Below are 63,630 nucleotides of genomic sequence, written 5' to 3' on the forward strand. Positions count from 1 at the left end.
AGCTGTGCAAAATTTGGCAAGTATCGATTCCTCTATAAATCAAGATGTGGTGGTAGAGCAGGCAATTTAGCCTTTTTCAATTTGTGACGCTCTGACACCGGTAACACAGACATGCGAAGGCAACAGCGCTCTGGCAGAAATTCGGCACCTGTCTTGTCACAGACTCCCACATAATTACTTGTCTCCATTACAAGCTTGGCACCTGATGCTCACGTGCTCACATGTTCCTTTAGTTAAGCCTCTGTAGCAATGTTAACACCCTTGCACTAGCTTTGGGCGGCATTTTCAGAGAGAGTTAATTAGAAGTCAGTAATAGGCAAGCCAGCGTCCATTATTAAGCCGTGTGTCAGTTATATTCGAAATTCAATAGCTTGATCATATAGGACCTCAAAGCACATTTCTCTTACATATCCAGGTGCTGACGCACGGAAACTTGTTTCCGTCTTTCGCACACCAATGCGGAGTTTCTCGTTCCTAGATGTGGAACCATGTATTCAGTGACGATGCTGGTACATTCTGGTCATCTGCGCTGCCTAGCCGTTTTTAATTTTTACTTTTGTTTGTTGTTTAAAGCGGCAGCTATTAAAGGCTTGTTTCTCGAAATTATGGAGTACTTCTTTAGTTTGTAGAGGGAGAGAGAGAGAGAAAGGCAAGCAAAATGAACAAAGGAAGATTTGAGCGCTACAGCTTCCAGCATGCTGCAAAAGGCACCAGGATTGCAACATTATAGTCTGCATCGAAGTCAAGAGGGTAGTACCTGAAGCACAGTGAAAACAACGAGCTTTGTGCCTAATTTGCCCCCGCTTCATTTATCTTATTAACCGCCTTTTTTTTTTTCATTAATTTACACACGCAACTTTTATATACATACCGGGAACATAAACGCACATCGTTCACAATGTTCACGTGACTACAAACAAAAGTATAAGGCACACATATGTCCATTTGTTTCGCTGGTTTGAGGGGTTTTACGTTCCAAAGTGACTCAGCCTATGAAAGATACCGTAGTGGAAGACTCGGGAAATTTCGACCACCTGGGGTTCTTTTACGGGTACTGACATCGTAAGGCACAGTGCTTTTCGACTCCATCTAAAAGCGGCAGCCACGGCCGGAATTCCATCCCGCATTCTTGAGCACAGCAGTCGAGCACCCCAACCACTCATCACTGCTGCGGTGCCAAAGTGTATTTGTATGTACCGCTAAGAATCGTCGTGAGAAATCAGTAAACTATTTGATGAGAAAGAAACGACATTGCATCCTTCTCTAACTACACCTCATTCGTTGTCTTGTTTTGCACTCTTGGGTGCATACTGTATCCTTACGAGTACTAGCACTACTGTTACTACAAGCAGCCAATGTCTTCAGTTAAGCTAAGTAGTATCACAATTCACTGAACCGTCATTGCCAAGTACTTATAGTTGATGCATAAATAAAGCGTTAATAGATTTATATTCTCGTTTTATATAGCAGTATGACAGCTATTATAGCTATAAAACGGCTTATTTTAGTTTTTTTGTCCAGTTCCGTGTTCACATCTATCTTGTCATTGTCCTGTCGTTCCTGTGAATATGTTCCTTACCACGCTTTGTTAAGTTACGCTTCGTTTTGTGTCCCGATATTGCCCTGAGGTTCCGCTGATATAATAGTTACCTTCGCGGCACTCTTAATCGATAAAGTTTACACCCAGCCTGAAAGAAAGTGAGAATATGAGAGTGCAGTCTGGTGCACAGGACGCTTCGTAAAGTTTGCAACAGCTATGACAAGGGTGAAGCGGAAGAATTAGGGATTGCTCTCTTTCTGCGATTGCGAGGGCATCATTACGGCAGAAAAGTAATTTCAAACCACGCCATACAATTCTCTTCTCCGCGCTGTTGGCCGACATGACAGCCAGCTGTCATGTAATTTCTGTTACCTTTGACAGCTGCCGAGGGAACACGTTTCTCTTAATCGATTGTCCTTTTAAGGCGCAGTACTTTGAAGCAATGTCCTATTGCGGTGAAGCAATTCTATTTTCGCCTAATGAATTGAAAACCACCTTGCTGCTAGTGTTGCTATTATACTATTCTAATTTACTAACAAGCTTGCTCCAGGCCATAGCGAGCACAATAATGTGTGTCAGGCATGTAGAAAGAAGACATGATGAGAGGGCACACCACTGAATGAGGCCTCGGCAACCACATCACGACTAGGTAGCCCTCTGTTATTCCCGTCAAACTTCGCAAGACAGAAGAATAAAACTGTTTTCTTATATGCCACAAACTTCTTCTCCGAGGATAGATACGCTCAACTTAAATGCAGTCTGTTTGTAAAATTAACATGTGGCTGATATTCAATGAAACGCCATCCGCGATTTTGTTATTTCAAGCATCGACGAGCCGTCTGAAGCCATTGCCAAACTGCAATTCTTCTGGAAGGCTTGGTTTGGTTTGGTTTGTTTTGTGGGGTTTAACGTCCCAAAGCGACTCAGGCTATGAGAGACGACGTAGTGGAGGGCTCCGGAGATTTCGACCACCTGGGGTTCTTTAACGTGCACTGACATCGCACAGCACACGGGCGCCTTCCTCTCTCAACTTTTCAAGAAATCTGTGCCCATTCGCACCGTCAGTACCCAGCTCCTCTCAAGGGGCTAGGGAAAGCGGGCGAAAGAATACTGCTTAGACTTTTTACTAGTACTCTACTGTGCCCGGCAGTACTCAAACGTTTAGACTCTTCCTTTCTGGCCTCTGCCCTTTCTGTGGAGAGGTGGCTGACACCTTTCACATGGTCTAGGCATGCCAGCTAAATCCTTCTCTTTTATCCATAACCTCTTCCCCTACCCGAAATAATTGGAAGGCGGCCCTTCTCGGCTTCCTGGATCTAGCGGAACAACAAGCGCTGGTCCAGCGAGCTCGTGTGGCGGCCCAGACCAATGGAGTCCCGGAATAAAGGACTCCACATTAAGGGTAGCGGCCCACTAGGGGCGGCTTCCCAAGCAACCTCTTCTTGTGCAATAAATGCTTTATACCACCACCACCTTGTTTTTCGCCTCGATCGAAAAGCGACCGCAGAGGCCGGGTCTTCTGGAAGGCGTTAATGGCCTTTTTGCAATGGGGCTGGTGCGTCGCATTAGATGCTTTTTATGCAGAGGACAACAATTTAGACATGGTCGTCCGTCCGCACATCCAGCCGTCTCTGCGACCGTGCAAGTGTTTCCATAAGTGTTGATTGTTTACAAAAGTGCGAGAAGACCCAATGCACTCATTTTGTCAGCAGCTGAAGGTTGAAGTCTTGTGCATACATGAGACTTATGCCCAATTTGCTCCACCGAAAAATGCGTTTGCATGCTTTTCTCTACGGGAACGCAATGGGCGCCGCAGTTTGCGCACGCATGGCGTTACATTTATCCATACACTGTAATCATTCTCTGCTTATTTTTTATTGCCCATACTCAACACATTTTCTACCTAGCCTAAATTCTCATATTATAAAATTTGCCCCAAATACAGAATTGCCTCTGTTTTGTTTCAGTAAATTCCAATACATTAATTGCTTCACACAGAGGACAAACACAAGAAATATAAGGGGTCTCATGTGACTTATGATGCGACTTAATACTATATTATAGCCACGTGTGTCGCACCGACGTACATGTAAATAACTTCTGTAGGACGAAATTTGTTCCAGTTAATAAATCACACATCATGTCTACCTCGGTACACAGACAGATGGGGACAGCGAGACGAATCCGATGTTTCCGCCAGTACAGCCTAAAACAGGACACGGGTACCAGACACTCACACTAACTTTAATAGGTGATAGAGTTTTGTGGGCCTCAATGATAAATGGGATTGTCCATTCCTAACATCCTTTATCTCTGGGTAAAACGCAAAACATAAACATTATCAGAAAAAACATAAGTTGGTCCTAGATATGTCGTGAAAGCTTTAACGAATCCAGTCCGCGCATCCAGTTGTATGTGTATGCTATTTGTTACTTTGATAACGGGTGCATTAATGTTTGCCCCATTTATCTCCAGCATACTGATTGGCGTAATGTTTTAAGCTACCAAATATTTGAAATGCTAATCGACATGGGCATAAACCCCAGAATCAACCAAGCTCCACAATTCAATATACGCGACCTGGACTTAGTGTTATTAACATTGAATATAATTACGCCGGTGGTTGTTTCTTCGAACTCACATTTAAACCATCGCACCTCAAGGAAGATACATCAGTTGGCAGCACCTAACAACTCGTTGTCATACGGGCGCATGACTCATGGTGCCTGCTATGATTGCCCATTCGTGTACTTTCCAACTATCACCTGTCCAAATGATTCAGGCACAGTACCAGCCAGCATGAAAAGTAGAGCACGCATTACGTGAAAACAACGGACATCCATTGAGCGGGCAGTTTCATTTCTAGCGCGGGGAGTATAGCTCGAAAATTGAACGCGTCTGAAAATGGCAGAGGCATCCTGAGACATCACACGTCCTATTGAACGTTGTCTCTGGCCTGCGACACACATTTTCTGCTTATTCGAGTCTCATAACTACCATTGGCGAACACGAAAGTGTAGTTGCGGTTTTAAAGATTCCCCTAGACAGGCTTGCTTTGCGAAAGTAGCTGTCAAGCTGATCGAGCCCGACAGCTGGGCTACAAAGCATACAAATTTTGAACAACCGCAGTTTCCGTGTTCGCAATGTTCACGTGCACGCAAGCACTTGACAGTGCGCAGATCAATTCTGTTGTGGACACGCGTCCTCATTTTTATTTGGTCGCAGTGGTCGCGCTCCGTGCGCTCAAAATAATGCCTCACAGTTGGGCTTGAAAGTAGCGTTTTGCACATGAGTTATGAAGAGCGTCCTGTTTCATTAATGTACACTGTGGCCATGTATATATACATTCTTTAGCACAGTAGATAACCACCTGTCGTACCCCACTAACGCACAACTGCTGGAAACTGTCCATGCCTTGTGGAGAAACCCCGTGCACGCGTTCTACTGAGCATTCGGGGTACGTTTAAAAGAAGCCAGAAATACAACCTTGGTGGGCAATGGAAAACATATTCTGGTTTGCTTGGGCGCTAAAGGCGAAATGCAAAGATGCAGAAATAGGATCTAACTGTAATATCCAGATTAAACTGCCAATTCAACTTTAGGAAAAACATGTTTTCAGACTGAGCGACGTGCTGTTGGGAGCAGAGAAGCCAAACGTGCGATTAATTTTGTTTCAGTCATTGAATGAGTGAAAACAAAATTTGAAATTGGAAGTGTCTTTGTGCACACACAAGGTCTGTGTCCTCTGCGAGCTTTCGAATTTTCATTGCTGCCCTTACTTGCAACAGCTATAAAGATGCGTAAGAATACCAATAAAGCCAGCCAAGACGCCCGCAGCAAGAAGACAACAAAGAACTTACCCCACTGGGTAAGAGTAACCAGAAATCGACTTTGAACAAATGTTGAGCCTTCTGAGGCCACTCTCAGAGTTCTTATTGATGAGGCAACAAGCCTGGAAAAATAATGGACTTCCGAGTCGTTGCTACAGCAACTCGGCGTAAGTGCCGGACAACGTCCACCCTTGATCAGCGCTGCCTATGGTCACTTGCCAACCCCTGGACGCAGAACATGGTTACAGAACGGCTTGGGGTCCAGCACCAATGCACGGGCAACCTACTTAAATACAGGTGAGCTGAGGCTATACATGTGCAGAAATATTCTGCAGGTTTATCCCAGCGGATACCAAGGCTCATCAAACTTCCAGGGCCACCAGTCGAAGTCATGCCAGCAAATTAGGTAAGGGCCGCCCCAGAGATATTAGTTACTCCTTATCCAACTCCTTCTCATAAGCAATGAGGCCAACTGTGCGATATGATATAGCCATATTCCATAACAAAACCATACAGAGCTACAGAGAGAGATAACCACGTGGCATAATCTCATGCCACGTGGTTATCTTGTCTATCCTGCCTGCCCTCTTTTTCTTTCCTTCTTTTTTTGCATGAACGAGAGGTATTTAACCGACGAAAGTGCAATAAAACATGGTTGTTAGTCAGCGTCGTGTCCCTCTCTCTGCTTAGTCTCTGTTAGCGCTGTTTTTAGCCTCAGATCATGCAGAGTAATATACGCCATGCTTGGCGCTAAGGGATACCTGGGATTCGCAAGTTACAGGTCATAAAACAGCATCCCAGTACACTTAACCACGGTTCAAACATACTTTCCGTCAGGTCCCAATCACCAATGGTGTGTACTATATGATTCGCACCTAAACGATTCTCTGGAGAAGGTGGAGGAAGAGAACTGCCCCTTGAGGAACGCTTCTGGATTGTGTATATGTACCAGAATGCACACCATTCAATGAACAGTAAAATTGTCTGTTTTGTAGGGGTGCTGATATTCACGCAATTAAATATTCTGGAAACCGCAGCATTTGTAGTCCTTACGATAAAATTCTGGGCTCTACACTATCATGAGCCTTCTCTATATTGAGAGTCGCCAATGCAGCATGCATTATCTGGCACCGCGCAAGGAGAATTCGACTCGCAAAGTCGGTATGCGCATTCCATATTGAGCATTTTGGGCGAAAACTGATTTTACAGGGACTAAGAAAATGTTCTTGTCCTACAAACTCTAAAACCCGTTGGAGTACGACCCTTTCAATTTATTTTACCAATTTTGATGTTGATGTTATTGGCCTGATAATGTCCAAGGTATAGACACCACCATTATGTTTAAGTAAAGGAATCACTTTGGCTTGTGTCAAATCACCAGGTATTCAAGAATGATTAATTGAGTAATTGCCAACTCTAACAAGGAATTTGAGAAACCCCAACGAGGATCTTTAACATTTTGGATATGTTAATCCATCAGGGCTAGGAGCAGCAACTTTCAATGTATTTACAATCAGAGAAAGCTCAAAAAATGTAGTTTTAGGGACATCCTTAACCTTATCTACTGGACCTACAAACATGAGGGGTTTGAGAAGTGTTAAAAAAAACGCTTTTGTAAAACTTTAGCAATTTTTTCTACTGTTTTGAGAGCTTCTTTAGTAGTCAAAACATGTGAGGGTAAATTTTCGGAGTCAGGAATCTTTTTCCGTGATTTTCAAAACTCGAAATGTTAGATTGGTTATTAGATTGTGAAAGGTAATTGAAATGCTTACTATTATAAATATCTTTCGCTTGTGCGGCTGTACGTTTAAATGTAGATGCAAAAAATTTATAATCATGCCACTTTGTGGGGCACCGGTTGTGAAGGAGCCTCTTCAAACAGCATTTCGTGTTCTACAATCACGCGAACAATCTGCATTCCAACATCTTGTAGATGTATTGCCTTTTGATGCACGCGCCAAAAATTCAAACTTTTTACGACAGAACGGAATAGCCTGGCATAATTTCTTTGCTATTTTAGCTCTTCCATTGCATTAACCCCTGACTGGAGAGAAGAAGTCAAATATGACTGAAACTGGTTATAATTAACATATGGCCTGAACAGAGAGGTCAGCGGAGTTAAGCGCCAGTTAACCTCAACAACAGGCATATGGTCGCTAGAGGTGCCACCATCAACTGTAACCAATTGACTATAGAAACACGAGTGCTGGAGAAAGTTAAATCTATCACAGATTGACTGTGACCATTTACGAATGTAGGTACACCAAAATTCATGCAATAAAGTTTATTGTTTGAAAGCCAGTCCCACATGGGCTTGCCGCAGGGATCCGTCTTGTAACTCCACGAAACATGGTGCGAATGGTGGTCTCCAGCCAAAATAACCAAATTAACTACTAAGTTGTCTAGCGATCTGGTGTCCTTAACACTATGCGGGAAACAAACATTCGCTAATGTAAACGGATTGAACCCTGGAATTTCAAAACCTAAAGCCAATATTTCTGAACCTAAAGTAGAATATATTGATAAGACATCTTAGCCCTATAAGAAAATTTTGAAGAAACTAGAATTAGTAACCCACCACCTATTGACTGTTGATCTTGTCAAAATTATCGATAATTTTGTAAATGAAAATGTTTTTCAGATGTGAGCCAAGTTTCTTGCAAAACAGTTATGCGTGGATTCTGTTTTAAGAAGCATAAACTTTATCTGTAGTAGCTGAAAGAAGAGATCTACAGTTCCATTGAAGCTCTTCTAGCGCTCCTATGGTTATGTAATCCGGGAAGCAGCAACAGCCTGCCCCAAAATGGTATCCTTTTGCTTAGAGCTTAACTGTAGCTTTTTTTATTTGGCCTGAGCACGAGGTGATGACGGGTTAAACATCGCGGATCCACTGCGTTTTAGGATTCGCGTATCTGTCCATACCATCTCTGCGTCATGAGCCTCGTCTCACTTGCCGGAATTTTGCATAGGTGGTGCGGAAAGAGATTCATTATGCGAGCAAGACATTGTAGCTAAGGAGTGTTGCACTGATAATGAATGCCCAGGTGTCGAAGGCGAAACTGTAGCAGTTTGCACAGCCTGAGAACTGTGAGCTGTCAAAACGTTGGATATACACTCTGTAACTGTTGTCACAATCCTATAAACCATTTTGGTCATGGTTGCTTCAACAGCAATCACTCTGTCTTTAGACAGCGAGGAATCTAATGATCAGAACGGGCTGACACACCTGTATACGCATGAGCTCTCTCTTTAATTTCTTGAATTCCTTCACGCCTCGAGCAACGTTTTCGGTGAATAATCTCCAGAATGTGCATTTCATGAGCTCTAGAAGGACATTGCAAAGAATGTTCGGAGGGAATTTCACCGCAAAGACAGCATTTGACATTTTGATCTGAGCATAAATGTGATTTATGGGCATCTCTGGATTTGCAACATCGCAAAGAGGACTTGCAACCACCAGAAGTATAGCCATAACGCCAGCAGTTGTTGCACTGCAGAGGCTTTGACGGTAGAAAATCTACACGAAATATCAAAGCCCACGCTTTAATCTCTGATGGACAGACTGTACATGCAAAAGTAGCGATTACCGATTCTGTCGGCACACGAACATTATTGGCCTCCAGGCTACAGCGATAGACGGCAACAGCGCTTGCTGCGGAGAGAAACACGAGGGTTTTCTCGATTTAGAAACGAATTCACACCTCGGACCAAACATTACACATGACAGGTCTGGTGAATGGCACCGAGTCCCGCCGCGACCAAATTGGCGTACCTCAGCAATTCCCTCGTAGAAGGAAGTGGTTTTCTGAAGGGCAGCTCAAACAGCCCCTTGGTTGGTTATTTTAATGGTGCCACCATCCTTAGGAACGAGTGCCACAGGGATGTTGCGAACACCGGAGCTCTGAAACGCTTCCAAAGGCAGATCATTAGGCATAAGGGAAGCAGACCAAGGGGAGCGCCCTTGGCCGGGGGACTGCACCAACATTACCTTAAATTACCAATTTCATCGCGTGCGTTGGTCAACAGAAAACAAAGACGCAAAGGTGCAAAGGGGAAAGACAAACCAGGACTAGCAACCCATTACTTAGCTGATCGGCGTGTGAGCAGGCCGAGCTGCTTCAACCGCCTTTTGTCAAGGGAGCCAGTAGGAACAGTCACTCCCGAACACCGGCCGGCTTCGTGACGTCGTGCTCTCTATTTGCTTTCTCTTCTTTGTTAATCTGTCGCTGTTTGCTTACTTAACGAAGGAGAAGACAAGCATTACTATTTACCAATGATGTAGTCAGTGTTGGCTACGTTCAGAAATGTTTAACGGTGCGGGGACAAGTGAGAGACACGGATCATCAATGGACGTTTTATGGCCAGCAAACATTATTCAATAGTATCTTTAGCAATTATAAAATGGAAAGAATGGAATGCTGCTGGCGCCATTTTAACATTTACTCTTTAGGAGGCTACAATACAACCATCTGAACCATCTGATTAAAAAACTGGGCCAGGTGCTGCCTTTTTATAGCATTCAAATTAGCCGTCGCCGTTGTTGGTAGAAAGGCCACAGAAAAGATCCCTTGATTTTCAGCATCCTTCTTTGGTGACAGACTTGTTGGTGGTGCTCTACTTAGCTCAAGTTTCAGACGGCGCAACTGAACATGCATGTAGCTGCTTACGGAGTCCATCTCAGTGACTGTGGATTCATCCACCGAATCTGGAACCTCCACGTACGCGACATTCAGGTGACGCGTCGAGTACGCCGCAGTCTTCTCGACGGTGGTGGGTGCTATGCGATCGTCGGAGCCGCCTGAAGAGCGCGAAGAAAGCCGCTACCGAACCACAAGAAGAAGAACGTCCAACGGTGCAGGATGAAGAGGCGAAGTTCAGTGAGTGTATGAAGGTTCAGTTCGAATTTAATTTGGCATTAGATCCTCAAGTTCAGGCCACCCAGTGGGGAATCGCCATTGATATCGTACCCCTAAAAGAGACTATCACGTCTAGATACTCTGCATCAAAATCTGAGACGGTGGCGATCCGCTTTACAGGCCACCGATCAATTTTCATGTAGATAAATTATAACATTAAACAAACACGTGCTTTACACAAATCAAGAACAGAGGCTGTGTCTCAGTTGCTTAAACTATGCAACATAACATATCGGAAAACCAAGCTCAACCAAGTCATTGCCCGCCGCGGTGATGCGGTGGTTAGGATGCCCGACTGCTGTGCCGAAGTTGCCAGGTTCGATCCCGACGCCCGGCGACTGCTTTCTGGTGGAGTCAAAATGGAGAGGCGCCCGACTCCTGTGCGATGGCAATTCCCGTTAACAACTCCAAATTGTCATATTACTCTGATAGCACTCCACTACAGCATCTGTTTCTCTTTCCGCCTTCACTACCATCGTCATCCCTTCTGCTATGGTGCAATCAGGTGTCCATAGAAGAATTGTGACAGATAATGCGCATTTCGTTCCCATTGAAATACATATTATATATATATCCTAACGCTCCGCTACGTTTATCCGGACTGAGCTGAGCTAAGCCACTCCCAATCTTTTATGACGGATTGGACGAGTACTGCAGGCGTGGTGCTGTTTTTGCTTTTTGTCAGTAATGAAGTGTCTAGCGTAACGGGCATAATGAAATCTATTTGGAGTCCTAGTGTCTCAACTATGCAATTAGCATGGTAGTCACCTCGATCTGACTCGCCACTTGATTTTTCTCGCCTGCTGACTTTCTTTAATGATCTCACCTATCACCGCTCTGTTTCGTCCCTTTGTGCAAAGTGGGACAAGATATTCAGAATAAACATGCACAAGAGTGCAAGTATAAAAGACGGAAAAATATTAGCTGATGCTGAAGCAGCAATAGATTATAAAGATAGCCCTCGTGAAGCAGTCCTTAGACTGGATCATAAGAAGCTGCCCGGTAGGGACGATATAACCTTGCCGCACCCAGCCTGGCGCCTAGCTCTGCTTCTATCATCGCGTGGCAGAGAAAAGGAGTGCCACTGTTTATATACACCCGGCAGGGTAGACCAGACGCAACGCCATCTGGTTAAGTACAAGTTATGCCACCTGGTGAATAGATTCTGCACTAATCTGACACACAAACATTGTTTATAGGCTTATACTCGGTACATTCCTTCGTTATATCGTAAATGAAGGCTGCGACCCTAATTTAGATAACAATGTGTGCAACACAAAGCACTTCCGAGATACAGTATACCATTACTCCAACAACCAAGGCCTCCCGGTTTCTGCCAAGAACCTAATTAGGGCGAAGTGGCGAACTCTGCGGCGCTTGAAGGCAGCAACTGTTCTCTTTGCTGCCGTACTCAAACAGTTTGGTCACGACATCGATGGGTATTGCCCGCAATGTAGAGAGATCTACGATATATAAGAGATAATGTGGGTGTGTACTCAGAATCTTCTCCCGTCTCCTATCTGAAAGGCATGGGGCACTGCCCTCCTCATCTGCCCCACACTGGACGCCCAATGGGCTCTGCACAAGCAGGTGAGAGACGGGGCCTCGTGATGTGGTGTCCCAGACTAAAGAGGCTAACTATATAACGAGGTCTTCATACTCCAAAACTGTCGTTTTATTCTTAAAAAGCTTTTACCGTTATTGCCATGCATCTACTATGGCTGTCTGAAGACCTTCGCGGGGTATGGTTTGGGAGAACAATGGTCGCCGGTGCCAGTACCCGTGAACGCTACTCAACTACATATATTGTGGTCCGTGAGACGCCGAATCGTTTGCCACCATCTCATCTTTCTGCGCAAAAACGGCTTACCATCAAATATTATAAAATGTTGGTACTCAGGGATCCAACCTTGATGTCTGCCAGACTGAGCGATATATAGCAAAACGAAAGTGCAGGGCTGAATTGCGGCTTTGTAGCACCGGCGTTTAAGTGTCGATAGTTGCTATGCAACTTTCGTGTGCTCACGTGGTATGGTTCTATTCTGATCGCCTGGTATATATATACGTGGTTGCTGTGAGATGGGTACGCTGGGCTTCAATTTCAAAACCGGCTCACATGACTAGATTTTAGAAACATGACCTTGGGAAACGTAATTACTGAATCTCACGCTGCGAAACAAAATGTTGACAGTGTATTGGGAGCTGGATACGCCGAGGTACAATTTTGGGAGTGTTAGGTGGTTTCGGAGCCCACTAAATAATCCACCAGCCACATTATAATGCTACCGAATCTCTCTTAGACAAAACAGGTTGTGTTTCTTATGATCCTCCGGACATACGACCATGAACGTTGCCACTTTACCAATTAACAGCTTGTGTAACCAAATGTGCCACCTCTACTGGTCTGCTGCCGCGGGACATCAATTAAATGGTATCTGCTGGATTTTCCATTTTATTGTAGTAAAGAAGCACTGATTGCTGCTCTAGCTATCTTTTTGCAAAGACCCTCTCCCAGGATATGCTTCCTACGTTGCACCAGCAGCATGCAGAATCCAGCCACTCGAGATAATACTCTCTATGTCATGGCACGGCCTCTGCGTGTGGTCTTTGGTGTTATTCTCATTATTAGTTTTACTAGATTTTACGACAAGAGCTGCTGAAGGCGCAAACAAAGCTCTTGTAAAAGACCCAACAAACGGTTCCGGAAATGTTTTACTTCTGTTAGTCTAGTTCACGGGGACATTGCAGCGTGGCTTCTTTTCTACTAATATTGCCGAAGAAGCAGGCGATTCAACACTTTTATGCGCTAAATATGAAGGTCTGTGCAATATGACCTTTCTTTTACCGAGATGGCCTAGGACAAATATGAGCCATTTTCGCTCATCGTGGCGATGGGCAAATCTGAGAAGAGGTCACGTGCTGCTTGATCTCGTGATTGTCTCATTAGCCGACGAGGTGGCAGCAGTCGGCTACCTGCGTTGTCCACATGCTCCCGACTGTTGTTTTCGTCAGTGGACCGTGAGCTAACGGATACCAAAATAGCCTTGCGTACCCCCTGCCTGGATGCAACCACTTGCGTCTGGCCTCCTGTCTTTTTTCCAGATGGCCCTCAATAATGAAATCGTACCGCATTGTTTGGGAGACAATGGTTCGTGAGCTCCCACTGGCGAAGCACGTTTTCAAAATGTATCGTATCACTTGTTTGGTTTGCTGTTCAGGCTGCGTCAGAAGCCGTAAGTACAAATCTGTCGTATTCGCAGCTGAGCAAAGCAATCGTTCGAAAAACATGAACGGGGTTGAGGTACGGGGCTGGATAAGTAGGTGTGCCGACCGGCAAGATACAAAGCGTATAGTTCCGCGCACGTCCGTGTCATTATTACAAAACTAGCGGTGCTGTTTTCCAGCCGACGCTCGTTGACGCATCGTCTGCTGCTTGTTGTATTCGATCATTTGCTTTAATAACGTAATTTTTGTCTACTAACATTTTTTGCAGGCACGTTCACACGAAATAGAAACTAAAACTCACAGTTTTGTGACCTGACGCTGAAACAACTGGCCGACTACAGAATTACCTTTTTACCGTCTGTTTCGCGTCGGTTAGAGTACGCCTGCAAGCGGCGTAGCGACGCAGACGCTGCGCGCTTTCTATAAGGAGTGATTGGAGTGAAGATATAAAAAGATAACTTGTTTCGCACCAGTCTACAAATCTCGCTAAAAATCAGCGAAAAAGAGGCCGAAAGTTGGACGTTTGGTTGTTTTTCGTGCCGCCAGATCCCGAACTGTTCTAAAAGTGGGAGCTTGCTCTTCAGCATGCCGTCAAGAGGCTGCAGCTACAATGCGTTTTGTGCGAGTGCCATTTTCCCGAACAGTTTATCGGACGAGACTACAAAGAACGGTGTTCAAAAACACTGTAATATAAAACAGCGTTTTCTGCCCCCCATTGTTACACCCACGATTAACGAAGGATGATCTGACTTCTGCCCTGCCCGATGCTCCTGCTTAGCTGTGAAGAAAGATATTCGCTAAACGAAAGACGAAGATTTCGACAAACTGCCGCCATAGCAAGGCTCAAAAGGACAACGGCAACTTCCATGAGGCAATGCCAGACGAGGCAGTGGCTTCAAGTATAAGTGGAAGTTGTACTGAAAAATGACCCATGTCCAGTTGATAGCATTGACTCTCGGTTGCCCTACAGTTACTAGACACATGTCTTAATTTAAGATGCCGCTGCTTGTGTGTTTCTTACTTTCGGAAAGTGTGGACCGAATATCGGCCTGGTAAAATTAATACTCCTCGAGCACCGCGCTTCGAAACTCCGAGGCATCGTCCGTGCAAGAGCTAATGCAAGGTGTGAGGACGGGCGAAAACAAAAATCTTACGTGGAGCGCGCTTTGAACGACGCACAGGCACGTTGTCTTGCACGTGTGTGATGTTTTGAGAAAAACATTATTGTATGCGAGTGGTTTACTGCACATTCTATAGCTCAGCTAGATATCACTTTATAAAACAAGCTCGCCCGTTCAATCATTCTATTTACGATCAAAACTGAGCACTATTTTAATATATTTTGACTTGGACATTTCAAGGAAAAAATATTATGAGGAATACAGCAGCACCATTTGTAGTTACCAAAAATAGGGTACGCAAAAAACGAGCTGAGCGTAACAAACTGCTTTAGACTCAGTTCTTCTGGCGCTGTAACATTTTTATGTCCCTTTCTAATAAAGTTGTAATACAGGAATACAGTTTGTTCGCAATAAACTAATTTGCGCTTGAAAGGGTTCAGCGAGTCGCTATCAGCCATGCCTAGCATACCCTGGTTACGGTGGACGGTAACATTCACGAGCCTGGTTTTCGACAGTGGCGCCACCTCTGCGTGATGAAACAAAAGCGCGAGTGAGCTCTAACGGTCGGCACACTTCATCTTGCCGCCTACATGGGCCATTACGGTAAACCGAGAGCGTAATGAATGATTGCCACCAAGATGTCCACCGTTCGATTTAATTAATGAGAATGGAAGATTGCTGCCAACTGGATGAGCCACACCTTGTGATTCTTGCTCGATAACAATATCAGGCGCAGCTGTTTGACTAATAGATTCCATGTGTGCAATAGCAGCGCGCGGTGGGTTATCTGAGGGTGGTAAAAAGCTGGATCCGGTTGTTCATCATGTCCACCTGGCTGCTGTCAGGAATCGCCAATGGCCACTAGAACAAGATAAGAGTGCAGTAAACTTCCACAATACTGGCGCGCATCTGCACACGGCACACGCTGTCCGAATTTACTACCAATTTCATTCAGCCATTGTCAAGACGGCGTCGGTGAGCGCCGATTTTAAATAAAGAAATATAGACACAAAACTTTCGTGGTACGTTTTCTTGGCAATTTCGGGTAAAAGGTTACTGAACATGGTTGACCCTATCTTAATCGCCTACTACCAATAAATATATACATAGCTGAATTTTGTTTTCCATTTCCCTCCATTTCAACAGCTAACTTAGCAGGGTAGATGTGTAGGCCAGTTGGTGAGACATAAGGAAAATAAAACCGCAGCAGACACAGGACGGAGGCTGGTGACAATATAGGATTGTTGTCTGTGTTGTCGCCGCCCTGTGTTGTCTCCAGCCTCCGTCCTGTGTCTGCTGCGGTTTTATTTTCCTCATGTTTCAACAGCTAAGCGTTGGCTACGGTATTAAAGTGGCATATAAGTGACGTGATGTATGAAAAGGACCCAAAAAAAGTAATAATGCAGTACTTTCTGGTAATCAATGTGAACACTTTGATGTTTTGATGTCATTTCAAACACTCTGCCATTGAAACAGAAACAAAAATAGCTGTGAAAAGAGCTTAGTTTATAAATTAATAAGCGGTCGTAGGCAAATGCCTCGTGATCATCCATGTATAGAAACGTACTACGTAATTACAAACAATAAAACAAGCAAACGAGTGAAACGAGCCTAGTATGCTCCTTTAAAGGCCAATGTGGACACTTTTGACCATTTTGAATACATAACTATGCGATAATATCTTAGAGCGTCCTTCTCCACTTACGAAGCAGTGTTTTAGAATGCCGAATGAAAATACTTTAAAAAAGGAATATAAAACTGGTAACGAAAACGAGTTACAGTCATTCCAAGGCGCCACACAGGCCATCCACTGACGTGATGCGCATACCATTTATTTACTTCACAATGCTTCAGGCATAGCAATGACATAGCAATGTCAGCGCATTCAACAATCGATGATGGCAGACTGTTCCATTACGCGATTGTGCGTGGAAGAAAGGCTTTTTTAGAGTTTACTTCTAGCAAGAAAGGGGCTTTAAAATGGTTGAGGCATGACTATAGTTATGGTGCAGAAACTAATGTATATCTTTTCAATCTTTTATTTACTTGTTTTGTCAAGGCAGAAGTACAAGTCGTTTAGTTTTGCTATAGCTTTTCTTGCTTAGAGCGGTACCAGCTTAAACCGCTACTGCATCTCCGTCACTGATGGCGTATGCCGGTAGTCTGTCAAGTTAATTCTGGCTGAGAGTCGCTGTATCCTCTTCAGCACGGAAATATCTTTCGCATAGCACGGTTCCCCCACGATTGCCGCGCAGTCGTGGACAGGGCGAACCAAAATGCGATAAGCCTCAAGCCTAATGATTGAAGGGGCATATTTTAGTTTTCTGCGCAAAAAGCATAACTTACTTTAAGCATTTATGCTCACGCTGTGAATATGCACTTCCCTGTATATTTTGATGGTAATTGTCAAGCCAAAATATTTACCTGAAATGGTTTCTTGATAACATGACAGTTGATATAAATCAGTAAAGTTAAGGGGAATCTTTTTTTTGTGGTGATGGGCGTGGGAACAATTTTAGCGAAATTAATTGGCATTCCATTACGTTCACACGAATCCCCGAGTTTAGAAAGACTTACATTGAGCAATAATTGAGAAGATACATTGTTTTCAATTGAATAAATAACACAGTCGTCAACAAACAATTTCTCATTTATACTGTCTTCAAAACTTTTGCATTATATTTAACATATATCAGAAACCGTAATGCTCGCTGTACGCAACCTTGCAATACCCTCGACGATGGTGACTTAGTGGGAGCTTCGGTAGTGTTTTGCCCCAAATGGCAAAATGCAAGACCTATGTATTGATTTTCAGCAAAACAGCAGCAAATTACGACGACCGTGTGTCCAATGATGCCAGACGCGGAAAGTTCCAGTCTTTGATTGAATATACCTTACTATGCTATATTCATGCAAGGAACTTTGTGCCTTACTAAATCAGCCGTCGTGGTGCAGTGGTTAAGGCGCTCGACTAATGTGCCCAATTATGCGGGGCCGAATCCCGGCTGCAGCGGCCTCTTTTCGATGAAGGTGAAAACGAAGGTATCCATGTTCTGTGCGATGTCAGTGCTCGTTAAAGAACCCCAGGTGGTCTGAATTACTGCGGAGCCCTCCACTAAGGCATCTTGTATAGCCTTAATCGCTTTGAGACGTTAAAATCCTCAGACCAATACAAATCTTACTATGGCCTGACATTGGCAAATTCAAAATCTTATTTACTCTATAACAGGCCACCTCCTTCCGCACTGAGAGCACGGCGAAAATTCCAAATTTATCTGAGGAATACCTAAAACACCAAAGTTGGCCGCCGGCATCTAACAGGAACGTTGTTAGTGGAGGATACTATTGACCATTTTTTTTCTCTTCAGATCGCTATAGACTAAATGTTTGTAACACCCTTCATTTTCTTGTGACTAAAAAGTATCAATATGACAAGCGGTATAACACTATTAATTTTCTGGCGTCTTTAGAGAATGTTATCAATTGCCTGTGGTCTACGTTCAATAATTTTTCTCATTGCATTTTGTTAGATTCGCTGTACACTACAGTCTACAATGACGCTAATTTCGGTGCATCTATAGACAACGAATAGAGGATCTTTCGACTGAAGTCTATGACTACTGTGACATTCGCTTGTCTGCGGATAATACATCCGTTCTTTACAGACGCTTTTACTGAAAAAATGGTCAAATCAGCGGCCGTAGGTGACCCACTATAAAAGTTTGCACATTTGACGTCTATAGAATGTCCACACCACTGAAGCTGATAATCACGGCTGTATGATAAATGACCTTTTTATCTCTATTTCAGTTATTTCAGGACAGCATGTACTGGCATTGCCTGGAATGTGAGTAGAAATTGTGCCAAGCTAAGCATAAACATTTATAAAAGATTGAGAAGGCAATCATTTAATGCCCTGTAGGTATAAAATAATTGGATCTACATGCCTGATACCCTTGATCCTAATGCTTGACACTGTTCAGCGCAATTACTAAACATTTCCGCTTGCTTGATAAAATTTGCTCGTTAATAATTAGCAGCGTGCCACGATTTGATTGTGCTTTCTCACCATACCACTTGGCTATCATGAGAAGGCAAGACTAATTTCAGGTGGGAATCTCATCATCGACACCGCACGCTGCAACATGCTCAACCCTCTGCTGACATTACAGGTTCTGCTACTCTGGATGCCTGCTGCTGAACGCCCCTTTTCTCAAGCCCCGTCACCCGCTCGCGGCGGGGAGTGCGTGGTCAATGACCGTGTGCTCAGCGCCGTTGTGGATGACACTCCGAACTTAGCCCGGATACTGTTGCTCCCCTGGCAACATAGCCCTTCATCGACGTCATCGGTCACCGGACCCACCCACGCAGCATATATACCGCGATCTGCCGCCGGTCATCTGGGGCTCGACACCGCACGCTGCAACATGCTCAACCCTCTGCTGACATTACAGGTTCTGCTACTCTGGATGCCTGCTGCTGAACGCCCCTTTTCTCAAGCCCCGTCACCCGCTCGCGGCGGGGAGTGCGTGGTCAATGACCGTGTGCTCAGCGCCGTTGTGGATGACACTCCGAACTTAGCCCGGATACTGTTGCTCCCCTGGCAACATAGCCCTTCATCGACGTCATCGGTCACCGGACCCACCCACGCAGCATATATACCGCGATCTGCCGCCGGTCATCTGGGGCTCGACACCGCACGCTGCAACATGCTCAACCCTCTGCTGACATTACAGGTTGGTTATATGAACAATTGCAGTGAATGTAAAACTAGCAACCGTTGTCTTGTAGCGGTGTCTTGCCCCTATGTGATCAAGTGGCGTAGCGCTGTGCGAATGTGCTGCGACTGTATATCCTTCCACCTGTTGTCCCAAATATTGCTGTATCTATCAGGGGACGTTGAGCTCAACCCAGGCCCGCCAACATCACTCGGCGATCCGTCTGTTCTAAACGCACTCAAACGCCTCGAGGACGCGCAATCCGTCATATCTGCTGAACTAAAAGAACTTAAGGCTACGCAAGACAACCACGGAAAGCTAATATCGGAGCTAAACAACCGCATTTCTTTGTTGGAATTCGCTCACAAAAATGACCCAAACGATGTGAAAATAGACGAAACCAACATAATAAAACGCGAGCTTGCAGTTCTTCATGCCGCCAATATCGATGCAAACAATCGCATGCGTAGGAACAACTTACTTTTTTTCGGCCTTAAAGACGTCGAAAAGGAAACTTGGGAAGAGTCGGAAACAAAAGTTCGAGACCTGTGCTCCACTGAGCTCGATGTTCATCTGGACGCAGGATGTATAGAACGCGCACATCGACTAGGATCATTCTGCTCAGACAAACAGCGGCCAATCATCATTAGGCTAGCGCATTTCAAGACCAAGGAAAACATCCTGGCGTGTGGGCCTAAACTGAAAGACACGCCATACGCAATCAGAGAAGATTTTGCCCCTGAAACACGTCTTGCTCGCTCCAAACTTCTGAAGTTTATTCGCCCTCAAAAATGCGCCTTCAAACTGCGACTTGATAAATTGTACGTTGGAAAAAAGTGTTATACTTACAACCATGTTACTGACTCGGTTATCGAATGCACTGTACGTGTTTCCAACGCCGATGTTAGCGAATGACGCGCAACAAATCATGCTCCCAACAGACGTCCTTCATCATACCTCGACATCCAAATCGCATTCACCAACATAAGAAGCCTTATTCCAAAGCGTGACCAGCTCCTTAGCTTTGTTGACGACATTGAAGCTCACATTATCATCCTAACCGAAACGTGGTTAACTGAAGAAGTCCTTGATAACGAATTGCTTCCCACTAATCTGAACTTCAACATTTATCGTCGAGATCGCAGTGGCCGTCGTGGGGGTGGCGTACTCATAGCTGTAAGAAATACACTATCATCATCCTTAGTTTGCCACGACGACGTACTCGAACTATCGTGGATTTGTGTCCATACTTCAACTGCGAAAGCTGTATTTGGCATTTGTTACAGGCCACCCGATCATGGTCCATCTTTTGGCAACTCACTGTACAATAGCCTAACATATATCAGGGACAACTTCCCCAACTCACCTATTTTTCTATTTGGCGACTTTAATTTTCCCCAGATTAACTGGCCTCTACTCAGCGTACCTGGCAATTCACAATCCAGTGAGCCCAAGCAATTTCTCGATCTAACTCTTGATTTCAATCTTCATCAGTCCATATCACTTCCAACGAGAGGGAATAATACTCTTGATCTTTTACTGACGAGCAGTCCTGACGACATTAAAAACGTAACGATTCTCCCTGGAATCAGTGACCACGCTCTCCTACACATTTCCATATCACTGCTACTAAAAGTAAGATCAGCATCTCAAAAGATAATCTTCAACTATAAAAAGGGGAACTTTGAAGCTATGAATAACGAACTTGCACAGTTTCACGCGTACTTTCTCGAGTCCTACTTGTCGAGAACGGTCAATCACAACTGGGAATTATATAAAACAACATTAATAAACCTAAGAAACAAATACATCCCCAAAATAAATATAAAATCCGATCATACCAATGAGTGGTTTACCGTAAGTCTGAAACGTCTCCTAAACAGGAAAAAACGCCTTTATCGATCAGCAAAGTCATCTAACTGCCGTGCTACGTGGGACCGATATCACCAGTCTGCAAAAACATACATTGAAAGCGTAGCTGCCGCAAAGCATAAATTCTTTTCAGTCGATCTACTTGCAATCTTGCAATCGAACCCCAACAAATTCTGGCGTATTCTGTCCCCCAGGTCTCGGCCGAACCAAATAGCCCTCATGGGAACTGATGGTGAACCAGTGGAATCAGAACAGTGTGCCGCCATCTTGAACCATTATTTCGTTTCGGTTTTCACCCCTGCTCAGAACTGTTCGACCCAGCCTCCATCAGAGTCGCCACCAGTCACAATGCCTGAGATACAGATTAATGCAAACGGTATCAGTAACCTCATTGATTCTCTAAAATTGTCTTCATCGGCAGGCTCTGACCATATCAATAGCAAACTACTGAAAAACACATCGGAAACCTCGTCACAGATATTACAATTAATCTTCACCCAGTCTTTCCAATCGGAGGAAATACCGGACGATTGGAAAATCGCTCAAATCATTCCAGTCTTCAAAACAGGTGACCGCAAATCAGCATCCAACTACCGTCCTATCTCTCTAACCAGTGTCCCATCCAAACTTCTCGAACACATTATATCCACGAACCTAATGGCACACCTCGAATCTAACGGCTTCTTTTATCCTCAACAGCATGGTTTTAGAAAACATCTCTCATGTGAAACACAGCTTGCTGAGTTCATACATGACTTACTAGAATCCATGGACAATAACCTTCAAATAGATGCTATATTCCTCGATTACTCCAAAGCATTTGATCGCGTTCCCCACAGTCATTTACTTCAGAAACTCTCATCCCTAGGAATTCCCGCCAACCTAATCCGCTGGATTAAAAATTTTCTTTCAGGACGCAAGCAGTTCACTTCCGCAAATGATAGCCACTCACCTCTCACCAACGTAACATCGGGAGTCCCACAAGGCGCCGGACTGTCACCGCTACTATTCCTAATTTACATTAACGATCTCCCTTGTAATATAAAATCAAAATTACGTCTTTTTGCGGATGACTGCGTCATATACAGAGAGATTAGGACGACCAACGACTCATGTTTGCTTCAATCTGATCTTAATACACTCGCCTCTTGGTCTAATAAATTCCTCCTTCCTTTAAACATTAGCAAGTGTAAATCCATGATTTTCACGAGGAAACACACTGTGAATCAGCATCAATATAGTATTGGCTCGCTTTTAATTACCCCCGCATTATCCTACAGATATCTTGGCCTCCACCTAACACCATCACTATCATGGGTAACCCACATTCAAAACATTTGCGCAGAAGCCTCACGCACACTCGGTTATCTGCGACGTAACTTGAAGGCCGCATCCCCGGAAATAAAGCAACTAGCCTATATAACTTTCATTCGCCCCAAACTAGAATATGCGTCCTCCATTTGGCATTCATCACAAGCGTATCTCGCCACCGACCTTGAAGCCGTACAGAATCGCGCCATCCGATTTATAACATCTTGCTATTCAAAGAAAAGCAGTATCACAGCACTGAAACAATCCATCGCCATTCCATCGCTCATGTCACGCCGTATCATATCTCGCCTATGTCTTCTACATCACTTCTATTATCATCCCCGTACGAGACATGCAAAGCTACAGCCCCCCCACAGGACATCTAGCCGCCTAAACCATAATCATAGCATTGCACGTATCAACTGTCGCACCTTAGCATTAAATTCTTCATTTTTTCCGGACGCAATAGTACTGTGGAACGCCCTGCCAAACAACATCGTATCATGCACTGATCGCAAATCATTCAGGATAAAATTAAACCACCATCTTTCGTAAAGAAATCGCTGATGACGTCGGCTGAACTGTGGGCGCGCGGGGGAGGCAGCGCTTACCTTGTCTTGACTTTTTTTTACGTGTGTGTGTAGTTGTGCTGACGTTGCCATCTATGACGTACCAACCGGCTCAAGTTTCACCAGTTTCGTGAAAGCGTTTTTCTCTTGTATAACATATTCGGCGCCATTTACTTACGGTATTTTGTTCTTTTTGTTTTTTAAAAATTACTTCGTCTAACCCTTGCATTATTTCTCTTGTTTCTGTTTTCTTTTCTTTTCTTGTTATTTTTATGTTTTCCTGTTCTTGTTCGCATTGTATATTGAGTTTGCTCCCCCCTTATGTAATGCCCTCGGGCCTTTAAGGGAAAAATAAATGAAATGAAATGAAATGAAATTGTAAAAAAATCGTACAGTAGATTTGTCAAAGGTAAACGGCAGCACCAAGTTGCACATCAAAATTTGAGAAAAGAAGCTGTGTGTATAAGAAATGAAGCGTTTTCTTGTCTTGCAGTCGATAGACGAGTGCTAAATGGTAAGTGAGTGTGTTAGAACAGTTTGCCAGCGTGGATCAAATGAAGCGAGCAGCGAGATACTGCCGGGACGCGTTCGACCTCCGTATGATGGATGCACTGTTCCCTACAATTATCAGGTTGATCGAACATCAAGTAATTCTCACTTATCTTCGGCCAGTAAAAAATTATCGGCGTGAACATTTTAGATTTCAATTTCGTTCAGTTTTGGTGAAGATGAAACCTTGCGCAAAGGGAACATTTATTGTCCTCACTACCAAACGATAGACGATGCGCATGTCCTTTGCCATTTGCGCATGTCAGATATGAATCGTCGTTGGCAATTGGCGTCTCCGACGAAGGAAAGTGGGTAATCTGATAAAAGAAAACAATTTTTGCATTATATTTTATAGGCCAAGGTATCTCAGTCTAAAAGGAATCTCAAATTCGCAGAGCGTAGAATTTACTATTTTAAAAAAAGAATGATATTGAAGACAAATTTAGGTTACGAACTGAACGAAATCTGGGCAATGCTGAGAAGCGATCAATAATGGAAGCTCTGAAGCTAAACAAGATATTGTCTGAGCAGTGTAAATTTAGTGGTGCGTCGTCACATTTGCTTTCATTCTGGTGGATTGATATTAGCTTGCGCGCACGTACTTTCTCCTTGCTGAAAATTGAATAAAGGCCGTGTGTAAACACCAAGCAAGGGCTGTATTTTGTGGAATGAGTAATTGCTACTACACACTTCCAATTATGAAGATAAAGAACAGAAATACTTCCAGGCTACGAATTAGTTTTCAGTTCCTAAAGTTGATAGTAAAAACGCCAGCGTTCTGATAACTTTTCTTATGATGACGTTTTCTTCCCTGAAAAGGCACTGAGATAAAGACGAGCCATTTTTTTTAGATGAGATAGCGATTAGGTGCCCTGGATTCACAAGATTACAGTTTTCATTTTCAGCCAATATGAGTACGTTTTACCGGACAAAAAAAAAAGACACGCAATTACATCGGTATCAACAAAACAGATAGATTGGCTCTTTGGATGTACGTAACGTTAACAAATAGCCTTGGTTATGTAAGGAACAGGCTAACGGGGGACCAGCCATAATACAGCAGCGCAAAAATTTCAGGAGGAATCGTAGAAAAGACGATACGTTCATTTGTACACCGGAGAACCTTTACAACTGCATTTCGCGCTCTAATATCAGTATCACAGGAGACAGCTATATAGGTAAGATGACTAACACAAACTTTGAAACTAAGAAACAGCTTTAGTGACTACGTGCCTTGAGCGTTTCTCTCCTGGTCTCAAATGCTTGGAGACCGCATTTGGCTGAAGGTGAAATAAAAAAAAATACTAGGGTTCAACGCTGCTGAACCAAATGTTGAGCGAAAGCATTAGTTGCGGGTGACCAAGCGTTCTTCTTCTTCTCTTTTTCTTTTTCCTCTGCCCACATATAAAGCCCCGCTTTAACCAAGCCCTATGAGCGTGCCTTAGTGGCTTATAGGGGTAACGTGGACGCCAGTGTCCTAGCAGGCTGATTCTGACATAACCGTCCGATGTGAAATGAGAGACCCAAATTAGCAGCTTCTGCCAGCCCACACCCTAGTATCACGTAAGGTGTGACGTCACAGTGTCACGTGGATTAGACGTGGCTACCGGCCGCGCTACGCTCGAAACCTAAAGTAGTATTGCTTTCGGAATAAAAGTCAGACAGGGAAATGACCCCACGAGGCCTGTTCATTAAGCCGGCCCCATTCTTCTCCTACCCCCACACAACGTCAATCTATCGCATTGTGATTGCTTCCGACATTGATAGATCAGTGCCACTTCCTTTGTTCTGTAACATGCACGGAGCCGATTCATCCTGCCACGTTGCTTCGGCAAAGTGTAACCCACGATGGCCGAAAATTATTATGCCCTCAAATTGAACTGTCAATAGCATTTTGACACAACCCATGACGCTGAATTGGACTGAAGAAGATCCCTTTGTAGTACGTGCTTCCAAACGCGCCTGACATTTCAATTTACCTGCCGTGGCATCAGGCTCTCAAATTAATTGGCTTCCACATTTGAGCAAAACGTTACGTTCGTAAAAAGACATCTACAATAGAGTTGTTTGTTGTATTCTTGTTATTAATTTGCCCAACACTTCACCACCTGCGGCGCTAAAAATCATTACCTTTCTCTACTGATATCACCCTCGATACACAATAAAAAGGAGCAAACATGGTTGCAAATTAACGGGCTGCACTGCTCGAAAATTTATTTATAAATGTCATATCTGCAATGCTTTAGCGTGCTAGTTGAAAGAAAAGTCAATGCGCAAAGCATTCCTGATACAAGACTTCTGACCACCCATCCAGTTCGTTTAGTCCAACACACAGCGCCACTATTGCGTTGCCAATCTTTTGTGTCTCCATTACTGATCCTCAATATATGCCCACTGCAGCGCCTAAACGGAAAGTCACATTCTGCGATGATATCCGTTATATGAGAGGTATTGAACGCAGTGAACTGAAACATTGTCAGTTCAGTGACCGGCAACGATTGCATTCTTATTGTTTCGATATCTGTAAGATTGGCAAGCTATAACATATATAGTGGTAGGTGTGAGCTCTTTTGAGGCGCACACGACTTCTGCCTTAGCATCATGCGGTCGATTCAGAGCTCGGCGGTGGCCTTTTTGGCTATCTTGTCTCTGGCGGTTCACATCACCAGGTCTGAGAAAACCCACGGCTCAGCAGATGCATTTCACGTACGTAGATTAGATGTGCATTTTTTGATGTGCCTTGGTCGGAAAAAGCCCTGCGCAGCAGCTCTTAGGCCAGCGCATCGAACGAGCGTTGAGGAGACTTTTACCTTGTTGGCACATTACCATGATGGCCTTTTGTCGGTGGAATGCTTGTTTCCCAACGAAACGTGAATTTAATAGGTGAAAAGTTAAAGGACGTCTTTTCTTTCGTGATTAGGGTTCATAAACGAAGTGATGGTGGCAGACTCGAATGCTACCGGTGCGTGCTTTTTGTTGTTAGTGCTGTTTTCTTTTTCTCTTTCCTTTTTGTGCTATAAGAAGTGGAGTAGCAGCGGCCAGACAGACGTCACCAATCTGAGGAAGAGGTTAAAAGCTTCAATCAAGAAATATTGTTACATGACGTCACAGCCCTGAACTTGTACAAGTGACAGTGGAGGTGACATTTCGCGATATATTTTAGCTTATTTGTGAGTAGTCAAATTATAAAATTTGGGTTTAACTATTATTGTAAAACCGCCATATCCGTAGTCTGAAAGCGACACTAATAACAATCTTCGAAAATGGGGCAAAAGAGACACGCACTTATAAAGCTACCTGAAGCTATCTGAGCGACACCTGTTCCACCATGGTTGCATGCCGTTCGTTTGGAACATGTGCATTGCTGTGCGACGGTGTATGATATTCGGCTCAGACAAGACAAATCACCTCCGAAGCCAGAGCTTCACACCGCCATGGGAAGCCAAGGTCACCCTGCCGAGCGCAAGCCACAACAGCGCATGCGCCCCATATTCTTTCCTACTCTCTTTTTCTCGTTCTTGTCTTCCGTATCTTCTTACTTCATTTGTCCGGTTTCTTCTCCTGTGAATAAAATGCTTTACCACGTGTAATGTTACCCATTAGTAAAGAAGCTTTCGCTTACAAGCTAGGTTTGATCAAGCTAAACCGTCAACAATTTTTTCGTATCTTCACAGGCTATTATATTCCTTTGATGCTGTATATCCTTTCTGCATGCTATGTAAGTGCTTTGCATCACTGAGTCTGATCATTTGCCGCCAGGAAGAACAATAAGATTGCAGAGAAGAGCTGCGATTTTACAGAGCGACAAATATGAACCTAAAAAAAAATTTAGATTCATTATAGTAGCATGGAGCAATGCTCACAGCAGGTTGAAAGCATTGAGCATCTCCGCAGAACATGGTTTGCCTAGATATCAGATGCTAGGATCAAAGGTACGTGTCGAACTTTGACTTTGGAGGTTCTACTAGGATTTGCAATACTTCAGATGAGCAGCTTCGTCTGGACCTGACGTTTCAGTTTTGGATGGGGAAACTTGTACCCATTTTTACAGGTGGGTCTCTGGCGGTGGGTTTAGAACTGACCACTTCCCGCAGCCGAGACGGCCGCTCTAACCACTAGGCCACGGCTGCGCTCTCACTAGCAATGTTAATTCATATTGCAGTCCTTGTTCGAGATTTACTGCTCGTAGGATGGCCACAGAGTGAGATATAACGCAGAAAGAGCCGATTTATATTTCGTTATATTTGTCTTGCTAATATGTACAACACAGCTCTGCATCTGCACAGTAAGGTCATGTATACCAAATGGCATGTGTGCGCAAAACAAAAATATCGCCAAAATGGAACAAATTAAAGAAGCATTTTTTTTTTGTCAGTAGCCTAATCGTAGTGGGTTTATGTTGTGTGAACGGAAGTGCTGTGCGAATCATGGCGCTGAACATTCTATTGCGAAGTGGGAGCTATACATATCTATAAACAATCCTTAATAAGCAGCGTTGATTTAGTGTTCTGCGAAGCACTCAAAAGGATCACCCACTCCGAGTACCGGTATTGTCCGGCGCTGTGGCAATGTGGTTAGGGCGCTCCGCTGCGGCACCCGAGGATGTGGGATCGAATCCCGGCCGCGGAGGCCGCTTGTCGATAGAGGCGAAACGTGAAACTCCCGTGTGATGTGCGATGTCAGTGCACGTAAAAGAACCCCAGGTGGTCGAAATTTCTGGAGCCGTCCAATACGGCTTCACTCATGGCCCGAGTTTCTTTGGGTTGTTACACACACACAAAAATTGAACCAAACCGAGCACCAGCATTGTGTGTATCGTCGCTCTGATCGGTCCAAGTATTTTATGATGTCGCAACCGCATGGCCTCTGGCCTGCACTTCAGATTAATGAGAATCACGTCATGTAACCGTACGGTGTCAGACTTAACATACGCGGATTCTTTATTAGCGGTGGCGTTTCACAGTTTAGCCGTTATTGCCGAGGCAATACCCGTATTGCAAACCATCAGGATTAGTGAATGAAGGAGTGTCGTCAAAGTGACGCTATCTGGGGAGATGGAAGTCACTAAACTGCGCTTAGCAACAGGAGTAACAAAACCATTGGCGGCCCAGACGTCAGAGTAATGGTGTGTGAGTCTGGTTGCTGAGTGGGAATGTGACCGGAAAAAAAGAGCTGCCTAAACAGCGGGTTATCTTGAAAATCATTTATCGTAAATTGCTGCTCACCAACAGCAAAACAAATCTACACCGTGAGCAAAGCTGTACTTCTCAGTTCACTGCCAATGGCGCAATTTTTTTCACGTTCACCTGATAACTTGCGCATACTAACCGAGAAAGTGGCCGCACCGGGGTAGAATTGAAGCCCGATATTGCCGGAAGAATTGGGATAAAAGTAAAGAGGAGAAAAAGCAGAAAGCTCTTCTTTCAAAAGCAGAACAGTAAACATAACATGTGTAAAAAATAAAAATATATAACCATGCGGGGCGACTCACATTGGTAACAGGAAATCATTGCAGGGGAAGAAGTGAATTTACAAATGGGAGAATGAACTGTGCAACCTCGGTAGCTGAACAGCTTAAGTGAAAGTAAATCTGCAACTATAAACACTAGCGATAAATTCTGAAACCAAATTTCAAGAAAATGCACTGCGAGGAAGGGGGCCATGGAAGTGAACCGGTGAGGAATAAGGAAATCTTGTTACAGGTTTTCCATGCCCTCATTAGCTTTATTATCTTCATATCAATTTCATGCCATGTTACAACAATATTCTAAGCCGCTACGTCTACCGCCAGCCTAACTGCCTTTGCTGCAAAAGAAATGACCTTCCCATTACGTTACATCATCTGGCCATGAGTGCTTAGTTATTTGAACCCGGATGGTAACTGAAGCGCCCTATTTCTGCAGAAACAAAAAGGCGTACGCAGTCCACGCGGAAAGCTGCGAACATAAGCAAACAATTAAAAACGGTGAAAATTAAATATAAACGATCACTGGAAGCGAATACGCGACAAGTATCAATGCACTTCGACGAATGACTATTTTAGTTGTGCAGATTTATAAAAAAAAAAGGTTGTTTGCCGCAGCGTACATGTTTTCTTCGCTTTTTTTCTGTTTGTTTTCTTTTATGTGTGATATTGACTATCGCTTTAAATCCTTTTCCTATTGCTTTCTTAATTGTTTTATTTAGTTTCTTATTTATTACTGAAAGAAAGCAGAGAGACGCCGGAAGAAAAGTATCTGTGGAGCTTGAGAGAATGACTCTTTATTGAAAAAAAAAAAACAGAGAATTCGCTGCCATGTTACTCTGGGCAGAAAAGGAAATTTGGGAGCAAGAGAAGAAGCTTCAAGGCCTTATGGTTAAGGGCAACATAGCCGTGGAGCAAACAATATACAGACAACCAAAAAAAAAAAACAATCTACACGCGGCAAAGAATGAAAATCGGCGACCCTGGCACCAGTGATTAGACGTAATGACACAACACTGATGCCATCATCGATGAGTCATATGAGACAGGGAGGATTGGCGGACAGAGTGGAAAGTCAGCTTTGGTAACCCTCCTATTTGCTCTTCATTCCTTTATGTATTTGGTACATACAGATTGAGGTATTGTCCCTGTGTATGGTGCCCGCAATAAAAAATGAATACTTGATGCCGACATAGGTTGAATCACGTATAAATTATGTATACCAATATTCGTGAGGAATACTTTGGAAAAATTTTGAACTGCTCGAAAGCAACACCTCATTTTATTTCTTTTCTATTTCCTTTTTCTTGACGTTCTTGTTCATTTGATAATCCCTTAGTTTCCTTTGATTAAACTTCAAGCGTCGTGTCTCGAGTCTCTTCAAAGCCAAGTGCGGCCGATAGTGAATCCGTTTAGGCCCGAGGTTGAATTGCTCGCAGCCTTTCACCAGATGCTGCAGTGTTTCGACCTCTGCACTGAAAAAGGGACCATATGTGGTCGATATAACGCCATGAAGCGCGCTGGCCACGCTCATGTACACGAAGCACCACAACGTGTCTGTGCAATAAGCCCACTTCGGCTTGTATTGGTAAAGCAGTCCATGTTCACATCAGACCGCTTCCATTGAACGTACCACACCGGGGCAGACCGTTTATGCTCAATCCGTTATGCGCAGACCGTTTCCGCTTATGCTCAATCGGCTGTCTCTGCTTACCGTACAGGGTCATGAAGTTTACGGCTTCAGGCTCTTTGGAGTGCAGAAGCTCCGGCCTTGCTACGAGAAAGGTTGAGACGCCGTACCAATCGTGAAGGGCCCTGACAAGCTCATACAGCGTGCACGCTGCTCATGAAGTTGCCATGTATACCTAAGGAGCATATGGCTATCGGCAAGACTGAAGAGTTACCGCTCAAACAAGTGCTTCGCCACAGTTTCCAGAGTCACACCAACCCATGTTGCCTTCTATTGCATCCGTTCTTGGGAACCCCGAATGCTAGTCGTCCTGCATCTCGCTGGCGCCATTCCAAAAATTGTCTCGCATCTGAATTGTTCCTCATTTGCTCTCTTTACGGCCTCTCCCTGCCCACCTCTCACAAGGTTGGAATGTGCTGATAGCGGTTCCAAACAGGTGGCCAATGCAGTCTGCGGCCTCATGCCGCTCTGTATACAGTCGCATTAAACCATCTGTGTGTTGCGCGATGTCAGCACACAACGTGAACCACTTTTTTTTTGTGAATATATTAAGGTTCCCTTTATTTCTGCTTCACTCGTTGCCCATAGCTCGTGTTTCTATGTTGAACTGCTCAATTTAAAATTAAGTTTCAGGATGTTCGTGGCATATGCGCAACCAACCAATCATCTGTGACACTTCTCAGCACTCGTCACTTATTTTCATCATTGTGGATACCGTAGCCGCCAAGCTACTTCTATGTTGTTCACTAGCATTACTAAACAATTTTTTTTTTATTTTTAACTCGGATAATTATTTCATCCTTTTTTCAGGTATTCGAGAGCTTTCCTTTCGCCCTCGCCATATTCGACGCAGACCTGGATGGCGATCTGGATTGTGCAAGCGCCAAACGAACACAATTTGACCCAAACGGCCCAACCGCCACCTATGTCTGGATGCTCAAGGGAAGCTCGCCGTAAGGTTCAACTACATCCAACTAGTGGCGACCTAAAACGTCGCACTTTTCCGCTTAGGTTTAGTTTCCAATATATTATCGATTCGTGCGGTAGCCGCTGTTGAGAGAGAGAGAGAGAGAAACAACTTGGTTGAGGCAGCAGCCAATGAACGCCAGGAGAGAAGTCCATCTCCCCAGTCGCCCCTAGCTATTGGCCTGAGTCAACGGTATTTTTTATGCACTCCACTAGAGCCTTATCAGTTAAGTCCATGACGCAGCTGTAGTGGAGGGCTTAGAAAATGAAATGTCACTCTTGCATCCCTTGCATTGCGAATGCTGGAAAGTTCCTTATGGAACCATATTGGTTTATGCTGACGCTATATGTATTTTTATTCGCCGCTCTTCAATGAATAGCGCAAAGCAGCCTGTGGTTCGTTTAACAAACACAAAATTAGATATCTTAACACCTGTAAAATACATTACAAAGAGCTACGCGCTAACTCTATCTTGAATCAATATGGCGAAAGCCTTTTACAGCTCATGACTCGTCCGCCTGTTCGTTCATGTGAAGTGTTATTATTTCATTTCATTTATTAGCCTTAAATTTAAGGACCCTTCTGGGTATTACATAAGAGGCGTGGCAGGTAATCATCAAATAGTATAGTTTTAGCACAGATGTTTGCACGATATACGCATTTCAATGTTGGCGTTGAAGGATGAATGGCAGAGGACGGCAGCGACGGAGTGAAATAGGTCGTTCCAGTCTGACGCGGCTCGTGGAAAGAAGGAAGAGGAAAATGTTACAGTATGGGCGCGTGGACGAGCGACTTGAAGTGGGTGACTGGTGCGATGGGATATGCGTGGCGGAGATGAGCAGATGTATGGAGTGAGCTGTAATAAAATTTGTGGAAAAGAGAAGGGGTGGCGTGCGGCACCGGCAAGAAAGACTTCGTAACTTATACTGCGATTTAAGGATGGTATACACTGACTCCGTGTGAATACTGGGAGAGAATGAAATACGCTGCGCGATTTTGGAGGGCTTCAAGTGCATCGATGAGATATCCTCAATGAGGATTCCAAATGGGAGACGCGTATTCTAATTTAGGCCTTACTAGTGATTGTAGGCGAGTAATCTTCACAGTTCTTAGCGACATTCCCCGAGATACCGCGAGATCCTTGGTGCGGCGCTGCCTCAAATACCTACCATTTCACAGTTAAAAATCAAAAACTTCGGCTTCACCAGGAATCAAATTTCTACCCCTCAGATCACCACCAAGTGCGGCAACAGACCAACCTATCGATTTTTGCCAGGGCCACCGTTTGAAACTTGTTCTTTATCAGCAAGCTCTGGTACGTTAAGGAGATGTAGCACTGTTCATGGTAAAACATTCGGAAGTTGCACAGGACTTTCGTGGTATTTGTCTGGGCGTCTGAATGGGAGCGCTGCAGTCGGACCAATCTGTTCCGACGATTAAAGACGGCGGGTGAGACTGCGGCAACTGTTTTTGGAACAGCTGTTCAATGGTTTGTATTTTTGCGCTTCTTTTTTAGAGACACAACGAGCTCTTTCTTGAGCACCGTATGCCATGTTAGTCTGAGGCGGCTGTTTGCGGAGTACGGTGTTGCAACCGAAGCGTTTTCTGCCGAGATTAGTGGTGTTTACAGATAAGTCGTAGCAAGTGTGAGGCTTCTTTCGGCTCAGTTTTCAAGCGATTATTTGTCAACAGTGAAACGAATGAATGTGCACTGCTCTTTGTCCGACATATTGTTCCCAGTGCCCTTGTTCAGGGGCTTGTATAGCGGACGCCCAGGCAGAATTGTTTTATAGATGATAAAAAAAAATTCTGGGGTCGCCATGAACTAACTTCTTTTTTTATTGCACACCGGACCCTTGCCGATGAAAAAACGTTTGGAAGAAATTATGCTATTTATACCCTGGGGATCGCACTGTTTAAATGCAGGAAGCCAGAAACAATACACCAGGGTATTTTACCCAGTTAGGAAGGGGGTTATTTTAGGGGATATATTAAAAAGAACGCTGAAGAGTGATTTCTTCGCTAGACTCGTATTGTATCCGGTACTCGTGCGCAGAAAGTGAGGATGGGGTATCTTTTGATTCAATTATGATCATGGACCTCCACTATATACGGAGAACAATAATGGCTGGTTGCCATTGTGATAAAGACGCACGACCTGCCCGGATTTACTTTTTGGAAAGCATAGACTGTTTGTTTTTGGAAATACAGAAAGCTGCTGAGCAGACTCCAGAATGGCTGTCAAGACAAGATATTTGTTGTGCATGCGTTTTTTTTTTTCAATGTAATGAAGCCAGTACCATGCAGGCTTGTCACGAAGGTATCGTATGTAAATAGCTTTTTTGTGCTTTTCGCTTATTTTGTTTTGGTGAAATGCTATATGCGACCAAGCCAGGCAATAAAGTAAACATACAGGCTTAGCCATGACGACCACGTGAAAAACGTATCTTAGCTTTCCTCGTCCATCATGCCAGCGCGGTGCCATGAAGAGTGCCGCAGCTGACGTAATGGTGCATCTAACAACAACGTGATGTCATGGGCGACGGCGCGATGAGTCGTGGGAAGCGATTGGTGGCGCGATGGGTAAGAACCTATGTGCGTCGTTATGTGCGTCGAATACGCTTCAGGCGCTTGTGTCAGAATGTGACGTGGCTAAGAGAACGCCGCGCTGTTGGAGCGATGCCGTAAGTCCAATCTCACACTTGAATGAGCACTGCAATGAAGTCACGCCAAGGAACGGCCAGGCGAAAGCCTTTACAGGCTAATGAACGTAGGCCTGCGCGTGCGTTCCTCCGCAGAAAGTATGACATACGTGAATAAGCTTAAGAAACCTTTACTGCCAGACGCAGAAAGGTGTAAAGTAATAAACGGGTACAGGGGATGCAATCACCTAAACTTGGAAATCATAGATATGGCCTCCACACGTAAACACGTATCGATCGGCCTCACGTAATAAGGACCAAATGGTCTCATGTAATAGGTTGGGACTCAACACTCGGGTCATTGCCTTCAGCATTCATCCTAAGATGGTGAGGTCGATCCCGTATGTGGCTGCTTATTTCAGGTGAAGATAAAATAAAATAACGTCGTTGGTGTGCGTGATGTAAGTGTGCTTTGCGTTACTCCATATGATAGAAATTACTGCAAAAGAGCACTCAAATGCATTTTTCAAATCCAATTAGTCGCGTACGATATGGCTTTATAGTTTAAGACTCCCGTTTATTTTATGGCACTAAAATATCGCTGTCACTTAAAAGCTTCGTTCTGCCTATCTTTGAAAGCAGGTAGGAAATAACACTTCTCGCTTCGGTGGCAGAGTGGTTAGCGCACTCAGCGCAAGGGTTCAGTCGTGATCTTGACAGCGCCTGCGTACCCCAGCAGCGACAAGCAGATGGCGATAAAGTACCAGTAAATGAAGGTGCAAGCGCGAATCTGAGTCAAGTCACATGGTGTCCTTTCGCCTCTTTACCCAAGGCCGTACGCGCAGATTCATTGGCTGGTGATTTATCGCTCATCCACTCACCGTGACGAGAAGCGATGCAACGGCCTCATTAGGATCTCGGTTGTGATAATTCAGTCATCACCATCGAGAATTTAAAAAAGCTATTTCATCACCGTCTTTCCCAGCAGGGGACGCCACGATTACCGGGTGAGCAATAAAGGATCAGCAAAAAAATATCCGTGCAGGGTTATGAGTGAAGTGGTGACGAGACACCGCAGGACACGACTCAGCTCTGCACTTGCCGCATCATTTGCCGGCCCTTTATCGCCCATCTGTAGTGGTGACGTATAGGCTTCTATATATAGTGCGCTGTCTGTAAAGGTCTTGGCGGTGACGGTTCTGTCCCGGCCGCTGCGTCCGCTTTTAGTAGACGAAAAGCAAAACGCGCGTGTGTTGTGCGCTGGCATTCCACAACAAATAATCCGAGATAGTCGAAATTTCTGACGTCTTCCATTAAATGCTTTAGTAAACTATAAATGAAATAAAACAAATACTCGAATCAAAGGGTAACTTCCTGGAAACCATTCACTAAGCTGGTGTGTAAGCAATCTACAAAAAAATACATTGTTGTTTTGTTCCTGGAGCCAAAAATAAATTATTAGGAAAATATATCTAATAGTTTTGAAACAAATGATCAGCAAGAGACTGCCGCCTAGTACATAAACCTCTAATCGCCTTCAGTTGGTTTGGACATATCACATTTTTTGAAGCTTGTTAAGATTTCGCCGGAACACTAAGTATGTAACCTGATTCGTGTACAAGGAATGCCTAGCATAGTCTTCGATCAGTAATACAAAATATTAAACCTCACTTGCTCAACTGTCCTCAGATGACCACTGTGTCTCGTTTGCTTCCAGAAAAAACGTCACTTACCATATTAAGGCCGGCCCCACATTTGACACCAGTACATATACGATTGACGATGGTAAGTTTCACAGTGCCAATCGTTTTCATCCAGAGTGACTGCATTTTTCTTTTGCCAAAAGTAGAGCGGTGAACACTGAAAATTTTTTTCTTTTTTAGATTTGTATCCGTAAACTGCTCCTGAAGTATTTTCTAAAGCAGTACTTTTTGATTTGCAAACAGAAAATCAAACTAATGCATCGGGAAACAATTCCCTCTGAATATGTATGTATAGAAAAGAGCAAAACGCCGCTTGCAACATTACCGAGACCCTAATAAATATGATTCGAAAATATGCCCTGAAAGCACAGAAAGGCTAAGAAAGCAGCATACGACATCAAGAAGACAATAAAAAAACTGAACTGTGACGCAGAACGAGACAATTTGAAGGCAAAAACGACGACATGAACGACATATAAATACATAACAGCGGATTCACAAGAAAGGAATAACTTAAAGCATTACTTCAATATCAATCATGGCGTTTAAAATGCGACTGCTTACGATATCTCATCGGGAAGGAGATTTAGAGGCGATCGACAGAATTCAATAGGAGAAAATAAAAAAAACATTAGCTAACTAAGATTTGGTCTATAATAACATAGCGCACTTTAAAGACACTTTGGGTGATTCTTTTCTGTATCTGTTGTGTCTGCCAGCCCTATCATATGCACATGGCGCCATCGGGGAATAGTACCATTCCCTGCCGCGCCGTCTCATTTGTAGGCACGGGACTGCTGAGCAGGGGTACCCGAGAGAGTCAGATATAAACCCGTTTGTGGCGGCTCCATTTCGATTGATCTTAGCATAAGGCCGTAGTGTACTGTGCGATGGCAGTGCAGGTTGCGTTACCAAGGTGGTTGATATTGCCTGGCACACCGCACTACGGTGTCCTTCATAGCATCGGCTGCTACAGAACGTTAAACCACATATATGTAATCAAACGACTATTTTTTATAAACCGAGAAATTTTTCGCCATAATTTGTGGTAATTAGTTTCTCTTCGTCATGCTTTCTTATGTTCAGTTTTACCTAAACATTGTTAGTTATATTTATTTTGCTGAGCTTGGTCTGAATGTTGGCATCGGTATACGCAACTGCGTTTAAGTCCTTCTTTGTATTTCAGACTTTGTTGTCAACAAGGCTTTTGTGATATCTAGGTTTAGCATTTGTGTGTACAGCTCATCCGGTTGAAAGCCGTCACCTTGTACATGTTTTGGCTCGGGTTTCGTCAGAATTCATCAGAACGTGGTAGGAGGAATAGAGACCTGTATTTTAGGCGGTGTCTGTTTCCTTACGGCGAGTTGAGATGTCCACCGGCAGCTCTGAATTGCTATAAATCGATTTGCATCCTAACTATAGGTGCCCGCCGATAACTGAAGCAGTTACTGCGTGATTTCTTTTCCCCCACAACTGACTTAAAATACTGAACCGGAGTAGCCCGATTAGAACTCGACAGCCAGCTGCTTCGTTTCGGTGGAGGCTAAAAGCAAAGGAGTCCGTGTGCTGTACGACCTTAGTGCACGTTAAAGACCCCTAGGTAGTCAAAATTACTCTGTAGTCCATCACTACTACATTTCTTTTTTTCTCTCTCTCTAACTCCCACCTTCCTCCCTTCCTCCAAGGAGCAGATTAGATGCTCACGGTGAAAGTGTGACCGATATGGCGCCTTCATTTTCTTTTGAACATTTTGCATTTATTTTAAACATGGAAAACAAGTCCTACTGTGAAACCTTGGCGTTAAAGACTCTCTCGCTTTTACCATTAAGGCGATATTTGAGCGTCCCCGATTTTTTTCTTGGAATCCGAGCTTGTCGATATATACACACATGCACACAAATTACCTACGGAGGCATAGTTTGCTCTCCTTTCCTCATCTTCACAGCGTGGCAGGTGGCAGGCGACATGAACTTAAGGCACACGACGTATAACCTCCCAAACGACTAGGCCGCCCGATGGCCCCTTATTTTAATGCGATAGCAATACTGCACCAGCTTTCGAGCCGTCACATGGTGCCGGTGGAGGCCGTGCTTGTCCTTGAACAGCCGAGAAGAAGGAGAAGAAAACCGGTAACTTACACTCTCGTGTCATACTTTTAAAGGATGAGCTTAAGTGTCCCCAATGATGTAGCACCTTACACTGATAGGGCGTGATAGGGGAATGATGTAGCAGGCGAAACAAGCTTCCGCCATTGCTATCGCAACTTAACTAGGGTTAACTAGAAGCTTAGTTTGTCTGCTGCATTATTCCCCTATCACGCCTTATCAGTATAAGGGTCTACATTATTGGGGACACTTAAGCTCATCGTTTAAGAGTACGACGCGAGAGCGTAAGTTACCAGTTATCTTCTCCTTCTTCTCGGCTGTTCAAGGCCAAGCGTGCCCTCCACCGGGACCATGCGACGGCTGGAAACCTGGCGCAGTATTATAACAATACGTGTCCGGCTTTCCTACCCATTTTAAAGATTACAACTAAAGGTGAGATACTGTAAAGAGAGCAAAAAATGAATGGGAGAATGTTTAGTCGATGAGAGCTTTTGTAGAACAGTGCCTGACATGAGAGTAAAAGTGCGGGCAATGGGGAAAAACAACCACACAAAAAGAGGGGTTTCTCCAGACTTTTTTTGGTATCCGCCATAAAGTGCCTCATGTTTGGGCCAAAATATGTATGTTCGATACTGTTGTTTGTGAAAAGTTACTGTGCGGCGTCTCTCTTAAATGAACCCTGTTGGGGACTGCATTATTCACCGAATAAAAATAAAAATAATGTTCACTTCAGTTTTAAATTAATATTTTTGAAGTAATGGATCTTTTTATTGATTTTTCACAATGGTGTAATGGTGGAATACAACAGTGTAATGGACACCTACTTACATAGGATTTTTCAGCCTTGTCCTACTGTTCCAAATTACGTGCGAAAGCGGCCACTAAGAAATCGCTGCTTATTGCGAGTTGCTTTGCCTATCACAAAAACCTGACTGACCTCAGCTCGTGACAACTTTGACCTGTGTCCACCTTGCAGATTACGAACATCAGTACCACGCTCATTTCTACTTTTCGGACTACAAGAGCTGCGTCATTTTCGCTATGCCTTACAAAGACAGAGAAGGTAAGTTACCAGACTTGAAAAGAGACATTGCCTTCCAGGTGACTGCTTATTTTGCTTGTCGCAGCGTGAAATTAGGAGAGAGTAAGCGTTGAGTTCAAATACGACGCCTGGATATTGACAACGCTCAGTTTATAAAGGCCACAATCAGGAGATGTGATAACGTAACGCACAATCCCACACCTTCCAACTTTATCGGCCAAGGTGTATGAAAGAGCATGGGACTACTACCGAAACTAGGGATAGGGCGGTGGGCAGCTGGCACAGGAAGAACCCTGTCACCTTCCATTGTAACAGTTCGGCAAGGCGAAGAGCCTAAATTAATACTGAAGGTGAATGAGTAATGTGATGGCCGCCTGGCAAGCGCTCCACCCCTAGCCACTGTCTGCTTCGCCTTCTCCTCTCGTGACATTATACCCTGTTGAAGAGACATCGCTGCGGTCCAGCGTCACCAGTAACCGCGAATTGTTTTGCTCTCGTGATATCTGGTCCCCGGCGATCCGCGTAGTTATTTGGGCGAGGCAAAGTAATGAGCGGGGGCGAGTGGCGTAGAGGGTAAGCACAGTCAAGGGGGAACTGAGCCAGGCATCACGAACCAATTGTACTCCACTCGATAGAATATCACACAACTATCATACAACCTTCGGGGCGCGACGAAGGTGAATACAGCGCCTCTACTGGAATTGAAAGGGGCGGCAAGCCAAACAACATGAAGCCAAGGCTGAGCGAGGGGGACTGAATTAATGGCCACCGAGAATAGCGGGAAGCTCTGGCTCTCAGCACTTCCCGCTTTGTCTTCTATCTCCTGAAATTGTGCAGAGAAGAGCTAACGGCGTCCTGACACCTGCCTCATTTGCAGGTTGCAAAGGGGCGGAAGAAAAATCCCCGTTGCTTCTTTCAGGACAGAGAGGAGAGAAATCGGCACAACTTAATATATATGTTAGCAGTTGAAAACAAAAGCAATAAAAAAAACAAATAAACATGCCTTCTACTCACACACCATTCATTGTAGCAAGTGAAGAAAAGGAAATTTCATCGGTGAATTCTTTAGGAGAGCAAAAAGTGTCGTTCGAGGGTAGGGGAAGCATTATAATCAACTAGCCAAACCTGATTCACGATAGAGGTGACTGCAGCCTACCATAGTTAGCACGTACCAGATTGAAGATTGTGGAGAGAGATATATCCTCAAACCTTCTTCGCGGAAGAGCAGTGTTTGACTAAAAGGGCCATTCACAGAGAAAAGCCAGTTTAAAAGACATGTGCGGTTGCGCAGTGCATGGGCAGACAGGTCTTGTGCATTTGTGTGGCGGGAAGGAGTGTAGCACATGGCACATGCATGTTATGACGGTTTGTTTGGGCCCACTCACCTGCTTCAAGCAAACTTCTTACCTTATGTTCCCAAGTAATGGCAACGAGGTGCCCCCCAAGTTCTGTTTTTGTTCCTTGCCTTCATTTGCAACCCTACTATTTGCTTTTTTTCTGCACAGAATGCACGCTGTTTGTAAAAAGAGAGGTGAAAGATGCTGTTCCAGAAATTTGCAAGGAAAAATTCAGAGAGAATTGCGACCTGGAAGTGATGGCGTACGACAAAGAGACCTGTGGCCAGTACCTCGATGTCGACTAGGCGGAAACATTGGCCACCATCTATTTTGCTCAGGGATATTCCCAGAAAACGAAATAAAAACACTTTACTTTTCAGGAGAATTTCAATGACATTTCATCAGTAAGAAAACGTGACTGATCTCTTAGTATTCTGTTTGAGTTATCTTCCGGTCCTGCAGCTAGCGCATCAAGTTTTGGGCTTTCAAGGTCGCCAATGAGCATTCATTGATTACTAGCATTCGCACGTTGTTTAAATGCCTCTGAGTGTCTTCTCACCGACAAATCATACCTATCGACCAATCTGTACCAACAACGTCTTTATGCAGGAGCTCGTCTGTTAATTCTGATTGGCTTCAAGCTCAGCTCTTGCATCTCCCGCATAGGCACCAGAGAACAGGCCTCAACGACTTCACAGCTTCTCTGCACTGCCACATAAGCTGCTTTTTATAAGCTGCGTTGTGTGAAGTTCAGCAACCTGAGAACAACATCACAAGTTCATTCTTTAGCTCTTCGGTCCAACGGCATGTCTTCAAACATGAACGTTCGCGCTTGATCTCAAAATAGAATGTTGCGTAGTTCTGCCCGCTCAACAGATGAAATCTCTACATATTAAGATATGGCGATATTGCATCTATTGGGAGGCTACGTTAGAAAATTTACATGTTCATCAATTAAAAGTGTAAGGCATTTTGTTGCACTTTTTGCTGGGAACGTTGTTGCAACTTAAAAACGAAGCTACAATGCACAGGCTTCAGAATGACAACGACAAACCTTTGTGCATGTGCCTTTCTCGTCCAGGTCTGAGATGAATAAAATGGCAAACGTTAGCTCCTAAAGGGCCAAGCAATTCAATGTGTGCAATGTGCCTCAAGAGCCTACTTTATGCACGCTTAATATATTTAAACCTAGCTGAGGGGTCTTCTCGGTGGAGACGCACTTACCTTGCACCACTTACCTTAAGCTTGTCCTTCATAACGACAGCTGATTTGGATGCGATTGTGTTTGACAGGAGGTTGTCATCAAAAAACCTCTGACTTGCGATTAAAACCCGGATATGCTGCGAGCGTCGAAATGTCCCAGCAACATTTCCTCGCCGTCTATCCTACAGAGCTCGCAGTTCAAATGCGATACTTTACTTTCAAAATACCAGATCTCTCCTACAGCCTCCAGACGCCACTCAGGTATCAGATTCCTGTGAACCTTCAGATCAGTTGTAATTTTGAGGAGCCAAGTTGAAATAAATCTTATTAGCACAAGATTGCAGCCTAAACTAAATGACAGCAAAGAAGACTGAGTGCTGTAGAGATCGAACTTGAGATTATTTTGTCCGAAATACTAAAAATTGTCTTAAGCTGCCGAGACAAGTCCACTCAAAATTATAAAGAGGCAGTGTGCGGTTCATGGTGAGGAACAAAATCCAGTGTCCGTGTCAACAAATGATATACAAATATTTCCGCAGGCCACTGTAGAGGCCAGTTAGGGATATCACTCCATATATGTAAAACGAATTTTAAATGTCTTCGAATTTTGTTCGCACGCAATAGGCATGACACTTGGTGCGCAACTTGGTCGACGTTATGAGCAGAAAAAACGAAACGTGTGTACCGCCACCGCGCTGGGTGGGCAAATGGACAGTTCACTGAAGATAATAGTAAATGCGGTCTAGAGGTAAAATAAATACTTTCGCTGATAATCGCTGTTTAAGGCAAAAGATTGTGAATTTTGCGACTTTTTGCGTCGCCAGACGTGGGTCAGAGGCTAAGCAATGCAGTCATCAAACACACCTCTACAGCCGTTGGGTGAAATTCTATGACACATTGATAATGACGGAAAGCACGCTTTTCCAGCAGTTACATGCCTTCTGGTAGTTGAGATTAGCAGGAAAGTGCGCAAAAGGATTCACAGAAAGCTTTCTGAAGAATTTATGGCAACAACTGGCGCAGCTAGATTCGAATGCCTTTAGTGAAGACAAGAATTGACTGGTGCGTTGTTATTTATATTGTTACGGACGACAAGGAAGAAGAAGCGGGCAGTGGCGCGGGCAGGAGCGCTCGCGCTAGGCCCGCGAACATTCATTAAACGTCCTCTACCATCGCCATCGGTCATGTTCTGTCTCCTGTCTTCATCGGCTTACCGCTTCGTAACATTTGGTTGGAGGTGCGGCGTACGGCATCCCCATCCTCGCCTTGGAGCCTCGACGCCATCTTCAAGCCGGGACCATCACCGAGGGCCCAGGGACATCGCTGAGCAGCTTCGCCCCAGCTCTTCAAGCCCAGACCTGAACAACTACCACCGCCCAGCCCCCAGCCCGGACCTGAAGGCAAGGAGAACAGACCTACCGATCAGAACCGAGATGAAGGACCCGAAAGACCCGAGTGACCCGAAGGAACCGATGGACACGAACACGCAACCCCCGCCCAAGCTGCCCGACGTGACCTAGAGCCATCGGTTTCATGGACTCTGGTGACGGATGGTTGACAGCTCCAAGGGAGGCGGAACACCCACGCATCAGACATCGTACCGGCAAGCCGTTCTATTCTTTCTTCTTCCTCTTCTTCTTCAAGCATCCAGACACGCCCATCATCATGCCATAAAATCATTAACATCGCTAAACTTCCTCGTCCACGATCGGGACGATCACTCGGTGGCCCCGGGTCATGTTACGGACGACAAGGAAGAAGAAGCGGGCAGTGGCGCCGGCAGGAGCACTCGCGCTAGGCCCGCGAACATTCATTAAACGTCATCGCCATCGGTCATGTTCTGTCTCCTGTCTTCATCGGCTTATCGCTTCGTAACAATATCTTGGATTTCATGAACGGTAAGCAGAAACAATTAGAATGGTGTAACGCTGCTGAACCGAATATTGAGCGAAATCATTAGCTGCGGGTGACCGAGCGTTCTCCTTCTTCTTCTTCCCCAACCCACATATAAAGCCCCGCTTTAACCAAGCCGTGTGAACATGGCCTTAGTGGCCTATATCGGTAACGTGAATGCCAGGGTCCTGAAAGGCTGATTCTGACATAATGGTCCCCTGTGAAACGAGAGACCCAAGTTGGTAGCTCCTGCCAGAGGACCACGGACACGTACAGGGACACGGACACGGCATACAGTGATCAGCGGTTAAACGTGGCATAGGATTGCTCTCGCAATAAAAATAGGCAGCAGATGAGCTGTCCCGTGCGAGCGGGCCGAGTGCGATACAGCGCCGCTTTCAGGGATACTGTATCGACCGGAAATCAATGTGGTCTAAAAAAGCAACAAAATATATCTGCAGAACATGTTTATTTCTTTTATTTTCCAACAGTCGCGCAAAGGAGAATAAGGTTTGCAACTCCGAATGAAACAATACACCACCAAACCCCAAAAAACCTACGTTCTGGTACAAGAAACCCGCAGTCGCATATATGCTTGAAACTGCAGAGAAAGTGACTGACCGATTTATCAATATAAAAAAAAATATTCTCACCGTGCGCCGCACTTGAGCTGGTGGCGGCCGGCAGTGTATAAACATATCTGCCTAGAAAAACATATTCAAACGTTTTAGCTCATCCAAGGAAATAATGCCTAAAATAGATAGCCTCAAGCGCTCTCTAGAAACGCACAAGCAAGTACTTAATTTTAGCTAGCAAGCATTTCTTTTAAGTACTGATTTTAAAACAGCACCATTGCCTCTGCTATACCAGATTAGTTAAGAGTGCACGCGGCTTGCACGGCTAATATGCATTTCGCATCTGGAATCGCGTAAGATGCTATGCAATCCCATATTAGGGGACTCTGTCAGGAAAAAAGGGTTTTATCTGAGCCCGGCGTTGCGCCATTGAACTACACGTTCTCATATATATGTGCACTATAAACAAAGTTCAATACCAAGGTTGTAGTTTTCGATTCATGCGTAACCTTTTTACTTGTTTTGCATATTTGTATTGAATGTGTTCTTTTCATTGGCAATGACACTTCGTAATCTTTACGTATTGCTGCTAACAGCGGCTTCATGCGGCCTTGTTATTGTGCTTGCACCACGCAGAGCTATCTTGCGGTTCTTGTTTGTTTGTTTACTCTCATACGATCCTTAAACAAGATTTATTCACTCTTTATTGTGGCGCAAGACAGACCGAGCTTCTTTTCGAATGATTTAACTCGAAGCCCCTCATGCCTGCTTACACTTTACTCCTGATTGTTGTATTCACGTTTGGGGCATTTATCCAGATGTTTCCATGCTTACTTCAAATAGAGATTTCGCTAGTGTAGTGAGCATCCGTAGTTGGACAACCACTGATTGCGCTTGCTACTATTGCCCAGTCGGAAAAAACAACAGAAAATTTTCTGATGTTACGACAGAATTTCTGTGCGGTTTTTGACGGGACACCTGTTGGGACAACAAGACATTCTGTCGTAACATCAGAAATTTCTGTAGTTACAAGAGAAAAGTGCTACAGAACTACAGACAGCAGAAATATACTACAGAAAAACTACAGAACTACAGAAAAGTACTACAGAGCTACAGAAAAATCGGATGATTACGACGGAACTACGGAATATTTTGTCGTATTTTTGTCACAGTTCTGTAGTTTGTTTCGACTTAGTGCCACCACCGAACTGTTTCTTAATTCTTCTGTGGGTACATGTAGGATGGACGCTACAAACACGGCTCCCAAAACGTAGTGAAATAGTCAGATTTCGCTCTTTTTGCATGATTCTATAACACTTAATTATCGTTTAAAAACACTGATTCATATGTATTAAGCCCTGTAGCTTAACGCGACTGCATTGTACAGAAAACAAATGTTCCCAAAATGAACCTTCTCTACAAAAGGACGAATTATTCTATTAGCAACGTTAATATTTACGTCTATGCCCTAAGCAGTTCCAACGTTTCAGAACAGTGCCAGTGTATAATCTTTTTTACTATTGCTTAAGCATTAGTGTTAAGACGTCGGTGAATAACATTTTGTAGGCTTTTTACACCTAGCAGATTTAGAGGCCGATACTGCTACTTACCCACTTACCTTCAACACTGCCAGAGAAACGCGTCACAAGAATACGCTCACGCAAGAAGAATATTTCTGTGCAAATAACACGTTTATGTTTTCCTTTTTCCCGCGAGCTGTACGAAAGTGGAACTCCCTAGGCGGTACGGTGACTGCACAGCCAACAGTTGAGAAATTCTTAGAAATGGTTGGCAAAAGTGTGTTTTCAGAAAACAAGACCTAATGTTCTTTTTTTTTCTCCGGGAGCTTTCTGTATTTTTGCAATCTCATGAACATGTAAAATGTGAAAGGATGATGGTATTTGATGCGTTTTTGTATTCTTTGTATTCCTTTTTCCAGTGCATTGTCACATTGTCTGAATATTTGCCAGTGTTCTTATATTTTTTTTTACAATGTTATGGGCGGAGGGGGAGGGGGGGGGGGGGGGGCCTTGTCGACTACATGTCTGAAACAAAAAACAAACTCACTCCAGTAAAACTCCCTGAAGGGATTAGCAGTATCTTAAATAAAACAAAATAAAAAGCATTATTTTTGCCATGTTGCAAATTCTAGAACTTAATTTGAGCGCTATATTTATTGTTATATCTTCCCGCTGCTTTTACGTACCTGTTGTATCAGTAGTTGCTTAGGGGAGGCGCAAATATTGAGCTCAGTGATGGACTTGCGCAAACTCGCCGACTGCGGTGTGGGCGTCGAACTTTAAAAGGCATTGTATGCAAGTTTTACAAACATCACGAGTTCGTCCGAATGAAACGGATATCCTTGGCATGCAGGTTATTGCAGGTTACGTAGCGCATAGTATTTTTTTCTACAGTCCGAAGTTACTGCGGGGTTTAATGACGAAGTCAATCAGTCAGTCAATTATTTATTTGCAAGAAATTGCAGCTTCCTGCAGGATACATAGGCAAACTCATAATTTCCTGAAGAGGTGTTCTTCGTTTCTTCACAGACGCTTCCTTATACTTTCTTTGAGATTGGCAGGGAAGGCGACATTTACTTCAGTATACTTTCTTTTGCATTGCACTTCCGGCTCACATCGCAAACATTTCCTTTTTTGTCGTCTAAACTTGGCTCTGAATATAACCATTTGAAGAGGTAGCCTAATGTGCGAAAGATGCACTGGATGTTCCGGGCTCCACCGCAAGGCGCCGTAACGGTGGACGCCGCATGCGCGGTTGAAGAAGCGGTGACGGCCGTTGCCTAAAACCTCTTCATACTGCCGTCACCTCCTCGGAGGCAACCATGGAAGCAGCCATCGCCTGCGCGTTTGCACATGGCAGTACAATATATAATTTCTGACTCTAATACCACGATAATAAATTTTTCACGCCCTCGAGTTCATGCTCTTGAGTTCAGCATGCCGATGTCGCTCTCCATCAGTGCCCCCAACATGTGGAGCTGATATCGGGGAATATACGCTTCGGAAATCCGATAACGCTGGCCCCAATGATATAGCCCGGGGTTCCTTACACCAGGAACCAGCAGCGTCCAATCGGAAATTCACGCGGCTCTCCTTCCGCGAGATAACGCTGGCCTTTCGGTCGGCGACAAACATGCCGCGAGCAAATTAGAAATGACGCAATAAGGCATATAGGATAGTTTGGACCACGAAGATATGCTCAGGCACTCAAATTTAAATAAAAAATAATCTAGTCACGCTAGCCTATAGGTTTAACATACGTTGCACCCGTTCCATATGTCTTCCCGTATTTTAAGGCGCAAAGTGAATGATGCAAATTTGTTTTTCCGGAGCTACCGCGGGTTGTGTACCGACGGAGCAGGAATCTAAGGGACATTCTAATTGCTTTGAAAATGAGCAAACTTTCGACACTGGGCTTTGAAAATTGTAAAAAGCCTTGTTGCCAAGTCCGCGCCAAAATTTCTGTGCCAGCGACTGCCTAAAAAGAGCCTCCACTTTTCCATCGAAATCAAAGGCAACTTTGACTGTGACAGCTAAAACGTGGTATATCTGCACCGATTCAAACTTTTCAGCTCCAATGCATTGGCCAGGGACTCGCTTCAGAATTAAATTTAACAATTACCATGAATATGCCACATCTATGCCCAGTCTACCCCTATCAAGACATATTAGCACTCCCTTTCACGAATTCCATAAGCTAAGAATAGCAATCCTAGAATCTAACTTCCGTTCACCCACTACAAAAGAGAAATATAGGAGAGTCATGCCTTTTCTATAAATTCAAGACGGCTTGCTCTAGACTAAATGAGAACGCCAGGGAAGCGAACTTGCTTATCTACACTTCAACCTAGAAGTTATTATTTAGCAGTATGCTTCCACTTTGTCCTGTGCGGGAGAGAAGATCAATAGTTTTTCATTCTTATAGTTTTCTGGGTTAATTTTTTACATTTAGGCCCATTCTCTTCACTCAACCGCTGTTCGCACTCTTAATCCTTGATTCTTCTTTTAGTATGACCTCTCCATCTTTCTCGTCACTCTCTCAAGCTTTTTAGGCTGTATTCATTCAACCTAACGTGCTTCGATTGCACGAAGCATCGTGACGTTGACTGCATCGTCCCCCAGATTTGCACTCAAAGACGTGTCTGACGGGTGTGCTGGAAGTTGTCAAAGTAATAGACTGCTTATACCGGGCCTGATTCTTCATGCTGTCGGTCATGAGTGCTCCTCTTTCGAGGGTGGTAGACGGCACATCCGCGTTTCTAATCGCACCTGAATCCCACACCTTGATTCCGCCGGCTACTGCGACAATGGTTCTATGGTCCCGGAGACCGTATCGAAAATGAGGATGCGTTTTTGCGTGTGCGAATACGTGGTTCGCTCAGGACAACGCCAAAAGAACGGACACTCAACTCGTGGCTCATCACGCGAGGACGAACACGTGCTTGTAAATTTTCTTGCAGTTGCTGGCCCCCCTTTCTCTCTATCCACTTTCACTCCCACCTTCATCCCTTCCCTTACGGCGCGGTTCAGGTGTCCACAGAGCAAGTGTGACAGATACTGCGCCTTTCCCTTCCTATGAACCAACCAACCAACCAACTGTGTTCCTTTGCTTTCTTTCTGTATGGTATTTTTTCTTATTTTTCTTTATTTTTTCTTCATTCCTAATTTTTTATACTGTCACTGTATGTGCTCGCCATCTATAAATGTAACTCACCCTTTCACTACCCCCATAAATATAAGCTATAAATAAAAACGTACATAAAATAAACCGTCATATTTACACGCTGCATTCTTTAGCTTCCCTCTGCGCTGATCGCGAGCGTGTGCCTCCTCGAGGCGAAGAAACTGAAGTTCTGTTGAAGCGGGCCTGCTAGTTTCCTGCCGCACTGTGACTTCTATAACTCCTGTGTCCCGCGGTGACTTCTGATCAGACTTCACACCGTGACATCTGGTGGAGCTGCTGGGTAACGCAACCCATGCTCCGAACACCTCCAACCAGCCGAGACTCCAGCCCTCAAGGATCTCCTACCATCGAGATTACGCCTACCCATCAGAGTAGCCGACGGCTTCGAAGTCTTGATCCCGAATTCGCGCCTCTACAATTTTCTCGTACTGCGAGGCCGCCACCATCTGCTCCAGCACCACCATCGGAGACAACACAACCACCCGTAATGACGCAGGTAGACACCACTGCCCCCTCCTTCGTGTTGTAGCAGTCGCGGGAGATACCAATCTTCCAAGCCTTTCCCGGCGACGACCCGGAAGACTGGCTAGATAAATTTGAGCGAGTAGCCCAGTACAATCGCTGGAGTGGCCCAGTACAATCGCTGGGGCGACGACCAGAAACTGCAGCATGTATTTTTTTTTCGCTCGACGGTGCAGCCCGTACATGGTTTGAAAATCATAAGACTACTATCACAACGTGGAGTTCCTTCAAGGACCAGTTCCTGCAAGCTTTCACCACCGTTTTTCGCAAAGAACGCACCGAGCTGCTCCTACAGACGAGAGTTCAGCTCCCTAACGAGAGCGTCCTCATTTACTTCGAGGACATGATGAGGCTATTCCGTCGCGCTGGTCCAAACATGTTCGAAGAAAAAAAACTTCGCTATCTCATGATGGGAATTAAGGAACAGATCTTCGTTGGATTAGTGCGATGTTCCCCCAAGACCATCGGGGAATTTGTATCCGAGCCCACTACCATTGAGAGGGCTCTAGAGATGCGATCTAAGCACTGCGAGCGGCCGTCCATCCCTATTGCTGCCGCCATCGCGGACACTGCTAGCACTGACGTGCTCCGCGAGACCATACGGGCTGTCGTACGCGAGGAGCTGCAAAAACTATTTTCGACGGCAGCACCCCCTCAAGTATCCAGCCTTTCTCAGATGGTTGGGGAAGAGGTCAACCAGGCACTCAATCCACCCGAGCCACTCCCGAAAATGCCACCACAGGCCATGACTTACGCCGCAGTCACTCGTCGTGCCGCCTGTCCACCTCCCAGTCAGCACCAAGCAGCCCCTGCATACACTCGTCAAGCACCTCCCGCTCGAATTTCTCAGGTGCGTCCACGCAAAAGCAACGTCTGGCGCACTCGCGATAATCGTCCGCTGCGCTTCCACTGTGGCGAAGGTGGTCACCTGTTCCGCGATTGCTATTACCGACGAATGGGTCTGCCGGGATTTAGCGCCGACGCGCGAAAGCCGCAGCGTGGTGAACGGCCCCCTGCTATTGGCGCGTACTTGGCTGAAGCATCCGGAACGCCCTATGACTACTCGTGGTCGCCTTCACCGCGCCAATACTCCTCGCAGACACGTGGTAATGCCGCCCTGACGCGGGTCCACTCCCCTAGGCCCCATCGGGAAAACTAGACGCGGTAACCTTTGGAGGGAAGGTTGCTCATCGACGAAATTCTCAAGCTCCTCCACCGCTGCAACCGGATGGTCACTCCATTTCACGACGACACGACGTGCCCCACAATGATCCGCTGCCTCGGCGCTCCAGTTCTCCGACGACACGAAATAAGCTAGTACCACACCGCAGCCGTGACCAGACAGCCGTAACCGCCGACCTGAACATTTCAGTGGACGGAGCCGACGTGACAGCGCTTGTGGATAGCGGCGCCGATTATTCTGTGATGAGTGGGCCTTTCGCCACCACTGCCGGAAGGCCCACAAATTCGTACTGCCGGAAGCGACTTGATAACACCGACCGGTACCTACACTTCTAGGGTAACAGTGCAAGAAGAAACGTACTTAGCAACCTTCGTCGTACTTGTCCAGTGTTGCCGCGACGTCATCCTTGGCATTGATTTCTTAGCAGAGAATGGAGCCATTATCGACCTGCAGACTAAGTCAGTGACCTTATCGACTGAGAACGCAATATACAGTGCTTCGGAGCGACCGAGAGCACTGCACATCCTTGATGATCACGTCACTATTCCGCCCCGTTCCAGTGTGATGACGTCTTTGGCTGTGAATACACTGCGAAACTTTGAAGGTGTCGTGGAGAGCAAAGAGATCTTAGTTTTCAAACGCACTTTTGCTGTAGCCAGAGGAGTCGTTCGCCTCGAAGACGGCAAAGCAGATGTCCTACTCACAAATTTTGGCTGTGAGCACCAGCCTTTAAGCACTGGGACTGTAGTGGCCCATATTTGCGGTATCACGCATGTTCGAAAAGCCTCTGGACTTGTGACGCTGTCATTGGCCGAGATGGAGAGGCCTACCACCGATCTACACCTCGACATTAACCCTGCGCTTTCTCAACTGCAGCATCGCCAAGTGAACCAGCTCCTCCAGCGCTATCAGGCGACCTTGCCCAACTCTTCAGGTGTTGGCAGAACCGATCTCGCCAAGCATCGCATTATTATGGATGATACCATGCCACCTCACAGACAGTCACCTTACCGAGTGTCTCCGACTGAACGCGCCGCTATCACTCGCCAAGTGCAAGAGATGCTTCGCGACGATGTCATCCAGCCCTCGCGGAGTCCATGGGCTGCACCTGTCGTTCTTGTGAAGAAAAAGGATGGTACGCTGAGGTTTTGTGTGGATTACCGCCGGCTAAACAAAGTTAAAAATAAAGACGTCTATCCCCTGCCACGCATCGACGATGCTCTGGATCGTCTCTGCTCCGCGAAATATTTCTCTTCAATGGACTTGAAATCCGGATACTGGCAATTAGAGGTAGATGAAAGGGACCGCGAGAAAACGGCGTTTATTACTCCGGATGGGCTCTACGAGTTGAAGGCTATGCCCTTTGGTCTCTGCTCTGCTCCGGCTCCTTTCCAACGGCTTATGGACACCGTACTTGCAGATCTCAAGTGGCAGACATGTCTCGTTTAAAATAACGGCTTGAGGGGCTAGTTGGTGCATCATCAGCCGTGGCCTAGTGGTTAGAGCGCCCGTCTCGGCTGCGGGAGGTGGTTAGTTCGAAACCCACCGCCAGACACCCACCGGTAAAAATGGGTACAAGCGTCCTCGGCCTGGCGCTCGGCTTTTCCAGGGGTGTGCGTTTGGGAGAAGCTCCGTAAACCCCGCTGCGCGCCCCTCCTCTGCAGTGGGCCCAAACCCAGTTTCGAACCTCGCAGCCTGCAAAGGTGGTTCTGTTTGTCTTGCAAAGGTACTTCCTTTGACCCTCACCTGAAGTGCTCCCTTAGAGCCTCAGAAGGGCCCGAAATATAGTGTGCCGCCCAAGGTTCCAGCTTGTGAGCTTCTGTCCTTGAACAGAAAGATAGCGGATAAAGCTGGTGAAGATCGGGACCGATGCTTACTGGATGGGCTTGATAGTATTATGAGGACGTCTTGGAACAAGGACAAGGTACCAAAGGAATGTACTGCAGAAGTGGTGAAGTTTTTTGAAAGGAATAACCTTCGATTACTTCAAACGGACAAAGAAGGGGGTTTTGCTGTGATACCGGCTGGACTCTTTGAAGAGAAGGCGACAATTGCAATTGAGAAAAATTTTGTTAAAGTGAAGAAGAAAGTTTGTAGAACAGGAGCTATTGCGTTATGTAATGATATGAAGCTAACCAGGTTGGCAAAAGGGATCAGTGAATGCAAGAAGGCGTGTTTGGATGTGTTCTTCACTGTTAAGACTCATAAACTGGACTCGCCTTTCAGATGTATTGTGTCTGAACGTGATGCGTGGCAGCACCAGATCAGCCGGTATCTTCTTAAACATTTAAAAGGTTTGCAGGTTCATGATCCCTTTGCTACTAAGAATTCTTTTGAAGTGATCAATTTTTTAAAAGATCAAACCAATCTTGGGTACTTCATTTCTATTGATGTAGAGGATTTGTTCTATTCGGTGCCACATTTTGAATTGTTTGAATCGGTGCGGGAATGCATTGAAAGTAATGGGACTATAGACTTTCAGAACTCTGCTGGTGTCAATGTGGACAATTTTCTCGCCCTACTTGCCTTAAGTTTTACCTTAAGTCCACTGTTGTATCGTTTGGGTCTGATTTGTATGTGCAGAGAAGGGGCATTTGTATAGGGTCATGTGTTGCCCCAGTCTATGTAACATCTTTTTATCCTGTGTTGATAGAGCAATTTATACAGCCCTTAATGGATCAGGTTTTAAAATATTTAGATATGTTGACGATTTCTTAGTCATTGTGGATAAGTGCGCTGCAGTGAGTCATAGTGTGGAGAGTGTGCTTTCTATTTTTAAGATACAAGGAAAAGGGCTTACGTTTACTCATGAGCTACCGGTGGACAACAAATTGCAGTTTCTTGATTTAAATATGAAAATTTGTAATGGGGAAGTGTGTTGGAAATATTTTCCCAGGGCTAAAAAAGAGCTACTTCCATATGGATCAGCCCATTCAAAGACTATAAAAAGAGGGATAGCTTCCCTTTGTTTGGAGTCGGCCTTGTTAAAATCATGTGTACATATGGCAGAGGAAAGCTTTAATAATCAATTACAAAGACTTGATGCGGCTGGTTTCCCGGTTATGATTATATGTGGGGTGGCAGAGTCTTTGCTTCAAAAAATGAAAGGGAAAAAAAGATCGCCAGATATGTTGAGGAATAAACGACCAAGTGATCCCCTATATACATAGAGTTGCACACTGCCTGAAAAAGGTGGCTAGTAGGTTTGAGGTGCCAGTTGTGTTTTCTGCCCCCAATAAACTGGGTGGGTTATGTGCAATAATAGGAAGAAAAAACAAAGGGCAATGCGATAAGAAGCATGTTAAGAGTTTTATTGGATGTCGGGTGGGGGTGATTTTTGAGGTTCCTCTGACGTGCGGTAATCTAGATATTGGGCAAACAGGAAGATGTATTAATGATAGAATGAGGGAACGTGAGAAGTCCATAGAAAATAGCAAAGGGTCAAATTTAGCCTTGCACTGCCAAAAGTGCAAGTGTGAGCCGTTGTTCAGAGGGCTAAACATATTAGGCAAGAGTCGGGATAAGATAGCACGCGAAATTTTAGAGGCGTATTGGATACAGAAGAAAGATGAGAGATGCATTAGTGAAGCTTCGTTAAGTTTACGTAGAAAAGAATTTAATTTTATTGAGCAATCCTCCTGAGTTATGCAAAGAATGAGATTATTATCGGGCCTCTAGCTGTTATTCTTGGCCTAAAGTTGTTATTCTTGGACTCATCTTACGTTTTGGGGCCATGGGAGTTTACGGAATTTTTCCCCTCAAGTACATGGGCCTCGTGGCTTCTTAGATGTTGGCAAGATAAAGTTTCTCATTACATAGGGACTACTTAAGTTATGGGGTGTAGATGGACATGTCCTACTGTATATGTGTGGTGGTGTTTTTAGTGAATGACTTGTGACTTTGTGGTGATATTTGCCTGTCCAGCGTGGTAGGAGTTGCTGCGCAAAGCAGAGGTGTGGATTTACAAGACAGTACAGATTTTGTGACTGTCATGTTTGGTTGATGTTTTCGGGCTGAGAGGAAGAAAATGTCAATATTCCCTTGGGAAAGAAGAGGAAGAATAGAAGAAGAGGAATAAGAGATTGGTCACCGCCATGTTTGGACAAGGTTAAGGTCTGCGAGGAAGTGAGTGCCATTTTCCCCCTAGGCAAAGAAGAGGAAAATGAGAAGAAGAGAAAGTTGAGACGTGCCTGAGTGTAGAAGAGGAAGTGTTTTCCGGTTGTTCTTACAGTTGGTAGTGTGCGCGTGTGGTGTGTATCTTCTCCTGTGTTTGTGTTTGTTTGCGCCACATATCTGAATACGATGTCTCGTTTACCTTGACGACGTTGTGGTCTTCGCTCCAACGTTCCAGGAGCACCTTCGGCGCCTTAAAACTGTTTTGCAAGCCGTAACATCCTCTGGCCTTACGTTAAAGAACGAGGATCCAGCAGGATCCAGAGAAAACGAGAGCTATTGCCAACTTCCCTCCGCCACAAGACCAGAAAGCTGTTCGACGATTTCTTGACTTATGTGCCTACTACCGGCGCTACGTCAAAGATTTCGCTCGACTCGCCGAGCCCCTAACACGTCTGACAAAGACAGACACGCCTTTCACTTGGGACACACCACAGGAGCAAGCATTCAAAGGGCTTTAACGCCGCCTACAAACACCTCCCATATTGGCTCACTTCGACGAAAACGCCGATACGGAGCTACACACCGATGCAAGCAACATAGGCCTGGGGGCCGTTCTAGTTCAAATTCAGGGCGGCCAAGAACGTGTGATAGCTCACGCCAGTCGCTGTCTATCTAAAGCGTAATCGAACTATTCTGCAACAGAGAAAGAATGTCTAGCCATTGTGTGGGCGATGTCAAAATTCCGGCCATACCTTTATGGGAAACCATTCAAGTTAGTGACTGACCACCATGCCCTATGTTGGCTTGCAACCCTAAAGGACCCTTCAACTCGTCTTGTAAGATGGAGTCTACGATTACAGGAATTCGACATAACTGTCACGTACGAATCTGGCCGTCCCCATTCGGACGCCGACTGCCTCTTACTGGCCCCTGTAGCTCCCCCCGCAGATGAAATTCCTGATGAGGCCATACTGTTAAATGCCATCAGCACAGAGTGCCTCGCTGAAAGACAATCTGCAGATCCCGAACTTCGTCACATCATGGACTATCTAAACGGTACATGTACAACCGCTCCGAGAGCATTCAAGCGTGCTCTGTCATCGTTATGTGTGCGCAATGGTGCCCTCATAAAGAAAAACTTTTCCGCCAGCCAAACGCCGTGCCTGATTGTTGTACCTATGTGTCTACATGATGAAATCTTACAAGCTTGCCACGATGAACCAACCTCTGGACATTTGGGAGTCACCCGCACGCTTGCAAGGCTCAAGGAAAAGTACTACTGGCCTCGACTTAACTCCGACGTTTCACACTATGTGAAAACGTTTCGCAACTGTCAGCGTCGTAAGGTGCCGCCGACTAAGCCCACCTGACTCTTTAAGCCAATAGACCCACCATCGAGGCCTTTCCAGCAGATTGGCAGGGATATGCTGGGACCATTACCCCTTTCACACTCCGGTAACCGGTGGGTCAATATTGCTACGGATTACCTTACACGATACGCGGAAACCTCCGCTCTACCCAACGGTACTGCCTTAGAGGTTGCAAAGTTTTTCATCAATTGCGTTGTCCTGCGCCATGGCGCACCGGAGATTTTTATTACCGACAGAGGAGCCGCATTTTCAGCCGAATTTCTGCAGCAGACTTTAATTCACAGTCATACTGAACACAGGAAGGCGACACTTTACCATCCTCAAACGAACGGCTTGACCGAATGCTTGAACAAAACATTTGCTGCCATGCTCTCTAGTACGTCGACGTACAGCACAAAACGTGGGATGAAGTGCTCCCGTACGTTACCTTTGCATACAATACAGCGGTCGAAACAACGAACATGACACCTTTCCGTCTAGTCCATGGCCGTGAAGTGACCACAATGCTTGATGCCATGTTACCACATCTAGACGACGCCAACCAACGAGCAGATGTTCACACCTTTCTGCACCTCGCCGAAGAGGCCCGTAAGCTGGCCAGGCTGCGAATTCAGAATCAGCAACGCCGCGATGCCCAACGATACAACCTCCGACACCGTGACGCCCGGTACTCAGCTGGAGACCATGTCTGGGTTTGGTTTCCTGTATGTCGACGAGGCCTCAGCGAGAAACTGCTGTGTCGTTAATTTGGCCCGTACAAAGTGGTAAGCCAAGTTGGGGACCTAACCTATGAGGTTGTTCCTGATGAATTTAAAAGGTGCCGACGCTCCACGCTCCCGGACGTGGTCCACGTGGTCCGCCTGAAACCGTATTACGACCGATAGTGTTGACTCTTTCTGTGCGCGAGCAACTGCCCTTCGGGCAATGGCTTTTTTTTTATCTCTACCCACAATTCCAGCATCGGGGCGATGCTTCTTGTACCCGGGGGGGCAATGACACTCTGCATTCTTTATCTTCCCTCTGCGCTGATCACGAGCGTGTGCCTCCTCGCGGCGAAGAAACTGAAATTCTGTTGAAGCGGGCCTGCTAGTTTCCTGCCGCACTGTGATTTCTGTAACTCCTGTGTCCCGCGGTGACTTCTGATCAGACTTCACACCGTGACAATATTTTCAAACATGCGTAAACCTTCTTTCTGTATATATATATATATATATATATATATACACACACACACATATATGTGTGTGTGTGTGTGTGTGTGTGTGTGTGTGTGTGTGTGTGTGTGTGTGTGTGTGTGTGTGTGTGTGTGTGTGTGTGTGTGTGTGTGTGTGTGTGTGTGTGTGTGTGTGTGTGTGTGTGTGTGTGTGTGTGTGTGTGTGTGTGTGTGTGTGTGTGTGTGTGTGTGTGTGTGTGTGTGTGTGTGTGTGTGTGTGTGTGTGTGTGTGTGTGTGTGTGTGTGTGTGTGTGTGTGTGTGTGTGTGTGTGTGTGTGTGTGTGTGTGTGTGTGTGTGTGTGTGTGTGTGTGTGTGTGTGTGTGTGTGTGTGTGTGTGTGTGTGTGTGTGTGTGTGTGTGTGTGTGTGTGTGTGTGTGTGTGTGTGTGTGTGTGTGTGTGTGTGTGTGTGTGTGAAATGCACGCACGCGTGCTCCCCCGTGCTGCACGACCATACACAAACGAAGACGCATTCATGTACACTTTGGAGAATAGCGAATTTTGAAAGTTCTCGCAAGCGCAGCAAGAAGTTTTGAAGCATTAGAAGCCACATAGCCACATTAAATTTCTTCTATCAAGACACTGAACACTGAAAGGACTGCGCTATTGTCAACGTTCACTAGCACTGCAGAAGTGTCAAGATGGCGATTGTAGAAAGCATTAAGTTTGTGGTGAACGTGGGCTTAAATACATGTTTCCGTGGTTGCACGGTAGAATCATGCTGTTTCTTCGAAGATGAGCGCCTAGGCTTAGAAAAATGGTTTTCATTACTCAGATAGACCATAGACCCCATCACCACCATGCGATCATCAGTCCGTGTCCTAAATGCCCGCAATGAGTGGAATCGACTCAATCACCGCCTCTTCGACGGCGCATTGAGCGATGTCATTATCGCGAGCACTGCAATTTCTACTTAGGGGAAATAGAGGAGCACATCTCGAGTTTGGTGTTCAATTGCTTAATGCAGCAATTCTATCCGAAATCGTTTATTCACGCCGAATGCCAAAATGCTTTTTTTTTTTCATAAGTTCGCTTTACACTGTAATCCTGTAGGATTTGAAATCCGGACGCCGAGCTCTAAAATTTTATACACCTGACCCATCAGTGGAGAAAGAAGCGTCCTTGAAAGTGCATTCATGGGAAGACTTCTTTAGGGTGTTAGTGCAATGCGCTGCCGAAGATGTCCTAGCGCGAACTTCTGTGTTAGTGTTCCCTCTTATATGCAATATCGCTTCATCGCAAGCACAGACTGTGAAGCGCTGAACCTGCGGTAAACTTTGGCTTGATTTCTACGCAGACAAACACTCGAAAACCTCGAGACAAGCTTACCAGCGCTTGAACGCCATGACGTTAATTTGAGGCGTGCTCTGAGTAAGCGATGGTACGGGTTCTAGAGCTTGAGTTTTATTTCTGCTTCCACTTGCAGGGATTCAATTTGGACGTGGAGCGGATGAAGTGCAATTTACCGATCGAGTCCAGATATAAACGTGCCCTTCACTGGTGAGTTAACTCCCCTCCCCTCGCGACTACATTTTTTTATGCCTGATGGCCCATGTACTTTCTCAAGAGCTGCGAGCAATTAAGAATACTGATTTCTATTTATCGCTTCTGCCGAGCAAATATGCGACCACGTAGCGTATTCCCGGCCAGGTCTTTACCATGTCGACTCAACATGGCACATAAGCTCATAGACCAATGCGCTCGGCTACTGTACCGGACACCCCGGGTTCAATCCCAACTGCGGGAGCCGCATTCCGATGGATACCAACAATTAAAGGGCCCTCTGTGCTATGCTCTTTCAGGACATGCTAAATCTCTCAAGGTAGTTCAAAATATTCCACAGTGCTTCAATTTGGCTTCCATAATTTCCCATCAGTCGTTTTGTAACGTTCCAATCAAACATTTAAATCTTTTTCTTCATCAGGGCGTTGTTATATTTTTATATAGCACGTACGTGTTATATATTTCATTTGCAGACGAAGACGATAAATTAGTTGGTAACAGAATTTTTTTATGTGTTGAGGAGTGGTTAAAGTGACATCAGAAAGGAAGAAGGATTTGTTAACTATAAGTTGCCGAGCAGTCGTTTAAACCACCTGCTTTTGCTGGCCCCTGCCGTTACCATCTATCGGTCTGGGAACATTTTGTGGGAAGCTGCCCATCATGTTTCCTCTTGGGTCGTAGACGCAAACGATAAACAAAGTTCCCTTTCTTCCTCGAGCGACTCCCGTGCCGAGATACCGGCTCTTCCTCCATACAACCTGTGTAAAGTGGCCCGTCCGGCCACTAAATCCAGGTCGGTTGAAGTCGTAGTCCTTGATCTCATCGTACCAAGAGTCTACGGCGGTTTTTCCTGCACAGGAAGGGTGAGGGTTAAAACTGAATTAGAGGGGCAAACAATTATATTCCTACCTAATAAAACCTTAGTTTTTTCAAGCGAGATTCCCTAAAACCATCACTTTTTAGAAAACTATGCTTGGTGATCCCACACACTTGTCCGAACGCCGAAGGAAATTTTTAATGACGGTTTGAACTGAATCTTTTCACTCTAAAGTGCTGTTTTGTTTTTGTTTTGTTTTTTTGCTTTGTGTTTTTCGCCGCGGAGCCGTCACCATACCACGGTTTAAGCGGAAACTTTCAAGGTCGTGTGAAAACCGCTTCCGGAAAACATTTTAGTGGCGCTGAGGCGGAGGCAATTGTAAATCTGATCTGACACGTCTCTCTCAATATAGATGGCGCCACCGCGCTCTAGTGCGAACAGCGCACATATTTCAAAGACGAGTGGAAAACGCGACCGAGAACGATGGACGTCTTGCATGCAGCGTACGATGTATACAAAGTATTGGTTGATTTATTCGGAGTGGTTGATAGTGTTATAGATAGATTATTGAGTAGTCTGAGATTAGGGACGGAAACCAGCGTGGTGCAGGCGAATAATCTCGTATGTGTTGCTGAGTTTGAACACGCGTGATGGAACGTCTGGCTGGTACTGGTGCGACAACATCCTAGCATTGTATACCAGATGCATGTAATACCGTGGGGTCTTCGTTTGAAGATGAGTCTTCTCCAGGTGATGGTGCTCAATTGAACAGGATACACAGCTTACTGTCTATACCGAATGTTGGGAAGGTGCAAAATGCTCAGTATGGAGTGGCAACCTTTATAAGTGAGGCAATGAGTGTGCTCTTTACGCTTTTAATTTTCAGAAAGTGTTAGTGTTCTTTTTTTTTACATTTTCCCGATTATGAAGCAAGCACTGCATTACTTTGTTTAGTGACTAGTGCACAAAGAGCCCGAATTATTTAAGGCGCTTGAGTGCTGGTTCCATAGCAGCAGGATTAATGCAAGGATCATAGTGCATGATTCTGACGGGCCGCGCCAGCGCCCAAACTTTGATCAGTGATGCCTCAACGAGACATAAGTTAATGAAACGTCCTGATACCGACTGCAAAAAGAACAAATACACTTTTGTTGTTTAAAGTATAGTTCAAAGTTTATTTAGTGTCCTTGAAGTGCAAGAGCTTCCTGGGCTTGCACAGCCAATTTTCAAAAGCGATCTAGAAGCATAGAAAACATCGCTGAAGCTGTATCAGGCACAAACGTTCTGCAGTATCCGTTCGAATGGTTCTGAATTCAACTCAGCGGTAAATTTCGTTATAGCCGCCATGGCATTTCATCTAGGTAAATATGTCCGTATCGCTACTTTATCCACAGCTCGTCAAAAGCGCGCCATGGCTGGAAAGAACTGTCGTCTTGGTTTAGAGCAGAACTTTCAGGCACGCATTCCATGATTGTTCAGCGTCAACGTTAGGTGAGCTTCGGCGCAACCTACCTCCTGCCTGCCATGGCAGGTAGCAGGAGAGCGAAACGGCACTAAACGCGGTAGCACAGGGCAGAGTGTATATATTAAACATTTCGCTGAGAGACTATGGTAGTGTTGGGCTCAGTATTTTGACTTCTGTGGAAACAGCGAGGCAATGTACCACAGATATGTGACTGCCCTGTGAAAACCGAGGGCCGAAAGGGTGGCTACCATGAGAAGGGGTTGTTACAGAGGATAAACGACGAGCAGCTCGTGGTAGTAATATATAAGCAGCCAAAGCTGAGTACCTTGAAAACTGAAGGTTATAGCACGAGAACTGTAATACACCGCATAGAGCGGTGAGAATAAAAAGCTGATGAGGAAGACGCGCCTCAGGTGTGAGAAGAGCAGCAGTGAAGTAGAAAGATGTGGAAGTGTGAAGTGGAAAGTGGAGAAGAAGGGTATGTTAGCTGCAGTGGGCGTTGTGGGTGGAAACGAAAACTACCGCCGGCGGGCACTTAATTCTTCTAACCTACAGTGAATGCACAAACATTAGGTCCTGTTGTTTCGCTTCTGTTCCGTGTTTCTTTTAACGGCGTTAGACGTACGTTAGTTCGGTTTTGCATAGTTTTTGTGCTGGTTAAGGTTTGATTACTGAATCTGCTCGCCGAGACCTTTGCAACGATATATGATGTAGTCTAAAGATCAATTGTTCATCTGAATTAAGTGAGCAACAGGTATTAACAGCTGCAGTTTGTGCACTGAAACCATACTCGCATAAACTTTCCTGCAATATATCCCTTCATGCTATAGCCTAAGGTTAAACTGATTTTCAAATTTACTACTCTATGGTTTTTATCTACATATCTATGTCGGTTGGCATTTGACATCATGTGATAGCTTATGACTATATTCTATGTAAGTATGAGACAAATATTCGTTAGAGAAAACCGGCATAAAATAATTGAGGGGTGAGGAGATTGCATGTATTACAAGTGAACGCGTGTTCAAATGTTAAAGTTTTCAGGAGGCTTCCACTCAACGTCGCTCATAGCCTGAGCCGCTTCGGGAAGTTACCCTCTACACACCAAACCTGAACGCGATGTCATAGCCGAAAGCCATTAAAGCGGTCACGTCATAATTTTCAATATGCAACTTAAGTGTGTCTGTAATTTTTCATTTGTGCAGTATGCTTTATCCGAGCAGAACCGCGTCTGTTTTTCCTGCGCCACATAAGGCGAGGTCGGCAAAGTGCGATGGCTTTTCTTACAGGTGTCACGAGAGCACATCATTTCAAATTGTCAGAATGTTTGAGGATTACTACGAGGAAAAGCATAGAGTAGGCTCTATGTGCACGTACTAAAAACCTGGGTGTCTCAATTGGTTTACCGCGGAATATTGCAGAACTCAAACACACGAAGAACGGCATTGAAATTTTGTATTACCTCGTGTCCTAATCATCAGGCAATTTATCCGGAACTTTAATATTTCTAACCTCGTAAAACTAAGCTAGCTTAGCCGTGAGTATAGGTTTGAGCGACCTGGTCAGCGCCAGTGTTAGATATGGTACCATGAAACTCATTCAGAAGAAAACAAGTCCTCTTGTCGAAACATTGGATTGACCTGCGAACTGAGGCGTACCCCATTTACCCTTGTTCAGTGTTCCTTCATTAATAAAGTTATTGTAACTTTGATACCTTCCCTGTTGCCAAATATAAACCTGCTATGGCCCATGGTGCGTTATTAGCCGGATGAGAGCATGCGTCAGACAGTAACTACCTATTCCACTCGGTCGATGCCCTCAGCTGCCGATCACCCTACAATACCAATATTGAGATTCGTCTATCATTGTGACGGTGTGTGACAGTACTGTAATAGCATCAGATAATTACCTGCCCCAACTGTCGCATTATATCCCGAAAAGGGCATTTAGGGCTAATAAATGAAATAAAAGGAAGAGTAAATTCAAGAGCCTTCCAACTGGTGATGGCTGAGGCACTAACGCTGCCTTGTGCGGGCAGGCAAGAACTGGAAAAGTAAACGTAGTGAGAAAACCAGGCTGAAAGATTAGGTTTTTCGAAACAACCGCCGTGTGCCACCGAAGCGGCAGGTGAGACGACGGTGTAAACAGCGGATATCTAAGTGGCAGAGAACAACCGCCGCAACAAATGACAGCCCCTAGATTCCCACTCCCAGACGGCCTGGGCCAGCCACTCAGCATGAACTACGATTAGCATAGCCGGTTAAATGATGACACAAAAAAATAGGTGAACTCAGCTTTGTACAGAACTTTGGATGTTTCGCGCAGTACGTTTTACGGTGCATGCTATCTTGCTGAACGAGACATTTTCACAATTTTTCTAATGACCTGCAGCAAATACTGTGTTAAGGACAACAATCAATGTGTTCAGGGCTCATATTTCACCTTCGATCATTCGTAGAAGTGGAAG

The 63,630-nt window shown here is 45.0% G+C and overlaps 1 protein-coding gene across 1 annotated transcript; it reads left to right on the plus strand.

Moving 5' to 3' along the window:
• The first annotated feature begins 5,503 nt into the window (after positions 1-5,503).
• LOC146189057 (uncharacterized) lies at positions 5,504-40,961 on the plus strand. Its single transcript, XM_084605171.1, has 8 exons — positions 5,504-5,667; positions 11,814-11,876; positions 13,505-13,519; positions 18,443-18,479; positions 31,616-31,758; positions 36,132-36,199; positions 39,199-39,285; positions 40,770-40,961. The coding sequence occupies exons 1-8, from the start codon at positions 5,504-5,506 to the stop codon at positions 40,904-40,906; spliced, it is 714 nt and encodes a 237-aa protein (XP_084461297.1). The 3' UTR covers positions 40,907-40,961.
• The last annotated feature ends 22,669 nt before the right edge of the window (positions 40,962-63,630 follow it).

This window comes from Amblyomma maculatum, chromosome 5 (assembly GCF_055883805.1).
Source record: "Amblyomma maculatum isolate TAMU_Amacu chromosome 5, ASM5588380v1, whole genome shotgun sequence".
In the NCBI taxonomy this organism is placed as follows: domain Eukaryota; kingdom Metazoa; phylum Arthropoda; class Arachnida; order Ixodida; family Ixodidae; genus Amblyomma; species Amblyomma maculatum.

What these genes read in the sequence shown, in the direction of transcription:
- LOC146189057 (XM_084605171.1), top strand. Translation starts at nt 5,504, where the DNA reads ATGGACTTCCGAGTCGTTGCTACAGCAACTCGGCGTAAGTGCCGGACA. An exon ending in ATGCTCAAGGGAAGCTCGCC is followed by an intron (nt 31,759 to 36,131) that starts GTAAGGTTCAAC and finishes GTTTGCTTCCAG; the next exon opens with AAAAAACGTCACTTACCATA. An exon ending in TACATATACGATTGACGATG is followed by an intron (nt 36,200 to 39,198) that starts GTAAGTTTCACA and finishes TCCACCTTGCAG; the next exon opens with ATTACGAACATCAGTACCAC.